We start from the raw sequence: 60,948 nt of genomic DNA on the forward strand, positions 1-60,948 counted from the left end.
CATCACGGAGCAATAGCGACTTTTGCGTGAATTTTCTTTTTCTTTGCGCAAAACCTAATTTAACTGAACAATGTGAACATGAACCATTGAGCATGCTACTTTTCAAAACGAACATCGATACGACGATAAAATAGCATGAGCTCTAGCAACTTTTAAGTAGTCAGAAACGCAACTTCTATAGAATAACGGAAAGTATTTGACGGATATCCTAACGCCACTCATATTGAATGATATCCATTTATTTGGTGAGTAACGAATTACTCCTGTTTTTTTCGGAGTATACTCAGCTAAGGTTTGCCTACTTACAGTCCTTTTTCTTTGCGCAAAACCTAATTTAACTGAACAATGTGAACATGAACCATTGAGCATGCTACTTTTCAAAACGAACATCGATACGACGATAAAATAACATGAGCTCTAGCAACTTTTAAGTAGTCAGAAACGCAACTTCTATAGAATAACGGAAAGTATTTGACGGATATCCTAACGCCACTCATATTGAATGATATCCATTTATTTGGTGAGTAACGAATTACTCCTGTTTTTTCGGAGTATACTCAGCTAAGGTTTGCCTACTTACAGTCCTTTTTCTTTGCGCAAAACCTAATTTAACTGAATAATGTGAACATGAACCATTGAGCATGCTACTTTTCAAAACGAACATCGATACGACGATAAAATAGCATGAGCTCTAGCAACTTTTAAGTAGTCAGAAACGCAACTTCTATAGAATAACGGAAAGTATTTGACGGATATCCTAACGCCACTCATATTGAATGATATCCATTTATTTGGTGAGTAACGAATTACTCCTGTTTTTTCGGAGTATACTCAGCTAAGGTTTGCCTACTTACAGTCCTTTTTCTTTGCGCAAAACCTAATTTAACTGAATAATGTGAACATTAACCATTGAGCATGCTACTTTTCAAAACGAACATCGATACGACGATAAAATAGCATGAGCTCTAGCAACTTTTAAGTAGTCAGAAACGCGACTTCTATAGAATAACGGAAAGTATTTGACGGATATCCTAACGCCACTCATATTGAATGATATCCATTTATTTGGTGAGTAACGAATTACTCCTGTTTTTTCGGAGTATACTCAGCTAAGGTTTGCCTACTTACAGTCGTTTTTCTTTGCGCAAAACCTAATTTAACTGAATAATTTGAACATGAACCATTGAGCATGCTACTTTTCAAAACGAACATCGATACGACGATAAAATAGCATGAGCTCTAGCAACTTTTAAGTAGTCAGAAACGCAACTTCTATAGAATAACGGAAAGTATTTGACGGATATCCTAACGCCACTCATATTGAATGATATCCATTTATTTGGTGAGTAACGAATTACTCCTGTTTTTTCGGAGTATACTCAGCTAAGGTTTGCCTACTTACAGTAGTTACAGAATCGGTACTTCGTGGAATTTTATATTAGCTTTGCTTTTCTATCTATACTTGATCAGATGCAGTGTATAAGATTAGTAAAAGTCCAGAAGTTTAGTAGAAGTAGTTTTCTTAATTCCTTAATCATCGAATGACAACCTTGAAACTTTACACGGTGTTTGTTGGTATTGTCATGACATAGAACGGAAAAATCTTGTCTCCAACCCTGATTGTTCGACGGTTTATTAAATTGATGGTTCGCGAGCCGCATGTTTGAGATCTCTGTTTTAGACACTGTAACAATTTCAAGAGGTTGTCAGTGAAATTTGAACATTTTGATAAAAATGCGTTCACATCTAGCAAATTTCGTAGGCAGCATTATTTTAATTCAATACATATCAATTCAATCAGTGAATCCCTGGAATTTGGAGATTTTGAACAAGCTAATTGTGCGCTCATAGTAGTTATTATGACAAATAGTAGCCTTAGTTACAAGGTAGCTTGGCATTTTAGCCTACTTGAGTACTTTAAAGAAGTACATGTACTTCTCTGCTCAACATCTCAAACATCAAGGACAAAAATAAACTACGTCCTTTCCTTTCTGAACGATAGAAGTGGAGTTATAGTCTACAAACATAACCAGTTACTTACTTACTTTGAAATCTCTACTTGTACTTGTATTCGAGCAGAATTGCACGATGTTGAGTACCATCGGAGGGTGTCTATCATACTGCTGGAAAATTAAGGTTCAGTGCTCGAGTATCAAATTAGATTTACTTGAGTAAACTGATGAGTTATAAGTGATTCTATTAAAGTTTATATGAGGCTAGGTGCTGCTAAAAAATCACAAACTTGTTTATTTCGGAATATAGAATAGATGACCAACTTCTTTCGTCAAGCACCATAGGACCCATCATTCATACTGAAACTGTATACATCCTACAGTAAAATGGATGCGATTAACGATGAAGAATTTTATTCTTAAAATATTACATGAGATAAAACATGGGAACATCCATTATCTTGATAATGCCATTGCTATAGATGTCAGTCCGATTCCAACAAACACGAGTCCCTTCCAAACTTTATTGTAGTCGAAAGCGGCATTATCAAAAAATCCTACAAAGCCATCCTGTAACAAAAATAGAAGATAATTTATAAATCCTAAGCGAAGCATGTAAATCACCTACCCATCCTCCATTTCGCACTATCCACTTTAGTCTTCTGCTAGCAATGTAATTCCCAATTGTCTGTATGATAGCTTCTATATGCTCCCCGTGATGTTCATCCTCGTTTTTGCGAGCAAGAATGCTACCGAGCACAAAAAGGCAGACAATCCTCCCCCAATTTTCTTTGGTATCTTTGAAAATTTCATCAGCTAGCATCAGGAACAGCCGCTCATCGGGTAAATATTCTTTATATTTTTCATTGACTTCAACATCACTATAGCGGAGACGTTTGGAAACTGCGTTTAGGACTGTTCGATGTCGCTCGAGCATTTCATCTCCAACTTGACGTAAGGTTCTCTCTGCTTTCGTATTTACCTTAACGCATGACCCGTCGAGTTCGTACATGATAAAATTCCTGGTCAAGGAATATGTTTCGGATATAATTTCATCCTTTTCTTCAGTGATCGAAGGTGCTGATACTCGTGATGATTCCATGGCTTGAGGAGAATAGCGAGTCAAAGCTTATTTCGAGATCTAAGCTACTTTGGAAATGAGGATCCTAGGATTTGCTTAAGTTTCATCTATATCGTACAATGCGTTTTCGCGTTCCAGAATGACTTATGTCAATGAAAAATAGCAAAAATTATCTTTCAATCCTTGATCATGGTTTTGTTTTTGAAAGATGTCGGTATAATATTTTCTAAAACTTAAACTAGGACGAAATCATGAATTTGTAGGACTTATGATTAACATATATTGTGCGCAGACAACTTTCTTACAAGAACTATGATATTCCTGTACTTGCGCGAATTACAAATGCGGTATTGTAAATTAGTATATAGCCTACTACACAAAATCCGGAGTCTAAAAGTTTTTATTACAGTTGAGAAAAAGTACTCGATACGCTATATTTGAATCTAAAAATATTGCTTGGGGCTGTCTAGGTGCTTGGTAAGAACGCAGTAAAGGCATTGAACAGCATCAGTTGCGGGATTACTCGCATCAATTACTAGGTACATAATAACGCAAGTTAACACAAGTTGGTTCGATCCTGAGCTTACGTGTACCAATTACTATAGCTACATAATACAACAACTTAACACTTGTAAAACACGATATTTGGTCCCGGAGAACTGACGATATAGTTTCGAAGTCTCACTTCGTGGTATTACACTCATTTATCAGCAGTAAATTTCTAGTAAAGTACAATAAGTGATGATGTCCGAGCGGCTAAACAAGTAAGTATCGACTTCTTCCGAGTACTCAAGTACGTTTTTTACCTACATGCAGCAAATATTCTCAAGTGTTTATGATATTGTACTGCTTCAAATCCATTATAGTTTCAGAATTAAGCAGAAAATACCTGGAATACTGACGTTTTACTTAGTCGGAAATAGGTACTTAGTAGGTAAATACGTACTGGATGTGGGGTTGGAAGCCTAGACTAATAAGAGGAGCGTGATTGAAAATAGATGGAGGATCACTGGATTAAAGTTTACTGAATACCCCGCAATGTAAAATTAGTATATACTATACAAAATCCGAAGTATAGGTATGTGCTACGCTCCCGCAAAACAGATTCACGCAAATGTCGGTATAGAACTGCGTTAGTTTTAAAGTTGTTTAATCATGAAATGCGTAACAAAATTTAATATGGTACATTGTCATAATGTCTTACAACTGCGTACCGAGTTTCAAGGTGGGGGAGTCGATTATTAACATGGTAATTCCGTTTTAAAGTTGTCTATGTATACGTACGTGCTGCGTTACGGAAAACAGATTAGGCCAAAAGTCGGTATAGAACTGCGTTGGTTTTAAAGGTGTTACATCATGAAATGTCTGACGAAATTTGGTATGGTGTATTTTCATATTGTCCTACAGCTGCGTACCAAGTTTCACGGTGGGGATTAGCGTGATAAAAGGTAGTTTTTCGCTCTTTTTTTTATTTTTTCTTAAAATTAGTATTCATTTTACAAAAACGTCGTGTATAGGTAAAGTACTTGTACATTTCGTAGTGCTGAAGTATAAGTTTTTAAACTATTAACTAGCCAAAATTTTCAGAATATCAACTTTTGCGTGAAGTCTGTCTTGCATTTAGTTGTCGGCTCTGAAAGCAAGCAAAGTTTGTGGTATTTGCACAACATCGAAATTTGTACACTTCACGCTTATCTTATATCGAAAACATAAGTTAGTTAACAATATTTCGAAACATGGGTATGAATAATTTTTAAAAACCTAAATATGCCGCATCCAAACTTAAGTCTGTCTTGCATTTAGTTGCCAGCTCTGAAAGCAAGCAAAGTTTGCGGTATTTGCGCAACATCGAAAATCGATAAAGTAGTCTAAAACCTAGTCACTTTTTACGTGGAGAGAGTACATAGCGAAGTACTTGTACATTTTGGAGTACTCAAGTATAGATTTGGCCTGCTTGCGCTATACTTAATGAATCATTCCTGTGTCATAAACACTTGAGTAGTTGGTGCGTGTAGACAAAAACCTACTTGAGTACATAATTTTTTATTTTTCATTGAAATTAGTATTCATTTTACAAAACGTCGTGTAAAGGTAAAGTACTTGTACATTTCGGACTACTCAAGTATAGGTGGAAGTACTTTTACATTTTGGAGTACTCAAGTATAGATTTGGCCTGCTTGCGCTATAATTCATGAATCATTCCTGTGTCATAAACACTTGAGTAGTTGGTGCGTGTAGACAAAAACCTACTTGAGTACATATTTTTTTATTTTTCATTGAAATTAGTATTCATTTTACAAAAACGTCGTGTAAAGGTAAAGTACTTGTACATTTCGGAGTACTCAAGTATAGGTTTTGCCAGCTTATTATATGCTCAGTATATTATATGTCAAGAAAGAATCGAGCGAAAGCGCTGTTTCACACCGTCTTGCGTCGGTCACGATTAGTTTTACTTTTCAACTAACTTGTTGTCTGTCGTTATATTCATTAGACTCGCTTTCATGCGGCTAATTTGTCCCTATCATTATAACGTCGGGGATCGCGTACCTGCCGCGAAGGTGTTCGTTTAATTATAGCAATCGTTATAACGCTGGGGTTCGCGTACAGGTATCGAAAGTGTTTATATAATTAAAGCTCTGCGAATCGCACGCCTGCGGCTATAGTTCGTTCGATTATTTTCGCCTGGGGATTCGCGTATATGCTGCTAAGCTGTTACGACTTTAGAAAATTCTACAAGACTATTCGGAACGCGTACATGCGAGTGATTTGTTTCCGTAGCTACGAACTGGAGAATCGCTTGCCTGACGTTGATGAGTGTTATCTGTGAATATCTGGCAAATATAGTATTCTATTGACATCATAGTTTTCGAAATTTTTGTGTAATGTGAATGTTATTTATATCCAAAAAGTAAGTTATTATGGAGTTTCGGAATTTAATCATCTAACGTAATTAACATAAAACCGCGGCAATAGTTCAACGTTGATGAGTATTATTCGATTGTGACGTTAACGCTATTACTGATGTATTATGCTCTTTTTTCGAAATAAATGAACATTAATTTATTATTGATCCGCGAAAATACAAAGTTCTAAATTCACATAAGAATAAGCGAGAATTCATATTCCCAAAAACTGCTCAGTACGCGTTTTCGAAGTAGTCGCATTAGTCCTAAATACACATATTAGAATATTAGTCCTAAATACACATAATAGAATATCTAAGGAAAGTATCATCTAACGTATAATGAATGTTATTTATTTCTCGGAAGCATGGACCGGCCATAGTCCGGCGTTAATTATATTATGAGAGTGTTTACATTCTAAATAGCCTGAGGGGCGGGGCAACAAAATTGCTTTATCCTACTACTGGTGTGCCAGTCGCATTTATGCCGGAGGGGTCTGATTGCAGGGAGAGGATCATCAGGCGCCAGCCATTTAAGCACCCGAAAATCTATATAGAAGGCTTTGGAATGCAGCATGCGTCGGTTTTTTAGTTGTCAATCATTTTGACAGCGCACTGCGGAGTCTCATGTAGCCTACTTTAAATGTATTCGTGTGTCCCGCTACGGAAATTGCCGTAACTAACAATCCCCATATACTGAACTGACACCCCTAGACTCAATCAACCCAACGACCTTGGGATACTCTCGTGTAGGGGAGATGTGGTACCGACGGATCACTGGGACCGAAAATACTTTGAGAATTCTTCATGATAATTCCATGATTACACTTCGTGAACTTGTCTACAATTGCATGCTGTCAAAATCTTTCCTCACATACAAAAAAATTCGACGTGCGCGAGCTATGGGGTCTCTCACAGAAGTTTTTTGTTTTGGGGGGTGTAAACTAAATTTAGATCGACATATACATTTTTCTTTGAAACCTTCAACACGGACAAACCAGCAATCATTTTTATTGTGAAGTGTAGGGCTTGTATCAGGCTATATAATGACACCTATTATTTTTTCAGTACCCTCCTTGAGTGGAATTTTTTTCGATTCATGTATAAAATTCGTAGGGTGGGGACCGATGATACAATAGCCAAATCAAGCAAAATAATCAAGCGTACTAATCATGAATCAAATGAAACATGCCTGCGTACAGAAAATCTTTATGTAATAATTGCATATGATGCTTTGTCGCTATAACGAGGTATTTGGAAGTCACACTGTCGATTTTCGGGCAATATGTATGTACCCTCAAATTTGTAAGTTCGAGCCAAAATCGAAACGTGATTTTATGACAAGATTTGAGTTAATATTTATTCTCTTTTTTGCCGGTTGCGACCAAACATTCTTCTTTGGCTTGCTGTAGCTTAGATTATAATACTGAGTAACAATAGATGTCATATTTGAGTTTTTAGGGTATATTTGTCATAGGTCTCCGGGTCGTGTGCCATTGGACCCACCGGGTGGGGACCGATAATACGTTCGAGCAACAAATTTTGAACGTCCATAAATATTTTTTGGAAAGACGGATATCATGTATATGTGCGCGATAGGTAGAGCTTGTATCAAAGTGCTGAGCCAGCAAAAGATCTGCTGTTTTCGGCTGAACATTTTGGGGCCAGCAATCATTTTCCAATTTTTGATCCATCGGTACCACATCTCCCCTATCTATACTGGTACTGTTGCATTCTCATGTAAATGCAGCTAAATTCAATTATGGGTATTTGCGAAAGAATTTTTTTCGGGATACCGATATGAAAATCAAGACGTGTATGTTGGACACTAAATCGCGCGAAGCGCGGACATATTTTTCAGGTTGTATTCATCTGCCCCAAAATACTGTTATATTTATTGAGATTACGAAAACTTTCAGATATTTAGGGGGAGCGATCGCCCCTCTCTGGCTACGCCAGTGCTCCAACCAGCAATCAGCGATCACTGCGCCCCTCGCTTCCCCAACTGGCTCGGTGTAATGTATTAGTGTTATGCTATTCTTCCTTCTCAGCAGCGACCTATTAAGGGAGTTGAAGCCTAGATGAACTCTCGACGTCTCGGCACTCCAGAATGTCGTTCTGTCGAGGAATGAACTGGCAACTCCCACCAACAAGCCAGCCAAGCCCTGAAGCCAGCCTACGAACGAACCAACCAACCAACCGACCAATCAACCCCTTCGGCAGCGACTCTTCTCCAACGAGGGATGCATTTAAAATAAACGGTGTTATAAAACACTTCGTTTATTACATGTTTTGAACAGTGTTTTAAACAAACGTCTTTAAAAAAAATTGTGTTTTTCAAGTTGTAAAATTATTAGGGATGGTGTGAACCTCTGAAAGGTTCAGGTTCGTGTGAACGCGAACCTTTTTGAAAGGTTCTGTGTGAACACGAACGTGAACCTCATGACGTCACGTGACGTCATATTGCTAATTCCAACCCTATCTTTCAATGAAGTGATAGCCTTGTACACGATACCTAGTGACGACTCGGGCCACATAATACCACAATGCCGATGTACATATTGGTGTTTTAAACGTCGCTGAGGGCGGAGATAATAAAGTTAGCTGATCCGGGAGAATGCTAATCGTGGTGTCCCGAGTTTTCAATCAAGTGGCGTTATCTGTTGCATCATATTGCGAAAATGCGTTATATATTGGCTGCTAGTTGGTGAATAAAACTGAAGATCCCACAATCGCCATATTGAAACAGTAGCCTGCTAACGACGATACTGCCACTGTAATAAGGTAGGATTATTATCATCGCAAAATGAAAGTCGTGTCCAATTCGTACGGTGCAGCTAAGAAACGGATATCGCTTTGCAATGGCGGGTAGTCCTATACATAATTCCTTGATTGTTTAGTGAAGCCATAACCTAGGAGACAATCGGAACGGTCATTATCGGGAATAATTAGACGTGAGAAATAACTTGTTCTGTTCGTTTTACATGTATATTTACGATCAAACATTTTCGACCATGAACAATTGAACATTAACAAGACAAGGCTGCATACCAATAAAACTGGTGATATGAATTTCAGGGTTGGAGCGTAATGCTTTGATAGCAACGAAACACTCCTTGTTCATCAAAAAACCAGCCTTGTCAATAGGGCATCCGCAGTAAGAATGCACCGAATCTGATAGCCGAACTTTAAGAGCAGGTATATCATTGTCCGATTTATCACGAGTGTCAGCCAAAAATATTCGGGTTCATTTCAATATGAATATACTATGCAATTGTATATTAAAGTAATGTACCTCCAAGAAGCTGTTCAAATAGTGGTTATGTATATCACAGGATACAATGGATTTCGTGGCGAGGTTTCAATCCCTGCATTGGGACAAATTAAAAAAAAATCGAAAATATTTATTTTAAACGACTGTTCACTAATTTGATGAGACTGACAACTTCAAATTCAGAAGGTTTCGCAGAAATTACGAAGTCACCCTGATTGACGTAAATATCTCCATATTTTTATTTTTCCCACAAACCCAAACTGAACGTCTCTAAACAGCAATATGTTTGTATCAGCAGGTTATTGGAATATTGGCAAGGAAAATGAATTTCCACACTACGATAGTTCATGTCAGACGATTATTCTGATGATATGATTCATGAGGTTTTAGCAGTTGTGGTGTGAAACTGCCTCATTCTTTTCTCAAATTAAAAAAATAAAATAACAATTAGTATATCACCCATTTTGAAATTTAGAGGTCTCGCGGACCCCCGGTTGAGAACCGCTGCCCTAATGAATTGATATCTTGGTAAATTTGGGGTACCGGGCTTATCGAACGCCTTGAAATCTTCATTAATATAAGGATTGCACAGTGTGTGATATATAGAATCGATATTCGAATTCTCAGTAAAGTATTATATAGTTTCGAATACTGAAAATATATAATACTTTACTGAGAATTAGAATTTCGATTCTATATTCGTACACGAAATATACTTTCACTTACTCGACTCGAATCATTGGAATTAATACTCAATTCAGATTCAAGTACTAGAATCATTGTGGCCACTGGCCAGCCCTAGTTATTCTAGGTGGTCGCTTCCAAACAAAGATGGTCGGAGACTCGGAGTAGTCGTAGTTAGTACTTAAGTATCAATAGCGATTTACAAGACATCAAACTACCTTTCAAGTATAAGTAGAAAGGGAAGTTCGAAAAAGTAGGCTACTGGGGTGAGTAGTTTCAAAAAGGGGACACAGTCGAAATGTCGAGGCTTATTGTATGTAGTCGTAGCAGGGTTGTAATGAATCGAGTCATGACTCGACTCGTGTCCCGATTTTCTGATGACTTGACTTGACTCGAGTCATTTTCGCAAAATTCGGAAATGATTTGACTCTACTCGAGTCAATCTGTATATTGACTCGACTCGGACTCGAGTCATTGCGCATGACTCGAACCAAGTCATATGACTCGAGACCAACATTTCATTGCAATTTCGAAGTATAGTAAAGTGACCACACTATTAGGAATTCATCTATTGGTACTTGTATTCGAAAATGCGACCAGAAACTGCTAAAAGTGAGGAAAATTAGTAGGCTATATTTTGAATGAGAATTGAGAACCATTCGATATCACCAAACACAGTTATAACAAGTGGGTTAACAAGGCTTTAACTGGAAACTGAGCGTCAACACAATGACTTGGACTCGGTGGTGAATTGAAAATGACTCAAATTGACTCGGGTCAAAACTATAAAATTGAGATTGACTTGTGACTTGGTCACAACCCAGAGTCGTAGGTGCATGCTTCTGAACAGAGATAGTCAAAAACGTAGTTGTTTTCAGCACTCAAGTAGAAGTATTTGTTGTGTCATCAATGGAGTAGAAGTAGTAGTAACACCATGTATTTCCACTCTGGTACAAGCAGTGATTTACAAGTCTTGTCCAAACTAATTGATGTGAAAGTATAATTTCTGAAAAGTACTCAAGTATGTACTTTAGAAGTTTCCAGGGTTGTAGCCAAGTCACAAGTCAATCTCACTTATATAGTTTTGACTCGAGTCAAGTCGAGTCATTTCCAATTCACCATCGAGTCAAGTCCAAGTTAGCGAGTATAGGGTCGAGCCCGAGTCATGGTGTTATGACTCAAGTTCAACCATTGCGTTGACTGCTCAGTTTCCAGCTAAATTCTTGTTTAATCCAGTTTTTATAACTCTGTTCGGTGATATCAACGGTTCGCATATATAATATATAATATAGGCTACTGATTTTTCTCACCTTTAACAGTTTCTGGTCGCATTTTCAAGTACTGCTACCATTAGACGAAATACCAATAGTGTGGTTACACTAGTGTGTTATCGGTCTTAGCCGTCCGAGTCTCGATTCATATGACTGGTCCGAGTCATTACATAGATTGACTCGAGTCGAGTCATTTCCGAATTTTGAGAAAAAGACTCGAGTCACCAGAAATCGCAACTCGACTCATTGCAATTACAGCCCTGGGTGTTTCCACAAGTTGATTTGATTGGCTGACGCATACTCTGTATCGCTAGTTCAGAAGCTCTCCACACTCAAATAGACGCAGTAGTCATAGTATCGTCGTAAATTTTCACTCAAGTACAAATAGAAGTAGCGATTTACAAGTAATATTACAATTAATGCAAGTGGAAATATATAGTGAAGTTCTGATACATATTTCATGTGCTATGAAGAGTGTATCTACATACAATTAGCTGATATTGTTTTTATGTGCTTCAGGCAAAACAAGGACTGAGAAGAAACCTGTTGCTGCAACCAAAGTTTATTGCCAAAGACGAATACGCGCTCGCGCTCTTAACATGATGCGGTACAGCCGATGCATCGTTTTACGTCTTGCAATGGTAGTTCCTACTTATGATTGCTTATGTCTGTATTTAATTATCTTCGCGGTTGTCCTTTGTCAAATTCCTTTGACACGTTTCTTTCAAATTTCTCGTATGCACCTCAATTGGAATGTTTGTCATGTTAGTTAGTTAAAACTAGCTGATATTTCCAAAATTCATGTGACACATTTATTTCATATATTTATAATTTTGTGATCGAATTTTCAATTAATCCTTAACTTTGTTAAATTAAATAATACGAGTTCTTCAATTAATTTTTTACTTGAAATTTGCAATTGTCGTTTTCCAGTAACCCAATATAAACAGTTTGTGAGCTTATATGATGTTGGATTCCATGTAGTGGGAGCAGAGCAGGTATCGAAGTGGAGGAGGTAATCATAGAGATCATTAAGTTTTCCACAGGGAGTCCTGAGGACTTGAACAGGGGCGAATAAGACGTCCGCAGTACGTGGACTGGCGTCCATAGGGAGTGGCGTCACGTCCACAGTACGTCAGGCGCGTTCATAGGGAGTGGCATGACGTCCACAGGGAGTGGCGTCACGTCCACAGTACGTCAGACGCGTCCATAGGGAACCACGTGACGTCCAGGATAGGTCAGCCGCGTCCATGATGAGTCGCTTCATGTCCACAACACGTCATTGCGGACGTACTCAGAGAGCAGACAGGACGTCCCTAGTTGTCGACAAACTCACTCCAGGGAGGTGACGGCCGTAAGTTACCGGACGTCCTGCCGGCAATTCCACCGGAAGTCAACTGGACATCGAGTGTTTGCTGGGGTCTTATCTGACAAAGCAAGGTTTTGTTTTCACCCCTCATCCTAATCCCTACGTCCCTCGATAAAAATAATATTATTTCTTTAATTATATACTATATACGCAAATCCAACCCGTACATGATTATAATACTTTTTTCAACGACATACTGCATACTGGAATAGTTCGAAAACGTTTTTCTTTTATTAATTACCGGTTATTTGCGTATCATGAATGAAACATGAATACTTGAATTGTTGTTAATTACGACGCTACGGTTGTCAAGGAGCACGGTTGAATTTATCAATATTCAATTACATGTTCAACAGCAGCAATTGTAATTGTAATTGTAATGTAATTGAAGCATGCAAGGAGTAATTGTAATTGTAATGTAATTGAAACATGCATGAAAGTAATTGTAATTGTAATTGTAATTGAACTGAAATATTGTAATTGATCCAACTCTGAATCATACCTCATACTTCAAAAAGGCAACTTGACTTGAATTATGACTTGACTCGACTTGACTCGAGTCACCTCCAAAAATCGAGTGATTTGACTTGACTCGAGTCACTTTCGTAAATCGAATGACTTGACTTGACTCGAGTCAAAATGTGCAATGACTCGAAATGACTCGTGACTCAAAGGTAGCGACTTGATCCCAACACTGATGGAGGTAGAGGAAAAGACATGGGCAATGGGCATTAAGTCTCAGCAGTTATTGAACCTGATAAGGTTGACATGCATTTTTCTTCAGCAATATCTTATGATCTGGGTATTGAATGCCAAAAAAAAATAATTAATTGCACTTCTTTCCATGTTTATTTGTAAATTCAATGAATCAAAGAATGTAATTAGTTCAGAACATTACGAAATCAATGAAAAAAGGAACAATTCTCGTCGTAAGTTTGTTGAACCAATATACAGAGGGAGTCAATAACGAAGTGCTATCTTACGTGAGTACTCGCGTCATTATGTGTTGAGGCTACTCCCACTTCTACTTGACACTTTTTAGGCAGTACTTTTTTTGTCGGACTTGAGATTTTGTAAACCAGAAAGTAGCTTTGGCGCATGATTGTATTCCCTTTAAGGGTGAAGCTGTCATAACAACTGGGAAAATAGCCCCAGTACCACGGTAACTAAATCAATGTTTGGATATTGCACCTATTCTTAGAGCCATTACTCTTTTGCGTTGATCAAGATGCACCGTGCAATGTTAACAGTTGTCACCCGGCATCATTTTCTAAAACTAAGCGACCATTGACCAAATCTACTTCACGTAATGAATTTCTTGACTACTTTTCAGAAATTCATTTCTACTTTCACCTGAAGTACTTTTGACATCTCCTGGAAGTAATTATTTCTACTTGTACTGGGGTAGCGTTACTTCTACTCGGTTACCAACAATGACTACGTTGACCACCTCTGGGTATAGGATGACCGATCTTGTCACTGCGTTGACTTGCTCTAAGATTTATTTGATAGTCACTTCCTGTAGTTCGCTGAATAGCGCACATGCGACATCAACTATTTAATCCCGTGTGATTTTCCAAATCCATTTCAATCGCAGTTGTGAAGTGGTGCTAACAAAATCAGCATTGTATAACACAACAATAAAGTGCACTGCTTTTATTAGTCTTGATGGCGAGTTCTCCCAAAAGATACTTCCGATGTCTTCAGCGACATTGTTTTATGGCAACACGCCTGCTCCCAAATCAGCAGACCGTATACCCTGATCCTTGTGGGTCCCAGCTGCTTCAGTCATATCTTCAATCCAAAATCAGGCTTTACAACAGACAAATCGTACTACTTAACTAGAAAATACTCTTACCGCAATATAAACCAATTGCTCTACTTCAAATGCATGAATTTAAGTACATATGATCAGTGTTAAGTACATATGATCAGTGTACTGTACTGTAATACGCGTACGTTACCGATAGATTTCTGCGCAATTCTGACGGTATCATTCTAAATGCTTTGTAAAGGATTGACATATAGCATAGGTAAATCTCTGATGACTTCTACAACAAATTTCCGAAACGTTTACAACCAGAAAAAAAAAACAGTACACTAAGCGATATTTAGCACTGAAGCAGGTGCGCGAGAAAGTAGCTTGCTAACCAATTTGTGGTTGCTATACGGGTCACGTGATCCATGTCCTGCAAAAGGCGTATTGGGGGCCGGTCTGATAGGGTGCATTTTGGACACTTTCCCCACATAGGATATTGGTGAAAATTTATCGGTGGGTTACCACGGTATTTGAGGCCACACTTATTGGGTCATAGATGCTGGGGTTTTCAGAAAGAATTTCCTACTCAGCCTCAGCATTGTGGAAATCAAATCTCTCTCCCTCTCTCTCTCTTTGGTGCTCTCTCTCATTTTCTCTCTCCCTCTTTCTCTTTCGTTCAACAAGACAGGCCCGTGGTCGATGAAATGCGTGGCCTGAGGATTTTTGATGATACAACCGTTAGTGCTACGATATCGTCAAGTAGCAATTTCGAGGCTGACTTCCCTCTGGTGGTGTCTCGCTGGTCGGACGCATTGATGGAGTATATATAGACCCAACTCCAACCAAAATCGGAACATCAAAATTAGGCTAATCCTTATATTCTAACGCTAACCCTAAATCCATCACTAACTTTTTATACACGTGCTGAAGTGGCTCATGCTCACTGCTGATATATGCCCCCGACACTGAAAGCAACTGTCGCATTTTCTATATTCGGCAGTATTGGAGTCTCTTATACAAATATCCTCATGAGTGACTCGGAAGACTTTATAAAAAGACGAGCATGAAACTGTTATTTGCAAACAAGTATTTCAGTAAATAGGCGCAACGGCAGCATCGACACAATAACAGTTGATTTACCTGATAAATAATAAATGTAGAGCTAGCAGTATAACTACTCGAAACGCGTGCCTACTTGTTACACGCGCCTCACCGTCGTCCTATTCCCCACGCGATGTCGCATATTCCGCCTGCCCTGTCGCGTCCACCATTTGTGCGTCAGCAACGCTCTGAACGTGCGCTGAAAATTTTCGTTGCAATATCCGTAACAAAACGGATTGGCAGTGCTGTTCAAGTAGCAAAGCCAGTAGCTTAATTTCCACATGAAGCTGGATATGTCGCACGAAGCGCACAGCCCGCTGACGACCACTATGATGTTGTACGGTAACCATAGCGAAATGAAACAAATTAGAATACTTTTGAGGAGAGTGGTGGCGCGTTTCTCGCGATTAAGCCGCATTTCAGTGCTTTTACTGAGGATAGAAGTGGTCGACGTGCGTTTCATTATTCTTGGATACTTTTTAGTGGTTTTATTTTTAGCCTTATTGTCGGCGATACACGACGCCGGTCGTTCGTACGGCTGAATGTTTTCTTCCGACTTGGTCACGGACGGCCGGGACTCGCTGGCTTCAGCTTCGGAAGCGCTTCTGCTATTCTCTCTTTTGAGAGACTTTCCGTCATGGTGTGCGAATAACGAATTGGGAGATCCGCTACATCGCTCCCCGGACAACAGAGCGGTCGCGGGCTGATCACAAGTGATCAGATCGTTCTGCAGTTTCGTCCCATGATTGATGATGATGTTGCCGTTGACTTCTGCGTTGTTTTGAACTGGCGGGTTTTCGAGTTCGATGCCGGTCGGCGATGCGGTGTCTCGCTTTTGGAAAAAGACTTTGATTTGCTGGCGTGGATTCCAGACCCGTGTGTAGCGGTCTGACATGGATTGCGTGGCGTTAGCAATCATGGACGAGACACCTCTGTGAGATAAAAATACATACGGAATTCGTGAATGAAGAAAATGAATGGTATTGCGTCAGCGGTGTCAAACGTGAGACCGCCGACGAATAAAGGCGTAGTTAGTTAGTTGTTCAGATACATCGCTCAATTTCAAGAGTAACCAACCCCGATTCACTACTAAAATTATGCGCGGATTACGCACCCTCGAACAAATCTACTTTTTGAAACAACTTGAGTAATTTTTAGCGTTCATTCTTGTGAAGTAATTCTGACATGTCTTTGAAATGGCTACTCAGTACCCATACTTGTAATTGAGTAGTTTTACGACGTTACTTCTACCTCTACTATATTAGCAATATTGAATTCTTCTATACCCATATGTATCTTAGGGTTACCATATTTTGGAATCGGGAAAGGAGGACACTTTTACCAAATCATAAAAGTCAGTTGACCAAATTAAAAACAGCTGATTTTGGAATATTTACTGAAAATGTTGTGGTGTTGACTGAAAATATAGGTCATCACTTGGACTCGACTCCGGATTTACCCGCTTTTTACGTTAATTTTGTGGTGTTTACTAAAAAACTTGAGTCATTCCTTTCATTCGACTCCCGAATAACCCGCTCGAACGACCGTAATTACCGATTTCACGTCATTTATCATGATTTTCAGTTGACTCTGTCCATTATCCTAGTTGTAAAAGCTGTGAAGGAGGACGAATTGCCAAAAAGACGGACATTTAGGCGTCCTCAGAGGACATTTTCAATTTCCTGAAAAAAGATAGTACATCGATATGGACAGCTTTATGGACCATGCCTCAAAGAGGGAGTCTGACTGGACGGTAGAGGTCGCTGGTGGTTCGAAGTCCTCGTTGACATTTCGTTGGCTAATATGTTTTTGTGTGCTGGAGATAGGATCGGAAATATAAATAAAAGATGACTATCTGCAGGTAAAGGTCAAGTGTTGCGTGACGACATACTTTCCTCTGTACATTGTACTTCACTCAAATAATTACATCAGATGTGGTCAAAGTAGCCACTGCGGTTAGAAGTAGAACCGCTTCTTGGAGGTACAGAACTTCAATATACAATTGGATAATATATTCATATTGAAATGAACCCGAATATTTTTGGCTGGCACTCGTCAGGGGTAATCGTCAGCAACTAGTAGATAACTCAAAAGAACATTTGTTGATATATGATGTTCTTTTGAATTCTCTACTTGTTGCTGACGATTACCCTTGACGAGTGTCAGCCGAAAATATTCGGGTTCATTTCAATATGAATATACAATTCAATTAGAAGTAGAAGTAACGGTGTAAATTTCTATTCAACTACGAGTATATAAGTAGAGGATGAAGAGAGAGAGTCTATATTTTTTCATCTAATCGAAATACGTAACAACCAGTGTTGGGATGACTCGAGTCACCTTTTTTGTACGACTTGACTTGAGTCGAGTCACTTTGGAAAAATGACTTGACTTGACTCGACGCTTCAAAAATACACATTGACTCGTGACACGAAGTAAAATTTACGAGTCAATTTCAAGTCATCAAGTAATCCATGTCGACTAAATCGCTTTATCTTGTATAAGATCGGATTGCCAACCAATCACTCAATGATTGTGCGTTTTATCGAGCCTCTGTTGTTACATCAGAAATAAATTGATCACAAATAGGGCTCCTGTTGTTACTTGTGGTATTCCTGATGTCTGTCGACTACAATGGTTATTCACGCCAGGCAGATATATATTCGTTATTTTTGATTCCGAAACTGTCGACTTCTAACAAGGCTCACTTTTTGGTTTTTGTAAGACACCACTTGCACTGATGAGGTGGTGGGGAGGAGCCTAGATAAACCTCGAACACTTAGGAGGGAATTCTGGAGTCGACCTCCGTCGGACTCGAAATCACTACATATTGGTGTTGTACCTGTGGACACCACTACGCTATCTCGCCACTATTTTTATCCTGTATTTGGCTGATAATTTTAGACTGAGGCTATACTGCTATACTTGCATATTTTAGCATGAGTTAGCTACGTGTGCGTGAGCGATACAGCGCCATTCTTGCATGTACAATCAAACCTTTATTCCTTCCTCGATTCAGAATAAGTGGTGACTCCATCTGTATTTAAAACAGCTAGCAAATTGCAATGACTTTGAATCATGCCTCGTACTTTGAAAATTCAACTTGACTTGACTAGTGACTTGACTCGAGTCACCTTCAAAAATCGAGTGACTTGACTTGACTCGAGTCACCTTTGAAAGTCGAATGACTTGACTTGACTTGAGTCAAAATGTGCAATGACTTGTGACTCGAAGGTGGTGACTTGATCCTAACACTGTAACAAACAGACAGCAATCATGGTGGTGCAGAAAATACGCATTCGGCAAATACGTATTCGGCATTAGATAAGAATGATCGGCCCGACTTCGGAGGTCAACTAGTCTGATCGTACCCGCATCAAACCGGTACGCTAGTATCTACAGAGTGTGACCGAAAAAAAACGTCAGGTAAAAAGAAAATTAAAAAAAAAACTTGAAAGTTGATAGCAAATTATTGAAGCAATGTCTGGGCGAGGTTGGGCAACAGTGTTAGTAAGACGACAAGAGGTAATTAAGTAGCTCTATTTTAAATCTAATATAAAGCAATGCACGGATAGGCCTATGTTGTGGTCCTGCACTTCGGATGATAGATCTTTAGTAGTCGATTGATCTCTTAGTTGGATTACGCTACTATTGGACGAGGGTAAGTAGATATTTCCCATTTGACGAGGATGTTGTGTTATGGGAGTGGACATTTTAGCAGCTATGAAAAGTCATCTACCACACGAAGCAAACTATTGGAAAAATATTTGTGCATAACTTTTGATACTTTGTTGTTTGTGGTATTCAGGGTGTTTGTCGACTACTATACTATACTATACTATACTATACACGTTGATCATTTACACCAGGCCGATATTCTTCATTTTTTCGTAACTGCCGACTTATAGCACGACCCACTTCTAGCTAGGCCTTTTGTATGACACCGCTTACGCGGATGAGGTGACGAGGAGGAGCCTAGATAAACCTCCAACACTTAGGTATAGGAATTCTGAAGTCGACCTCGGTCGCACTCGAACCCGCACCCATTGGTGTTGCAGCCGCGAATTACACCAGTGCGCTATCTCGCCGTTCTTTTGATACTTCGAAGCGATATAGTTCGTAAACTCGCAAAATTCGATGTTTACGATAGTAAGGATATATGGGAAGTGATCTTACTACGTCACATGGCAGTAGAAAATGTAAGATATAAGAAGTACTCAAATCAAGTATACAGTATATAAGAGTATATTTGGTCGAGGGTCCACACACTTCTGACACTTCGTCGGTGTAGGCTACTTACTACATTGCGAGAGAGCAACAAATGCATCCCAAGGTAGTTTAGTTAAATAGAATGCATATTCGCGATTAACATAAATGACTGATGGCACTACAAATAGGTGCAATCTTCGAAAATATATTCAGCAGTTTCTCAGCATTTAAAGTATAACAAGTAAGTAGTTTAGCCTAAACTTTGTTCAAGTAGAATTGCAAGTAGTGTTCAAACATAACCACAACAATGAAGAGAGTAACCAGTACTAGTACACAAAGCATGCTCGAGTAGGCCTACTCGGAAAAAGTCAGAGGTGGTCAAATTAGTCAAGAAGGCTACTCAAGTAGTAGAAGTAGCGACGCAAAAATCTACTCAAGGGCGAGTAGAAGTAGTCTTTTGAAAATCAACCTAGAACTACTTTAAGTAGAAGTAGAATTTCCTGGCTTGAAATCTACTCAAGTAAGTAAGTAGCTTTGAAAACGGTCATAATTGGGGCAAGTTTTTGTTGCACTAAAATCGAGAGAAAGTTGCATTTAATTTTGATACAAGTTGCAGTAAAAAGTTGCATTATTAATTTTGTTGAATGAGAAGGGTATGAGATACTTTGAAAGGTCCCGTTGTGTAGCCTAGCTCCTGCAGATCTGTCAAATTTGTTACTTTGCCATTTCACGAACATTCTGGCGAGACAGCAAAAATTACATATTTTCCCGGTACACAGCAAGAAAATTACGCAATGCGGGATATAATTTTTCTCAAAAAGCCAAACAGCGTAGCGACAACCCCTTACCCTAAAACAAGTCAAATAACAAACCCCAAACTCCTTGGGTCTGCAAACTTGACCAAAGGCGTTGCAGAAAAACTCACTATTGGCGACTTTAACTAAATTAATAGCCTGAATAAAGTGGCCCAATGAAGATGTAATTTTCGGCGGACTCGCCTGGGAGCTCGTAAAATGGGAAACTATTTCAAATTTAAACGAAAGAATTGATAACACGATCTATTTACATATTGTTCAGAAACGGTCGTGTTTGGCAGGGGTAGTTGAACTTCTTGCCTGCAAGCCATTGTTTCATAGATAACAGTGAGATGCAGCTATGCAAATGCAAATCAAAGAGAAAAGAACGATACTAGAAATAGTTATAGCATGTTTTTTAATCATTCCTTCACATTTCGACGAATTATTTGATAAAAGTTGCAGTAAAAATTGCTACGAAAAATAGAGAAAAGTTGCAAAAAGTTGCACTATAAAATCCCTCCAAACAGCCTAAAACATCATAGTAGCCTACATAGTTTCTGAGTATAAGCCGTTGGAAGCTGTGAAAAAAGTTGCAAAAACTTTCCCTAGTCATAACATGTTCGCATGGACTGTAAAAAGCTGCAAATTGAGCTATAGGCCTACGGAAGGTGCAGAGAGCTTGATTCATATTGATGAATCACATGAGGTAACAATATTCGAGAGCATAAGCATTCGTCCGCATCATGGGATCCAAATGATAGTATCGCTATGGAAATCGCTATGGACATTAATCGTTGTTTACCCGAACACCCAGTTTTAGAAAACGTCTTGGTGCGGCGCCCTGAACCATATTATAAGTAGGGCTGGGCAAAATCGAGTACCTGAGTGATTCGATTCTGAATCACGTATTACGCTTCGAGTCGAGTCGAGTATCACTCATTATGACGTCACAACAAAATGTACTATGTCAGAGCCTCAAATATGTAGCTTTTATTCCACCACAAATAACATAATGCCTGTAATCCGTCACATTAAAGCAGAGGTCTCAAACACCCGGCCCGGGAGTTCATTTTGTGCGACCCGCGTCGGCATTTTGGATTTTGAAGTATTCGACAATATTTAACCGACACATATCTTTTTTCGATTTGAGAACTTCAAATTCGCTCTAAAACCACTCCAGAACCGCTCAATTACTCATTAAACATCACTATCACATCACTTTCAAAAGTTAGCCTGCAGTGGCAGATCAGCTATTACGTCACATTACCTGTTTATGATAGTAAAACGTGACCTGCTGTTGATTTGGGACTGAATATTGTGATTTGGACTTGTGCATGAATTTTTGTATAATTAGCCTATTCGAACTCGGACTGAATGGGCGATAAAATAAAAATAACACGAGTTGAGTCGGGTCAAACGTTACAATCAAATAAGGACTTGTTACTCGGAACGCCGTGACTTGGTATACAACCATGGACGCAACAAACTATCAGACTGTTGTGGGAAATAGAAATATATCAAAAGGCCGTAGCTTGCGTTGCGTAGCGTAGCCTATTTAGCTAGCTAAGCAGACCTGTATAGCAACCATTGGCATTCTGTTACCCCCTGCCGTATAGTTAGTTAGTTACGTCCTGCGTCATCTTCGGTCTCTTAATCCATCTTATTTTCGCCAATCAAAGGTGGTGAGTAAGGTATCGCTCAATACTCAACAGCCTTGTACGGCTTTCTAAGTCTTGTACCACCCTCCATGATATCCCAGTAATGCATGATCGCCAGGCCGTGTTATTTTTGGCATATGCCAAAACTGCCAAAAATAGCTTATTTTTGGCATTTTTCAATTTTTATTTTTGGCAGTTTTGGCATCGACCTCTAAATAGATATTTTCAGACTCGAATTAGTCATAAAAACGCTTTATTTTGGTCAGTTTATCAATAGAGACCAAAAAATGTGCAGAATCCACTTATAATCAGTACCAACAAACAATAAGAAGAGAAAAAACCTAATGATTACATAGGTTAATAATATCAAACGAAACCACAAAATGTGCAGTATCCATTCGGCATCGGTGCCAATAAGCAAAAAGAATGAGAAGCCTAACAAACACGCTTAACACCTGATTGTTACAGCTCTTGAATAGACTTAAATTGTTTGCACTGTAACAGTGCTTCCAAACTCAGGTCAGCAAAGTTTCTCCTGAATTAATTTTTCGCCCAACGAATCTGGGAAACATCGGCTTCAACAGTAGCCGTTGAGGGAAAGAATGTTGCCAGTCCTCCACAAAAGGTTTTCAGAGCTTCAAAATTTCGGAGGGCAGAACCGCCTTCCAAGCATCATGAAAAGAGATCACTGCGCTAGTGCCATCGATCTCACCGCGGAGAGAATTTTCTTCCCGATACTTTTCCAGGAGTTACCTGTGTTGTCACTCAACACATTCTATTTTGTAGCGTGACCATCCCATCTCCATCAGTAGTCTACCGATATATTTTAGGAGGATTTTTGTCACGTCAGATGGCTTTAATATTATCAACTCACATGGAAGAGTCCTGGGAAGGTTAGCTTGTTTAGGAACATTAACGCAACAAGACTGTCTGGCAAAACGACACTGCAGCTCAGAAATAGCCAGACTGTTTGTTGAGTCACAATGTTCAACTCGATCACAATGCAAAAATCGTGGTTGAATTTGGGGGTTCCAGATCCATGAGCAGAATACAATTTATATTTTAGTAATCAGTACAGCGGCAGCTTTCCATTGATACACGTTTTATCAAATTTAGCCCTCGGCAAGCCGGTCAAAAATTGCCTTTGGACAAATGCAAAGTATGACGTAAACCAAATGCAGTCAGCCGTTCAATCTCGCCGTGCCCACACCATTTAGGACACTTCTCGCGCGTAATGCGGTCCTGTTAACACAACACCATGAAAGAAATACACTATTGGCAGTCCGTGTTATTTTTGGCATATGCCAAAAATTAAGTTATTTTTGGCATTTTCAAATTTTTATTTTTGGCAGTTTTGGCATCTGGCTCCTAAAATGCCAAAAATAACACGGCCTGATGATCGCCAATCGGGAAGTCATGGATACCAGTGTTACTAATCAGGTCTTTGGTCTGACCCGACCAGGGATCGAACCCACGACCTACAGATCAAGAAGGCGGACGCTTCACGATTACGCTATCTTGTCGGTCGGTCGGTCTTGTCTAAATCCAGCGCTCATTTAATTTGACTTTGGTAATGACATGATCAACAGCCTAGTTATCGGGAGTATGCCGGAAACCCGCATTCGGCTATGCTGTTTCTATGCTCTGATATCAGATCAATCTTTGTTCAATTCTAAAATATTTTACCGAGGCCTACAATTCTATTTAATATTGTGGTACGTCAGGTCAAATGTCCGCTAGCTGCGAAATTATATCGAGACAGCTTTTGCGATGTCGTGATGCATTTATACGATCTCACGGTGTCTATAACTAATTATTTTGATGCACTATGCCGAGTACAACAACAATTTTATTCAAATATTTAAAAATATTTTTTTCGTGCCAGGCGTGAATTCACAATAGTAAATCACATTTTCACGGTGTATATGAAATGCCAGTCTACAACGTCCCGTTAAATACCGCATATTCGCAAATACATTGAACACCACTATTATTGGTGCTGTGGCCCGCGGCGCCATCAAACTCCAGTAAATTGCCCGCGAGCACATTTGAGTTTGAGACCTCTGCATTAAAGATTCTTCGTTATTTTTGTCGACCATACCGATTTCATTGTACGTCTTGACAGCATGGTGGAATGATCATGACTTTGGAAATGTAATATTTCCAGTAACGTTCGTAGCTTTGTACTATGTCTCGTATGCTGCGACACGGCCAATCAAGGTTTGAAGGCTTCCTCAGTGGAAAATAGTATCGAAATTATAATTCTCGTTAGTAAATTATCTTTCAGTGATGAGGAGCGTATAATTTCAGTACTCGAAAAAATCGTCTTTTGCTACTCGACTCGAATCATAAAAATTAATACTCGATTCAGATTCGAGTAGTCAAATCATTGTGCCCAGCCCTAATTATAAGGCCCATTAGTCGAATAGCAATTCCAAGAAGCTTTATCGGATACGGTGTTACCACTTTGCAAGATTAGTATGTACGTTAATAAAAAATATGGCGGATCGTAAAAATGTCGTACCATAGTGTAATTTTATTTTCGGAAAATAGAGGCATTACTGCACTTGCTTTTAAACTTCAACTTCAAGTTCTCCAGATCCAGACGAAGGAACTGCAACTAATTAGAACTCAAACTAATGATACTGCGAAATAAACGAGAAATAGAAGCACTACTTCTGAAAAGCGGAAAATATGTTACATGTCTCATGTCCAGATAGCTACAACAGTGGTCTGCTAAAACAAGTATCACGCTCAAAAAGTCAGATACCACTTTTCCAGATTAGGACATGCCATGCTGGGCTGCTAGATTACGATATGATGGGTAAATGCTAGATTGGGAAACTACTAGATTTAAACGTTATGATGGGCCATATTTACTGTGATAAACTATTTCATATGGGTGACAATGCGGTGTGAGTAAAGGGAGCCATGCTACCGCTATCTAAATTGTAGCCTATTCACCAATAATTCCGTGAAAACATTCTTGTCACTCCATATCTACTTTGCGCGAAGCGCGATGAAAATGCTGGGCTTTGCTTAATTGTTATGAAAATTAAATGTTGGTACTCAATGAAAACAGCCCTGAAATTCCTCAGTCTCTCTTTCGTATTAGAGGATTATACTACTTCTACTACTTGACAAACTGAAATAGCGAAAAGTAAGTAAGTAGATCACAAAATATTACAAAGTAGAAGTAACGAAAATCAGATTTAATTGAGTAAGTACCAAAGGTAGTGTAGTGAAAAAGTAGAAGTACTTCGTTATTGACCACTAGGGTTGTTCAAAAAATTTTATTTTTTCAAATTTCACTCGTTTAGTGATAAAATTGCCAAGTTGCCTAAATAAACGCTACACCCAACTTTGGGTCAATTCTGACCTCTAAAGGCAGTGCAATCTTAAATTGAAATTTCGACCATTTTCGAAATTATAGTATTTACGGCGGCAAATTTCGACACTTCGATATGACCAAGTATCATGTTCCAGGCATGCTTGAGGAGGGAGTGATGATTTTTTTAAGGGTTTACATCTTGATACTGGACTGTGACAGTGTTGAGATGATGAAATGGCTAATTATTGAAAAATTAATTTTACATTGCTTTGCTGGAAATGAGCAACGACATTGAAATTGTCTCGTTAAAAGGATGGTGATATATATTAGCAAATATAATACTTTTAAGGCTGAAATCGGGCACCATGAAGAGAAAATGAACTGGCGCACAGGTAAAATACAACAAATATATATTTCCCAGGTTAATATCGATACCCGAAAGTATCTTTTGTCGTGGCGATGTAGATTTGACGACGTTGTAGCTGTTTTCTTCGTAATGCCTTATAATATTTACTTTTCACGACTTCCATATATCTCTACAAGGCAAATTAGGAATGATGAGGCATCATGTTCGAAATTTACCGGATCCGCTTCATGATATGGCATTTATATGTACCGTAGTGAACTCGCGCCAACCAACAATGGGATGTTTGAGGTATGTCATGTGACCAGTTAATTGATAATAATGATGACATATCTTCCTCATATCAATAAATCTTCTGAACCACTTCACATCATTATCGAGATTTGGTGGTGAAAAGAGACCCGATGAAAGAAAACCCTCAGAAGGAATGGAAAGAACTAGAACGAGTCGCGGTATAAGATCAACGTTGGGAATGAACTGTGACATTGGGCACTAGGCCGAGGTTGATGTCAATTTAAGAGAGCGCAACTGAGCGTCGTTTGGCATCATCCTATATCAGGGGTGGCGAACCTTTTCAGCCAAAGGGCCACATTCGATTGACGAAATATTGCGCGGGCCACTAGCCGCGCCAAGCGCGAAATTTTTTCGAAGTTCATTGGTCAATAAGATTGTCACTTGACTATATTGCGGGCCTGCTGTATATCGCTGCGCTCAGTTTGTAAGGACTGGACTATTCGGCGCCTGAACATATCGATATCGAAAGCTTTGACCAACATGCGTCAATCATTTTGTACCTAGGTTTCATAGTCGACGGTCTTTCTGCAAGCGTAAACGCAAGGTCGCATATGCTGGACGACACTTTGTCTCCTAATCGCGAATATAGCTAGACTCAATCTGGTACATTAGGAGTTCCTTCATTTTCACACAAAGGGGTAACAATATTAAAAGCAAGAAATCGAGTGACAACATGTTGCACGAAGCGTGTAGAAAATTTTTACTTTTGATAAATCTATTACAAACTATTCTGGTTTATTGTAGTGTACGAAGATCTGCCAAAATCTGACTGGTTCATGGATCTGTCATTGCGTCGGAACTGATATTTTAGTCAGCACATCTCAAGTATTTCGCCAGACTAATCAAATTTTTGGTTGGCCTTTCAAGTTCACAAACTGTGCAATCCATTTTTGATAATATTACTAATTTCGGAAATTACCTCGCGGGCCACTCAAAACCGGCCCTGTCCTATATCTTCATTACATCGCATGGTGTCATATCGCATTGTATATTGTGTGTGTCTCGATCGGATGAAAATATAGTCTCCTGATTATTGATTATTGCCTTTCCACACAATTGTTTTCACTTAGCCTAGTAATACGGCAATGCGCTTTATTGCACTGCTGCAAAAAGAGTTTTTTTTACTGATAGTGAATGATCCCATAGATCAAGGGTCGGCAACCGCCGGCCCGCCAAGCGAAATCGTCCGGCCCGCGACGAAATAATCAGTTACCACAAGAATACGGCTCGCCGTTTCGTAATGAGTTGCAATCTGCAGTGCAGCACTGCTTGGAAAGAATGCGGCATTGTTACGATATAAGTATCCTACGTCGTATTAGTCTATTGCTACGCCATAAAGCTGGTGCGAGGGTTGATTCGTAGCCTATCTCGTACTAAAAGTAGGAGATGGAGAATGTCTGTAGAGTATACTAGACCAGTGCTTATCAAGCGGGTGTATCGCGCAACCAAAGGTATGCCTATACCATACTTTTTAAGGGGTTGCCACTCTCACAGGGTGCGACAATAAAGGTGCGGTTCCTCTGCTTCAAAAACGCTTGGAACATCTCAGACGCAATGACAAAATCCCAAACTTTCCGTTTCAATTTAGATAACTAGCCTCCGTAGGTTAGTCATCTGCAGTTTAATTCACCAGAAGACATTGTACGCCAAGACAACAACCTGAATAGTGTTTTGGACACAGTGGGGAAAGCTGATTTTGTCTCACAAACCTAATCACCGAGAGTTAGCCTACCCCATATATTACTAGAAGTAGGGAATAATTATGGTGATGTCCTGTATATCTGCCATGTTCGCGCATTAAGTCGAGCAGCTATGCTTGCACGAGTGTATGAACTGAGAAACGAAATAGCCCTACGCCACATAACACCTCATTTTGTCGCTTGTGTCTTACATTCTCTGCATTACTTTTCATTCAGTGTGCAACTGTGCATGCCTCTTCTTTACTTCGCCTACGCTAAGGTGGGTGTCTGATATTAAAGACTACTCCAAGTTGTTTCGACACCTTCCTATCTTTTCATTGTATCGCAGTCTTGTGATGTTTTGCAACGATGAAAATATTAATAAACTGATTGATAGCAACTTTCCTTGAAAATACAAACATCGCCGACTCATAATCTTGTCATCGAAAATGGGTATCTAATCTTGCTTTCGTAGTACATTTAACGTCGCATCTAAATAAATTGAATTTGCAACTTCAGGGGGAAATAACTGAATACATGAGATGTTGAGGCGCATTCGAAACAAAACTGCAACTCTGGGAATGTCAACAGTAAAAAGAAAATTATGTTCACTTTCCTATACTGGAGGAGAGTAAACCTAGTACCAGCACTATACATTTGTAACTGTGATACGAAATTTAATAACTGAATTTCCACCCGCTTTTCCGACATTCGTTCGGTACAATATAAATTCTGACTACTCAGTTTAATGTGGGCGCCAATACCATTGCCCTAAAATTTCAAATGGGCCCTTTTGAAATGCGATGCAGTTGAATTGCGGACAAATTTCATACAAAGAGCATATCGCTGCATGACTTTGACAAAGAGTACGTTCTTGAAATGGGTCTTTATCCCAGCTTGACCAACAATGCAAAAGAAACGGCATCGACTTTTGATAGAACGTACGCATGTGAACAATGAAATTCACGAAGAGCAAGCTAAGATCACGTATTCTAATGCCCATTTAGAATATGGTTTGATTCTTGCTTCATCTGACTTGTTATAAAAGTTGAAAACCTTTCACAAAGCATGCTGCTCCAAGTGTCACATTTATCCTGCGTTGTTGAAGTGTAAATACATGTGTTTTGCCCTTTTTGTGATTTGCATGATTGAGATTGCAGCAATGTATGGTACTAAACCGACGTGAACGTTAAATATAGTATCAAGAAAAATTCCGGAATTTCGGAATTTGGCCCGTGACTAGCAAAAGGTTGCCAACCCCTGCCATAGATGATTAATACGCTCTGTAAAGTTGGTATGTTACAATTTGGTTTCCCTAGGTTTTCGCACAAATAAAAATCACATCCGACGTAGGCTACCATATATGTCATTAATTGGCGTGTAGACCATTTCCAGTTGCAGTCAGCAGCGTTTGTCTGCGCCGCTGACTTACGCCAGTGCTTGTAGAACTGCGAATTTGGAATCAGTAAAAAGTTAGAATCAATGGGTTCTATTAGCAATATTTATCAGCTCAATACACCACAATCCAATGATCCAATGAAAAGATAAGGGATAAGCAAACATTGCACAGTGAGTTCAACATGGCGGATCTGCGGGGTCGTTTTCTCAAATACCGAAACATACGAGACCAGCATCGCTATGAACCTAATGATGACCTGAGATTCATGGAACATCGAATCGCGAGGTACTTGGGTTCCCTTAATATAAATGTCTGGAGAATGATGTGGGATCTCTGAAAGTCGATATAATGTCTCGCAAGTATAGTAGTTCGCTTGCCAGAGGAATATAGACATTCTACCGCAGATAATCGGAAAAACAAATTTCATAATGCGTTGCGAAGACAACATCCACAAGCTCATTTGCTCTGATTACGTAAATTCACATTGGTGCGACACTATATATCGCCTACAGCCTGGGAAATATATTTCACTGCATTTTACCTGCTTGGCAATTTATTTTCTCTTTATGGTCCCGGATTTCAGTGCTGAAAGTATTTATATGCGATGTATATCACTACTGTTTTTACTGGGCTCTTTCAATGCAGTTCCAGCTTGTCAGTGTCATATTCATTTTTCATATATCAGCAATTTCATCATCTAAACTCTATAACAGGACTTTATCACGATGTAGATGCGTGAAAAAAAGCATAATTATCACATAAGACATGCCTGGAACAAGATGATTGTTCAATTGTTCATACTGAAGTGTCGAAATTTGCCACCGTAAATCTATATAAATTAATAATTGGTCGACATTCCACTTGCATTTACTGGGCGGAATTGACAAAAATTTGGTGTGTAGGCCTACTGTTTTTTAGGCAACCTGACAATTTTATCATTAAGCGAGTGGAATTTGAAAATCAAAAAGTTATCTTAAACAACCCTACTGACCTTTTCTGGAAAAAGTACAAGTACTTCTTTACCGACCGCGACCACGCATGGTTGGCAAATACCGATGACATGATAGAGTGTCATTCACGTTACATTTTACCACTTTTCATTGCTTTCTTGGCAGCGCTTCCAAGTTTTCGTTCACGAGTCATGGCCTGGTATTACTCATATTGAGCATACGTCGTTTAGTTGATTTATTTTCTTACAAATCACACAGTCAAAATACAACTGATCCATCTCAATCTCGATGATCACTGCTAAAAACATGTCAAGATTTACTTCCAAATGCATCAGCACTTGGGAATTCATAATGATAAAATGTCATTGACTTCAATCGGACTGCGTAATGACGCGCGATATTGTTTACCCTTTTCTTCGGTATTTTAGCGTCTTGAAGCTATATGCAGGGTTATATGATCAATCCCCTTTCATTCAACAGTTCAATAGACAAAGTGTGTGAGCATCGTATCCCCGCCATAACGCGGGAAGGCGTAACTCGCAATATATTCAAGTTTAAGACGTTGAAATATGTTTGCCTAGCGAATCCTACAGACATACATGAATATCTGCGACAGCTTGCGACGATGTCGTGAGTAAATACGAATCGATCGTAAACTGAAGTTTGAAGGACGGGCGTTCACCCTGGTATACCTACTTTAACCGAGAGTTGGGCTTGCCAAAACGAGTCATACCCGTGAATGATGTCATACTCAACAAACGATTAACAGTTCAATTTTACACCAATTAAAAGAAACTATGCCCAACCCAGTCTTTAAGTATGCCGGATGTTAATGTGCTGGGTGACTTAAGATGCAGCGAAACTAATTAAAATGAACCGATCACTTCGTCATTTTATAGCGCCGTGATACGAAGATCACATGACCGAATCGGTCAGCTTAATCGCCAAGACTATTTTCTGTCCCAATTTAGGCACAAAAATAGTCGCATAAGTAACTGTGAGTGGTTGCATCGAATCATTATTCCCCGGGTAAATTGCCTACTAACAAGGCGCGGATACTACGTACCGCTTTTGGCTGTGTTGAACACTTGTACAGTGTGAATGTACATTATACACATGTACAAGAACAAGGGTGCAGAGAGCCAGGTGTCCAAATATGTAAAAGAGAGCTAGTAGACCTACTTTGAAGCTATCTCACTAAAATGATAACTAAATATATCTTTGTATTTGCGAGTTGCAAAATGTAATGGTTGGTATGTTTCTTTAACGTGCTTTTGATAATTATTTAGTGTAGTGTAGTGCTCGGAACCTCACATATACGTTATCTAATATGGGTTGTTTGCTTGGAGACACAACAATGGTATAATAAATTGATTATTTGATATTACCGCAGCCAGTCCCGGGGAATTGCCGTGTTTTCCAGCTGTATGTAAATTCAAAATATACATTCATGCAGACGAGAACGAGATGATGACCATTGGATAACTCTTATGTTTGTTGATAAGTTATGTGTATGGACGTACTTCGGAAATCTGGTGCAAGTCTGCATATGCATTAGCAACGGTCTGTTTTGTGAAATCGACCCTCTATATATATATATATATATATTTACCTATTAGACTACTTTGGTGGACAGTCCTGTTTTGAAGCAGTTGGGCGACAATTATCGCCAACAGAAGGAGACAAGCTAGGCGTCTTGAAATAACTCGATTGGTTTTGGAATATCGATTCCGCGCTTTGTCACTGGTGATTTGCGGTTTATATCGCAGCGTTTAGAATATACACGAAATGTCCTCCAACTGCGGTCGCCCTAATTTTTCCCAACTTTTGCAATATCTAATAGACCACTTTAGTGGACATTTGTTACTTAGGGAGACAATTCGCCATTTTGAATTACCAGACCATGACCATTGCTGTTACTGAACTTAGGTGGACATTGACGTCGTATTATATGACAAGGTTCGGGAACCAGTTTCGTCAAAAGAGTCATTTACCAATGACAATCACTTTTGACGTCACTATTTGAAATCCACGACGTCATCCTTGTACGATATCGATGATCGCGATATATAATTCGCCGTTTGTTTGTTTTTTATTCATGGTGTTTTGACTAATTTGGTAGTTTTAGAGTATGCCTATATTCATTTTTTGATTCCGTATTCACCGGCTTTTAGCACAGCCCACTCCTAGGCTTTTATAAATGACCGCTTACGCGGATCACATGACGACGAGGAGCCTAGATAAACCTACAACACTTGGGTAGGAATTCTCGTGTCGTCCTCAGCCGGACTCGAACCAACAACCCATTGGTGTTGCAGCTGTGGATTATACCAATGACCACGCCATTTCACCACGCACATATTTGCGTTTGAAAACTGCTGTGAAAATACGGAACATGTGTCTTTATAAGAAGCTACAGTTGGCCATGCTGCAGATTAGATCACCAGTTCTCTACGGCAGTATATGCAAATAACTACGACATTCAATAGCTACCTTGCTGCGATAGCAGATCTCAGTTACCATAAAATAATAAATATATTCATTTATTATAATCGACCCTAATATCCATCGGAAGCTTCTTGTTTCATGGACTTGGAGTGTATTAGCAGGTATAAGGCAATTTTCGGCTTAACGTAAGGCACACTTTTTGATCAATTATTACTAGTGCTGCAAGACAGAAACCTTCGAATAAAGACCACTTTAACATGTCTCTACCTCCTATCTCAGACTCTCGTCATGTTAAAGCCGCTTCAAATCGTTACGGATTAGCTGGAAATTAGTCCACTTCATTAAAATAACTCCATTAAAGGGTGGTGGGATAATTTTTTGAAATTAAGGACGACGAAAATGAAATGAGCTGACAAGCAGGTAAAATACGGGTAAATATATTTCTCCAGTGATAGTAACATGTATTTTTGTCGGACCAATTTAGATTTCATGAAATCAATCCCAGTTATGCAGGGCACACCGATGTCTCTCTGCCTTGATTCGAAGTTTTTACTGATTGCAAAGTCGCCATTCCTAAAATCTCATCCACAGAGACATCAATTGCATTCCTCAGCAACTCAGCGTTCGAATATTTCTCTGCCACTTGACATTGACTGATCCAGGGCGTAAATGATGCCGATTGCAATTGAGAATGGGCTATGCCAATGAATGGTATTTATGAGTTGAAAAAGCATTTATGGTACTTCACGTAGGCGTTGATACTAGAGCTGTGTATGTGCTGGAAACTTTGCGAGCTTCAGGGAAACGAAATGGTAACCCACTGAGCTTATAAAGCACATTAGATATTTTCTGGTCTTTCAATATCACCAGAACCCCCTTCTTGTCATAAAGTAATAAAAAACATTGGTGATTTAACACGATATATGGATACAATTAGTTATTAGATGGTATTCACCGAATGTGGAGGATGACATGAAAAAAGGACGATGACTTTTGATAGGAATAAGATCCGTCACGATGCCAATTAGTCTTATAATCCGCCTGTAAGAGTACTATAGGAGTGCTGCAGAGCAAATGATAGAATATCATAAATATCAAATTGTAGCGTGAAGGAATCCACCTTGGACCGATAAAGAATATAGATATCGACTATCACTTGAAAAATATATTTACCCGTATTTTGCGTGCTTATTGTGGTCGTGAATTTCAGTGTGTAAACTACTCTATTGGAAAATTATCTCACCATCGTTTTAACGTGTCTATTTCAATGAAGTGGACTAATTTACAGCTAATATGTGTCATCAATTTCTTTCATTTACTGGCGATGTAGGCCCTTGTCAAGATCAAAACAAGTCTAAGGGACATCCCTGCCTCTTCAGGCATAACTGGAACACGATTTTTGGTCATGTCGGTGTGACGAAATTGGTCACCGTAAATACTATTATTTCAAAAATGACCGAAATTTGCATTTGACTGGCCTCGGCTTCTACGCAGCGGGAAATCCAGCAAACCTAACCGAACATTCGCCGCATTCATAGACACGCCTAGATCTCCCATTCAATCATGCTCGCTAGTGAGAGCGTGGCGAGATAGCGTATAGTGGAATAATCCACAACCGCAAGACCAGCTGGTTGCGGTTTCGGGTCCGACCGAGGTCGACTCCAGAATTTGTACTAAGGTAATAAAGGTTTATCTCGGCTTCTACGTAGCATCTCATTCGCGTAATCGTTGTCTTATGAAGGTAAATATGGCATAAAAAACATCGGCATGGTGTAAAATGTGAATAATGTAGTCGAGCACCGTGAATATCAAACAATAACGACCAAAATTGTTGCGGTACGCTATATTGCGGCGTGAGAATTGCTTTCATGAATCGCATCGATCTGATATCGTCTATGTTCACTGTTCATACATTCGCAGTTGAAACACATTAACCTAGATTTACCGGCTCGGAGTCGAATGAATCTTCACTAATCTATACTAAAACAGTCAGAGTGGGTTTGTTGATGCAGCCATCCACCAGTAAAACCAGATTCGAAATAGTGAAGTCATGTAATATTGACCTTGATACCGATAGATTTCCTTCATGTGTAATTTCGTAACTAAAGCTATATTTGTCGCCAATACTACGTTGAATACGCGTTTTGTAAGGTATCATAAATGTTACGGGTAATAACCCTGCCCGATCAATTATAATTACAATTATCAACATGGCCAAAGCGTCAAACCCTGTATAAACCAATCCCAACCTATCTTCATTTCGAATTGCGAACCTCCTTGATTACCTTGGCGCTTGATGGGGTCATCATCATTGTAACCGAGGTATTGCACGCGACGTAATATGATTTAATAGGCTCCAGGCTCAGCCCATGTCTGCAGGCCTGTGCTTCAAATCCCGCACTGATCATAAATGTCATAAAAAATAATTCCGGATTCCAGCCATTCACTTATTAAATTGTCAGCTTACTCTAAAAAAACACTGCACACCAAATTTGGTTCAATTCTAACAAGCATAGGACTCCGCAGATCAAATTAGAATTTTTAATTTATTAGGTAAAATTTTTAAAAAAATCAAATTTTTCTGCCAACCCCATGAAATTGTTGAGCTGTTTTCAAAGACGATGCAAAACAAATTTGACTCAATTCCGACCAGTAGAAGCGGAGTTATGTGAGTTTTTCGATTATAATCCTCGGATTATCCTGGATCGGTGGATCATCCGAGAAGTTCACGTTTTTCATAGGCGGGCTATCCGAGGTTCCGTCTCGGTCGTTCACACCACTGGGCCATACGAGGTACCGCTGCGTTCGTCTTCGGGCCCCGCGTAGACCGATACCCGATACGATCGTATCGGACTTTCAGCCGACTCGGGATCGGCCTTCAAAAAACAGTGTATAGCACCTTTTTCGCAGTTTTTTTAATCACCGATTTCTCGCCAACCGAATATCGTAGCCGGATAAATTTGGTACCGGCAGACGCGTAATTCGATTACGATTCCAACGATGCCCGGGAAATGGGGCTGGGACGCGTAGAAAAAAGTTTTCTTCCAAAAACCCGTGATGGTACGCCAATACGGGTTATGCAATTGGTTTTTCGATCGGTCGGTATCAGAACAGAGATCGAAATACCGATCGACAACCGCTGGTCCTAGGGGTTCGACAGAGTTATCCCCGTTTTCCTCTCGTCGAACTGAACGCGATGATATCCGATTCGACGGCGTGGGACCCGGGTTTGGCCCGGTTTGGGCGTTCGAAAAGTCGGTTTTTGTCTCCCAAAGGCTACCGAATTCGCAGAATATACAGATCGATCAGTAGCTTAGGAATAGCCTACTTTTATCACAAAAAATTTAACATGCCGCCTTACTTACAGAGATAGGCGCAATTCACAATGTTGAATTAGGTCGATGACTTTAGTGTTGTATACGTACGTGCGACCAATTGCGTGCCATCAACTGGTAAGGTCTCATGTCCGCTGTCACCGAGTGATTGAAGGATTAGTTTCAGCGTTTTAGCACTTTAGCAGGTTATAGTAAATGGACGTTACTTTGGAAGATGTAATAGCAGATGATGTAGAATGATGAAGATGATGTTATTAGCAGCTCATGGCCCCCAAGTTTCATGACAAGTATATTAGCATGAATCCTATAAACACGAATCTCATAAGAAAAGTTTAAGATGCAAACATGCCATGCGTGATGGAGTTACTTCCCAATCAGTGTTTTCATCGAACGATCCGTTGTGCGTATTGAAGAGTATTCTACATAGCTGCTGAATTCTGCGTACAAATAGCGTGTAAAAATGGATCGCCACGCCGACTCCATTTCCATGACAAAAAGTGAGTATTGAGTAAAGAATGCATTTCTCTTCTGTTGTGTTATATTTCACGCTAACTTTATATTTCGCGTTAACTTTATATTGTTTCCCGATTAATTTCAAATAGTTCAACTAGATAGTTTCTAAATATTGATAAATCGTATTTAAACGCTGTTTGAGAGAGCATATAGTTACGATAACATCTGCATTTTCGTTTCATTGATTCTTTTTAAAATCCAGTGTGTGGCCTATGCCTGATTGATACGATTGTCTCGGTCGTGAGACGGCGCAATTGTTCACTAACACGCCTCCTTTGATCTAAGATATCTGGCGTTGTACCGGTCATAGACGGTTACAGTCTTTTTGTAATGATAATTTTTATCAATACGCGTACATCAAGCTATATATCATATACGCGAGCAGCGTATAACCTGTTCAAATGCTGGTTGAATACAGAAAAACGAATTTTGCGCGTGTCGGTAAGACCAGACATGCAAAGTCTTCCCTGAACACGCTTCACCTAATCGGAGATATAATGCGTTATGATGGTCTTATGATGTTGCAGTACTGTGCTGTGGATGGCTTCTATCGACACACATGTACCCAGCCATTTATAAGCTATTTTATGATGATAAAACCTGTTAAAAGTGTAGGTTCTATACGGCAAAACATTACGCGGCTAACGATGTCGGCAGGCATGATTGAATTTTCACAAATGCCCGTCCGCCATGGCAACATATTTGCTTTTATGAGACTTTTAGGCACTTGCAAATTGTACAAGATAGCTGCAATTCAAAAGAATTCATTACTATCAATCTATTGGACACTGGCGTAGCAAAAAATTGCCAACGTGACTAGTGAGGCCGTACAAATGAGCCCACAGACTTTGCCGTAATTTAGCTGACTGGTGTATATAATAACGCGCCATAAACAGCGATATCATAAGTTCTGGATGCCATACACTATAGCTGTTCCCGCCAATGATATATGCCGATCATGACGCCAATAAATCGCACGTGGTGATGTGTATTGCCTTTCATATTGATATGAAAGAAACATCACTTATACTGCGTAGAAACGACGCCCGCGTGTCACCTATGTGAGACAATATACCCTGTATTATGATTGTCTTTCGAATTGGCAGATTTGCTAGATGTCTAATGCCATGGATAACAATACTTTATTCGTTATCATTAGTTATCATTGATCACAAAAACAATAGCTTAGTGACTGTGAAGTGGCTGCCGCGTTGTGTAATCGACACGCGGTGTGAGTCATCTTACGCAAACCGCAACACGCACGCTCAAATCGCATGTACGTCTGAGTTCATTACTTGATAACTGCATAAGGTAAACACGTCACTCAGGACTCTTTCGATAGATGATACAGCTGAGAATTCGGTCAAGCGATCAATATAACATAATAAGGATTAGAAATGGCGTCACGGCCAAATGAATACCAGTTTTCTCTTTTCTCAGATGAGAAATCGAGAACACTCGGGATAATTATACTATGATATCCCATCGCAGTCGCCGTCAAATTAGCTCAGTTGGTTGAGCATTGAAACGCAGAATCTGGCGATACGTTAGGCGTTGGTACAAGTCCCGGGGTTCAGATTTTATGATCATTTTTGTGAATCCACCCAAATTTTTGCATATAGGCCCGCCGTTCAGTAGCTCAATCTTGATGAAGCAACCTATCATGCTGCATTTTTGTTTTGAAATTTACTGAAGTTGTGTATCATCTCCAAACGCGAGTGTACTGTGCATGTAGTTACCAATTTGGCACTACATCGCTGCATTATTTTTCAGCCACTACAAACAATCGAGACGTCAAGATAGCTGGGAACTCACTCCAATGAATTTGCCGTCGGCTGTTCAATGCGTGACCGATAAGTGCATGCGGACTGCGGAGGCTTCATATAATCAGACGCAAATGTGAATATCACTCCCTAGTCTGCCATAATTAGCAACGATGATGACGTTATACGCTCTGATCTCTTCAACATCAGTCAGTCAATATATGTAATGTTGCCTTGCCTTGGCTTGAACTGACGGGGTCGTAATTGATACCCGAATCTGACTGCTTCTTACCGTGTTTTATAATAGGGAAACTAAAATATCTGTACTCGTGGAAATTATTAGTTAGTGCAACGTATACAATGTAGAATTGTGGGCTGTAAGCAGTGGCGGCTCGTGACAATATAGGGTGGTGGGGCAAGGGATGCACGCGATTTTAATGGCTTGAAGGCCACAATTTCACGGTGAAATTGATATTGGAGAATATAAAATAAAGTAAATATTTTAATGTAAACCGAGAATCTTAGTAAACTGTTTCATGAGATCATCATCTCATCCCCTATCTCAGTATGAAACTCAGTTAAAATTAGCACAGACCAACACTGGCTTTTGCGTGAAATCCGCAATGCGGTAGTTAGGCCTATCTGTCAGATATCTCTACCATACTCGACCTCGATAACGAAATTACAGCCCTAATCATTGAGTGTCAACCTCGGGACTTGGCACAGCTTCGTTACTAAAATCAAGACATACTGTCCAAAAGCTCATCACCGATCTATAGATACGGAGTAGGCCTATCGTTAAAATCAATAAAGACCAATACCGGTTTTGCGTAAAATCTGTTAGCGATAAATGACGAGTCAGCTCTCACTCGACTTAGAAATGAAATTACCACCACATAGTTCGGTGATAAACTTAAAACTTGGTACAGCGTTCGTTATAATATTAAGACTTACTATGCCAAATGTCATCACCGATATCGGTATGGAACATCGTCAAAATCAATGGAGACCAATACCCGCTTTTGAGTAAAATCTGTTTGCGATACAAGACGGATCAGCAAACAGTCAACTTTGGAAACGAAATTACTACCCTAAACTTTACGTAGCAACCCTGAAACTTGGAGCAGTGTTAAATACCACCATCACGACATAACATACCAAGTTTCAAGAATTATTATGTTGCGAAACACCGTCAAAATCGCCTTATACCAGCAAAGGTCGACCCAACGCATAGGACGGTAACATAGTTCAGGTTTATATACCATTGTTACATCACACTGGCAGGGCGACTTGTCAAGTTGCCCCGGTTGCTCGGTAATTAGATGAATAAGAGAGAGTAGTTCACCGTTTCTTTATTATGAGCGGCTTTGAGAGAACAGACAGTGAAAGCTTATTATGAGCGCTACCGGGGCAAGCCCCGGTTAAGCATTTACAAAGCGAAAACACAGAAGATAATTCGATTTTCGTAGAGACTTCGCTATATATGGGCATTTACAAGCGAAAGCACAAAAAGAATGCGATTTTTGCCGTGATTTCGCTATATATTGATTGCTGAGCGTATATAAATAGTAAATCATTGTTATTGAACAGAATTTTAGGTGGGGCAATGCCCCAGTTGCCCTATAGGACGAGCCGCCACTGGCTGTAAGCCTATACTGAGCGTTGTAACCGACGCATTGTGCGAATTCGATCCTCTGGTATTTAAAGCTGATACCATAATATGTTTGATAAGTGTTTGATTTGACGCTCTCCTGCCTCAGCATTGTGACGTTATGAAATGACAAAAACAAGTCAACTAATTTACTACTTGCACTTGGCTGCTTTACAATCCTATGTTGCCACATTTCAGCCTGATCATAATTATTTGTTTATGTTAGCTTTTGCAGAGTCATTTTATCCGTGTATGTGATGACGAATAAACCAGCTCGATTTTTCTATCAACACTCCTGCATGGTATGAGCGGATGACATGAGCTACGTAGTTGAATTTAATGTAAAACGTATACGCTTGATTGATGTCAGGCGTTTTCGACTCAGATATGTGTTTCTGGTGACGATGATAGGGTGATTACAATAATTTATGGAATAAAACAAACTTACGAAAGTATGGGAAGCTGTTTGGGGTCACATAGTCCGTTGGACCTTGCGTATAATTCGAAAATTACGAGATATATTGTTATTTATTATGCTAGTTGGTGCTGTTCTCCTCTCTCTAGCAACGAAATTGTTGTGGATGTGGAGAGGGGATGATTTCACCCGCGGCCATATTAGGTCACATTTTATATTCATCTGCTTTGACTACTGCGTTCTGAGCAATATATTATTCTTGTATAGGTATAAAAGCCATAAATCCAGGGACTGTTACATAGCATCTCGCCTCACATTGATACAATTAAGAATCCTATATCTATTCGGTGATCGCCACTTTGACCGAATGTAGCACTTTTGACCTATGCAGTCTCCATTTAGATGCGACCACGTGGACCTGGTAAAATGTTTGTATAATTAATGATTGATTAGGTCTATAAAATATTGATAATTGCGTTTATATTGCTATAAATTTTGTATCCTCTCAGTCCGACTTCCTGTGCGGTATGTAATCAAACGATATTGAACTCGCCTATACGAAGGGTGCCTAATAATCAAAACATTTATCTACATGAAATCGCGTATAGTGCGAGCAGAATTAAAAAGATGCAAAAATTTTCAAATAAATAGCGTATATTAATTGTTCATTCACGAAATAATATTTGGCACCCTTAATAAATACCGCGCTTCGTAGTTTCATCATTCTCCTCTTTGTTCAATATGTCGCAATGCATCTTTTGTACCGCACTGTACATTGTCTGGCTTGAGCGGAAACAATAATTTGAGCTAAATTAGAAATAAAAGTCGGGTGTCCGCGGAGGCTCGAGACGGTCCAAAGGGGGTCCGCAAGGACATAAAAGGTTGAGAATAACTGACGTAAGGTATATTCCTTATGCTCGCAACTGACAGAGCATCTTCAAGCGGCCTTGACACAAGCAAATCAACGACCTATCAGCTCAATATATTGGGTGCGAGAAATACTACAGAATATTTATCATGCTATAACCAATACATATATTTGATGGAGCTGTATTAAGGTAAAGCAGTAATTCTTTTTCACAATGTGTATCACGAGTGTTGAACAACATGTAACAATGATGTAGTGCCATTTCGCCTTTGCTAAGAGCTAATAAGGGCCCAAATATTAGGAGTCGACATTAAAATCGTACTACCCGCGGTGTCTACCAAAATCGCAACTAGAACTTATGTTGAGTCATCACAATGGTGGTCAGCATTTTTTGTGTCGTCATTTTTTAACACAGTGTATAAATGCTTAAAATCCCTATATATACCGGAATGGTTCGAACTGAGTGAATCCTAAACAAAAACTATCATGTATGCAAAGCGGTGTCATTTTATACACGCGAAAAGTGGAAGAAAATCCCCCCTATTGGTTGTCGACTTAATGCCACTTTTCAAAATACGGGGTTTATACAGGGGTCAAAATGTCGCCATTGTAACTCTAAATTCCTGCTACTTCATGGCTTGATTTCTTTTGTAAGGGGCAAATGAGGGACTAATGAGCGTGGTCCCAAACGGATTTGCTTAACAGACGATAACAACTGAGGGAAAAATGTCGCCAAGAATTAGGGGGACACAAAATTGTCTCCCTATTTTTTTCGTCCCCCAACTGCTACAAAAATAAGTACGATTGTCTCCCAAAGTAGCCTAATAGGTAAATATATATATATATATATTGACATTCACTTGGAAACGCATCACGAATTATCATCAGTACAGGTCACGTTGCTGTCCAATCCGCTGTTTGGCTTTGTGATGTAAACTTGCGCTGTCCGCATAGCATATATTATGGCATGCATATCTACGCTGAGGACGGCATACATAATTAGGTTTACATACCGTAAATAGCTTAATGCGACAACCTGGTATAGTGGAGTTGGACTGTTGTGAGCTGTTTATCTCAATTACACTAACTAAGATAAAAAGCGTCGATGAGTTGTGTTTGCGTTTCCAATATGATTATTCCCAAGGCGAATGCTGTCTGATTACAACTCCAATATAGAGTGGTTTCAGTTATGATTGTCACTCGAGAATTTTGTTACGTAATGCCGGAGGTGCTCAAGGTATAGTCACTAATGGTAATCAGGTTCATGAGTCTATGCGACCTTATACTCCAAAACAAGTAGAAGTATAGAGATTTCACGACAGTCCAGAACTATACTTTCAGTTGAAGTAAGTATGAAAACCGCGCAGGTGAGTATAGTCAAGCTTTCAAATTGTAATATGCAACTTTGCGACTAATGCATAATGTGATGTATTAGGGAGCATCAACTATATGCGGCAGTGATTCTCAACCGCAGATCCGCGTCAACTTTTCAACCCGTTCGTCAAATATATTTCAATTTCATTCTTAATTGCAAAAAGTAAGAAGTTGAAACCTGCTCCAGTAATCAGAGAAATAAAACGAAATATTTCAACTAAACGTATATGAAGAGCTTCTTGGAGGTAGAGAACTTCAATATACAATGGCATAGTATATTCATATTGAAATGAATCCGAATATTTTCGGCTGACACTCGTCAGGGTTATAATCGTCAGCAACTAGTAGAGAATTGAAAAGAACATTGTATATCAACAATCGTATCACAAAACTAAATGTATATGAGAACGCTTTGCGACGTAATATAGAGTTCATGGTCTACTTCGGACTCATCCTGCGTCGCGATTTTGTAAGTGAACGTTAGAACTTAGCGACATTCGAAATCGCATATATTTTAAAACAAACCCAACTGTCAAGACCCAGTTTGTGGTTGTGTCAGGACGTTGCCTTGCAGACACTTCAATAGAACGGCGCCTACCAGGGGTGATATCTAAAAGACGCCAGGAAATTTCTCCTTACATGAAAGTGACACTTCTGTGTTTTGAGATGCATACTTGTGTTGTATTTACATTCTGGCTTTGATTGCTAAAACTTCACCGATCCGTAAACTGGTATGGAGTAAAACCCCCGATCAATATCATCATGAGATGCTGACAGAATTCGTGGCGACTTTCCGCAAAGACAAACCCAGATTTTCGCCTTTAGGAATAATCAATTTCGGCCGACAACGCACAATAGTTTGTTTTGTTAACGAGCGCGAAGCGAAATATTCTTTAATTGGGACGAAGGTAACAATAGTGCGATGTTGTTGATAACCGCCTAATACAAAACGCACGATTTTTCACGCTGACGTAAAATCAATCCATGCTATTCTCGCGAGCGAATTGTAAAAAAAGACGATAAGGCACCGCAACTCACTACACAGCCTTATTGAAGAGTAGAGACAGCAAAATATAATCAATCCGCACGGAATTCCTCACCAATGATGTATGACCAGTGACCACCCGTCGAGGCCCGCTGAAGAGCTTTCTATTTACACGATAACTTGAATTCGGTCAACAAAGAGGCCTGAATGTACTCACGAAGTTTGTCTTTCAATTTTGACAATCACTCTCCAATACAAGGTACACATTGCAGTGGCCGGCAAGTAAAAAGCCCCGACCGCGGTTATGATCGTGACGGCTGCGCTGTTCTCCATGAACGGGATGCTGCAAGTCCCTTGCTTCGATGGCTCCGTGTAATTTTGCGCGACCATATCCCAAAGCAGGATAGGCGGCGCCCACAGTAGAAACGAGATCGTCCATGCCATGCATATGATCACTACCGCCATACATGTGGTGCACAGTTTTCGGTACTTCACGGGACAGTTGATTGCCATGTACCTGCCGAGTGCATTTATGAAAAGTTATCAAGTTACAAAGCCTATACTTATGCAATTGAACATGCACATATTACATAGATATTATATACATAGATATTGACCTATGAACTTCGAAACATTTTCGCGCTTCGCGCGGCTAGTGGCCCGCGATTAGCATGATTATATAATGTGAATAACGGAATTGATGACCTAATGGTCGTATCGTTGTCCGCGATGCCATGGAAATTGTTTTTCTTACTGTTGGCTATCAACTTTGGTCAGTCTCAAAGTACAATAGAACCGGATCCACGACCTCCATGCAACGCTTCAGTCAATAAACCCTTTTTACAAATTGTATACAATTATAGTACTTATAGCATGGAGCATACCAAGTGAATAGATTTACAGCAACTTACTTATACAACCCGTGCCTCATATCGTTTTAGTAAGTTATAAATGGGATATAACCACTTTTAACTGGCTTGGAAAAGTCACGCCAATATGCATATACAACATCTGCATCTTCAGATGTTAGATCACAAACAGAGACATATTTGGTGACTCAAAATTGACTCGAAATCGCAATATTTGACTTGATATGACTTGACTTGAGTCACTATTTGCGTTGAATCGAGCGTAGTGACTTGCAGAAAGAACTATGCAAGTTTTCCGTCCCACAGATCTTCGGAACATCAACTTCCAGATTCACAGCATGCCAGATAAAATCCAATCGTCGCCTCCAAAGTTGGCATCTGATTATTAATCGTATGTCAAGCACGCACCGACGATATGAAGCTTGATAGAAATCGATACGGGACGTGATTAATTCGATGCATTCTAGGCGAACTGTCAAGATCTAACTAAAGGTTAAGGTTAAGCTATGACACCTAAACTCGCTGATGGCGTGTGTCAAACACTCAGAAGGTTTTATCGCACATAGCAGTTATAAGTCTGGAATGACTATGCCCATAACGAAATCTCTAATTGCCCAGACAGAATTTTTAAGTATAGATTGAGTTCACGCGGCTGGAACAATGTAGAAATGAAGTGGAAAACATCGGTAAGTAAAAGGCTGGAATGAGCTGTGTCGAGTCAAATATATATATATGCATACAGTCAACTAATCCTAACTATGACCTAATCAAATTAACTAATATCCGATACTAGCGAAAGTACACCTCAATTTGCATCGCAATACAGATACACACGATAGCCGTCACTCCACATATATAATAACTAGGGATGGTGCGAACTTGAAATAGCAGATATTAGGAAATATAAGATCTGTCAATCCCGAAACATAGGCATACACATATTGAAGTTCGTTGTGCTCACACGAACTTTTCTAGGTTTCACACAACCCCTAACATTAACCACACAAACGCCTGTTGTATGGAGTTGGCTGAACGGAACTAATTCCCTCAAAAGACATTGAGAATAACGAAGCAATACGTGGGGATTTGTGGAATACACTGTATTGAAAGTCACTATAGAGAACCCACGAGAGAACAAAAAATGTAGAAATCTGTGTAATCTGTATGATATAGGTTCATTAGATTATGCGTGTGAAATTATGCATATTCAAGGTCTAATTTTCCGCGCAAAAGTTCCCTTGCCCAGGACACCAGTCAATCTCATTTTCATAGGTTTATGAGTGCAATTGAAAATTTATTCGCATACTATCGTAAATACGATAAAGAAATGCATGAGCCTGTCTATTCGTTATATGGGGCATTCGCTCACCCTATCATTAACGCTAATTGCCACGTTCGAGCACGATTCTTCAAAGTATTACAAAACGTCAGGGTTGTAAGTTTCGTGTTGCATTAAGGTCGACATTCCTGCCGCTCAACACGATACATTATTAATGACGGGACGCTATTCTTGGAAGAAAGTGTACGTTGCTCCAGGAATGAATGTGCATGACAAACATATTTGAAAATCAACGGGGTTTATTTGGGGAGTCGCAGGAGAATTGGTATGACAACATTTTCGACACATGTATATATCGGGTGGTATTTAGCCATCCTTGTGATATTTCAGCCCCCAATAACACGGATAGTCTGTAATCAAAACGCAGTATTCACAATACCACCGTATAGTCCACAAGCACAATCGTGTGGACGAGTCCCTGAACGACGCAGGAATTGCGAATGTAATCGGATATCAAATGTATATTAAAGTAAGGCTCATTGCTGGAATTGTTGCGATCAATAAAACTCACGTGTTAAATGATATCTACGGACTTAACCTATACCGAACGGCAGAGTTTGTTCGAGTCAATAAATTATTATCATTGGAAATACATAAAACATGGAATTGTATTCTATATCTAATATCACGTAGATTTCATCAACTACATATGATATGGATATCAAATTGGGATACATATGTTGGAATTTGTTTCGCAAATTATTATCGCATTGCGGGAAAGTTCCCTCTCGTTTTGTATGTCAGATTACCGAATTGAAGCTCTGCTTTGACCACCAAGTCCCTGAACTGTGGGCCTCCATTGCATATCGCTCGTACCGTTACAGTGATAGTATGGTTATGGTAGGCAGGGATTTCAAGAGTTCTAGATATCCCCGATATTTCAAGAGCTTCTTGGAGGTACAGAACTTCAATTGTATATCCCGGATAGCAGGTATGAAACATTTCATCATAGATTACGACCAAGAGTCCGCTACACTACACTATCAAATGCTCTCAATGCAATAATATCAATGAAAAACGAAGGTTAGCCCAAATGTGATTCCGTGACCTGTGGTGTTGGTATTCATTGTTTATGCAATTATTACGCTGCCCTATATTGCACCCGATATTGTGGGTATGTTCATTCCTTATTTGCAGAGATGCTGTTAAGTTGCACGTTTCGTTAATATTAAATTAGTATTGGAATCAGCATTCTGCTCAGGACATGGACTAAAACTAGGTTACTTTGCCAGCCAATGTTTTATGATCTAGTCTAGCTTCGGTCATAGTTTGATCAGAAGAAATTGAACAAAATGATGTTTGAATTAGGGCTGTATTTAATTCCTTATATCGACCGCTCAAAGAATGAAAAGTGTGACATTATTTGCTTTCGTAAAACCTGTTGTGTTTCTACCATTAATATAAGTATTGTCTCGGAACTTGACCAAATAAAATACGCAATGGAAGGTATCAAGGGCAATCCCAGCAGCTGCATGACTCGAATAGGTATAACAGATTTCGATGGCATTCCATCGAATGATGAAATTGGACTTTTCGCATACCTGTCGACGCAGATACCCAGTAGATTCATCACGGACGTGTTGCTCACGATGTAGTCAACGGTAAGCCACGTTTTGCACATACCGCTTCCCATCGTCCACTCTTCTGTTACGTTGTAAACGGCAAACATATTCATCGAAAATATCCCTGTTGTATCGAATGAGTTTGTCAAGACTGCCGGGATAGCGCAGCAGCAGATGCACACCACGGTACACTGCTATAACAACTCTCGACCCAACTGGAAATGGTAAGTCACGGCTACTGAACTACTTTTGAAGAGCTTCTTCGAGGTACAGAACTTCAATATACAATTGAATAGTATATTCATATTGAAATAAACCCGAATATTTCGGCTGACACTCGTCAGGGGTAATCGTCAGCAACTAGTAGAGAATTGGAAAGGACATAGTATATCAGCAATCGTATAGCCGAAAATATGCGGGTTTATTTCAATATGAATATACTATTGCCAGACCAGATACAGATACACCAGACCAGATACATGATGACCAGATACAAAAGTTCAAAATTTGCTTAGGTCCGTTATAACTTTCATGAAATCATTTACAGTCGCACAAATGTAATACGGTATAACGAAGCGGTATTAACAAAAATAAAAAGCCAAACGTATTTATTGGAACAATATAGTCATAGTTAGTCGAAGAATGGGCATTTAAAAAAATTCCTACTGTAGATCCTTAAATATTGGTTCTGAAGTGATGAGGGTTTTTACTGGTCACACAGATGCGACATCTATTCCTTAACAGAGTTCATGTTTGAAAACGTCAACTCGCACCTGTAAGTACACTCAACCATAGTAAGAATTTCCAATGGTACTTAGCGAAGAGGAGGGTAATTACTTGAAATCCTATACCCATGACCAAACGTCTCCGATGGATTCAACACGCATTGCGGCCACGGTCAGATAGTTGAGTACCCCTGTTTTAGCGTGATAGGGAATTGGTGGATTTGACAGAATGAGACTATTTATGGGAAATTGAAACCGGAGTAAATGAGCGAAGCGGTTGTTTCCATTTTTCATTGATAACGACGAACGATTTACGAACGATGACTGGTTTCTTATTTGGATTCGGCTTTGATAACGTCACGAAACGAATTTATGATCTTGGTTTCAAACTGAAATCAGGGAGAGGATTTAGGAAAATCGCTCATTTCCTCCTCGGTACTAATTTCCCAAGAACAAATGAGCATTAAGCAATGAATGACGATAAGAAAGGAGGAAGGAAAGCAGTTCATTTCAATGACAATAATGGCCGACTTTATCTATAAAATATTCATTCTAACTACAATCCATGCTTACAGATAAAATTTCGAGTCTACTCCATTTACACAATTATTGCCCGCTGCACGAACATGAAATTTAGCCATATCGAATAATGCTTCTCGTAACTTAACTTACGTATAACTACAACCCACATAAAAGAGAAAGCGGTCTATTGTCCTAGGCTCCATCGGTGCGCTTGTACAATGGAGATGCGAGGCAATTTTGAGGTTATGGAGTCGGTAATGCCCTTTATCCCCGCACAATCTCGTTTAGCTGAGCGCAAAACGGGGAAGCTGCGGGTAGCAGTTTTATTACCAAGTCTTTGGTCTTACCCGGCCGAGGATTGCAATCACGACCTGCTCTGCCATCACGCGATCTCGTCGGTCAACGGGGAGGGGTGGGTGAAGTTGCTATTTGTTTTGAAGGACCAATGGAATTGTGCACCTCGTCATTGGACACGTTGATTTTATCGGGCCATATGGACTTCGAGGATTTCGATTATCGGATTTGCAACGCTGGGGTTCCTCCGTAATTAATATTAATATCGTGAGCTGAGCAATTTAATTAATGTCGAGAAGCACCGATAAATAAAAATGAATTGCGGAAGCTTACTACGAAATGCTTGCCAGTCGTATGCATAATTGAAGTAGAGTAATCTGTTGCGTTAGTCATGCGGATTAGGTTGACAACGTGACAATGTTCCATATTAGCGAATCGATACCGATACGATGCTCAGTATTTGAGCGGATATGGGACCGGAGGCTGGGCAAATACTTGGCACCGTAACCCGTAGGTACATTTAACTATAATTCAATTTTTGATATAGCATGTTTGAAACTCTCTACTGTAGTTCGACGAGTTGATATATTCATACGTAACTTAATTTACGCTCGCTATGTCGCTTAAACGACATCTTCTTGTAGACACTTTCGTGGAGTAACAAAAATTATGTTTAGGCATAGGCTGCTCACGCGCACAAAGAGGGTCAGTTTAGCCAAATGTCGCTACAATTGGCGGTTGAAATATTATTAGGTGAACCCAGTCAGTTGGACATTTCGCTCACTCAATGCAGCTTCGATTTTACTGGCTATCGTTCCGACCTAGTTCCCGATGAAAACCCTCTATGCGCCATGATATAGTTGGAGAATTCGCTGACACTGCGACACATACATGATAGTGATCTCGATATTGACAGATAGCTGCAAAAGTATCTCGGTTGGTGTATTTCGGGTGTTTTGTAAACGGACGATGACTGACAATTTTACTCAATGACAAGCGTACAATGATAAAATCTGAAAAAAGGAATAGCTATGCATTTGACACCTCTCGAAGCATTCGTTGTATTGTCTTCGAATATTTGCGGCAACAAAGCGGGTGTGCGAAGACCAGAGGTCGGCAGCAACGAATTACTTCTACTTCTTTTCGGAGTATTCAAGTATGTTTTGCCTACTTTCACTGCCTAACCAAGTGGTTATGATTTTAGACTATTTCCATTTCTACTTAAGAGTTTTCAGTTTTGTCGGCCAAACTAATTCTAGAATACGTACTCTTTACTTACATGGAAATGGCTACTTCTACTTCTACATTTAGAACTAGTTTGATCATATCTGGTCAAACCATGGAGTTGAATGGAGAGCCAGAATCGCGCATATGGTGAACCATTGATTTAGATTTGACAGTACCATTCATGACAGGTGTCACTCGTTTCGCCTCACGACAGGAATACTTGATGGAGTCCGCTACACCCGCTTAGTAAATGTTGTCGGCAGCATATGAGTAACATATTCTTAATAGTTTTTAGTCCCTAGGGTGTTTTTATCTGCTCCGTGTTACTAGCTTCGATTTTTCGAAGTTCGTTAGGATGATGCAAGGGGACAAGCCTTCAGTTTCATGGGTTGAGTATCAAAATCTCGTTATAAATATTAACCATCATCGCTTCATCATTACCAACACTCCAATGTCGCATCTGGGAACGACAGTTATAATAGAACGCCAAATACAAACATAAACGCAGCATTTTTTCAGTTTTTAGAAGTCCTAAAGAATATCCATATCATTGTATGATAAGAGTCATTTTCCTACCAGCTACTCATCGCGGTCGTCCGGTAATAAATGACGAATCAAAACGAATAGCGATGACTTACCGATTATGAAATCACTGATGGCGAGATTTAGAATCAAGTAATTGCTGAAGGTCCGTAAGCTTCGGTTGGTTATGAAGGCTAAGATGACGAAGAAATTTCCAAACACGGTCATCAGGCTGCATATTCCCGCTGTCAAGCTGATTGCAATAATACTGGCCAGAGTGGAATGCAACGTGCCTGACGGAGCGGCGTGATCGGTTGATAAGGCGGTACTGTTCATTGCCCGTATCTTCGCGTTCCACCGTTAGTAGATTTCTTCTTACATCTCCGACACTTTCTCCCAGTCCAACGCAATAACTCGTAACTCATAGGGCGCTTTCCTTATAATCCTATTTAGAACATAACGTGGAAATCGCATACCTAAAAACGCATCATATAACAAACGTTGATGTTATGCTCGTGAACTGCTATGACCGTGTACTCCAGTGACAGCAACGACTTCACGTAGTGGCTGTGTAGTAGGTTATAAAGGCGACGAAGGCGCCTAATTCTAAATACGCTAATAAAGGATATTATCAAATCCATCCTTCGAAGGTAATATTCTGCTAGAAATCGATTCATGTTTGCGTAAGGTATTATAACGATTTGTAGGCTAACGTCAGTCACATAAACATGAGACCTTTCCCTAATTCTTTCTGTGTAAGAGGTATGTTCTCTCATTCCGTTAACAAACGACGTTATTCGCGATTCCATAGTCTCTCTCGATCTGTGGAATACATTTATGACATGTTAGCTCAGGCGACTATAGCGATTTAATTTACTTCATCCATATATTTGTTTCCCCTGCAACCTATGCATTAGAACTACGTATGACTTGTGCGTAAGATTACGAAATGTATGACAACGAGGCACGAAGGGCGAGCATGTTATGTTTCCAATTTCCGTTTGATTAACAGTCATTGTGAAGTGCATGCAATGCAGCTACTACGTGCAGTTAAGTCAATTTGGAGTACTTCGTCTACTGTTGGTACCTTATATTTAAGGCATCAAGCTGTCAGTGATATTATCCTGCTGCAACTTCACTATTAACATTGGAAATATAGCCTACTTACAAAAATGTTGGAGCGAGTAAAGGTGCCGACGCTGCGGATGCCGATGAATAATTACGCGACCGTTAACACGTGATTCAAAAACTAAGCGTTGTCGGCCGTCACGATGCAATTCGAATTTAGGAATTGGTCCGCAACCGGGCCAAAACAGAATAAATAGCAAAACTTCCACGGAAGTTCTTGAAAATGTCAAACGCACTTCGAGAGAGATTCTGTCAGGTATTCACCAACTTCACAATCGCTCCCTATCATTGAGCTCATACTTGTGCAAGTGACTGGCATTGATTGTAGGTCACTACTATCGATGTTACTATGGAACGAAAAGTTTGATTGGTTTTGTGGTTCTTGTGGTGTTTTCCAACAGCTTGCCATCTGATAGCGCCGCCGTGCATTTCCTTTCACGTTTTGTCATTATGAGCTATGTCGTTGCTATTTTTATTTATTCTACATTTGCAAGTTTAGTAATCGGCAAAAACGTATAGAATTCTTTGAAGTCGGCATTATCTACCTTTGAGAAACTATCGAGGAAGGAGACGGGTGGCGACTGGTGATAGCATGCTCACAACTAGCGACTACGGATATTGTGAACCTCTGAAAGGTTCAGGTTCGTGTGAACGCGAACCTTTTTGAAAGGTTCTGTGTGAACGCGAACGTGTAATGTGTGTGTGTGTGTGACAATGTATTCGGAGTCTGAGTATTTCTACGTTGATATTGAGCAGAGTGTAAAACCGGTTTCTATATACTTGTGCCGATATTGCTCCATTACCAAGTCATAAAGCAGTGGTGAACACCCCAATCGCACGGATCTGGATTTAGAATACAGTTAACATATGACCCCGCACGCTTGCTAGATTTTTTTTACATCAGACATCGATATCAATCTCATTGATTGGTTGAATAAGTATCATTCGCTCACTACATGATGTGTATTTCGCTCTTGATGTTGTGTGATTGCGGGTCAAGCTCACGTCAGAGAGTCATTAAATATTCACAAATGGAAAGCTAGATATTTCGAGAAAACTTTTGTAACAAAGCCAGTAAAATTTTTGAGATTGTCAAGGTGCATGCTCATTTAGTGTTGATTTTTTGATGCTGCCCTGCCATCGCCGTGCATAGAGTGACCCACAGTAAAGTGTAATATATTTCAACCAAAGATGTTATAATGAAGCGAAAACTGTAATATACGAAAAAGGATTACAGTGCAGAACCTCCCAAGGTTCGTTTGTGAACGTGAACCTCTAAATTTCAGAGGTTCACACCATCCCTACAAGCGACGCCAAAAGCTGTCTCGGGAGGCTTTTGTGCCGGATAAAGGCGCCACCCTGTGTATGAGATGGGGCGTTCTGCTTCTACAATTATAAACGGGCATGCACAATTGCACAAGACGCAAGATATATTTCGCAAGAAAATAGTGATAGTGCAGAGCACCATACGGACTATCCGCGATACGAAATCCCCTAGTATAGTCAATGTCGTTGTGAAAAGTCAAAAGTCATTGACGTTTTGGGGTTCTTACGGCTGTCCGATGGCATGCGGCCCTACGCTAATGACGCAATAAAAAGCGGCCACGAATAGAAAAAGGGGTACCCTGGTTATAGATAGATATAAGATTTAAAAACTCAATCAACCACTAAGAATTACAGAGTGCGTTATCAATGAATTTCACGAGTGTGGGGTGCACAAAGCACAGTTAAAATGAACAAAATGAATAAATGAAAAATGATAACACGATGTTGTTGAGTAAATGGTGAAGTTAATCTCCATTTTTCAATGTAACTTGTAATGTTCCATGCGTCTTGAAGATGTTCACAGAGACATGTACAATTCATACACCGCATAAATGCCCGCTCAACTCTGCTAAATCACCAGCAACTTCCTTGGCAACAGGTCATTGCTTAGCGTGGCGGACAAGACGCGCTAGCGAACATGCTTTGTCAACACATCGTCGACCATAGTATTGCTAGTTGCATTGCTGATCTGATCTGAATTTAGCTGACTCGAGCTGGTGAATACGGAAGTTCATTCTACCCTGCTACCACGCAACTATAAAATGTACGGAGAAACTATCAATAAAGTCATGCTTACGTGTCAGGCAGCGGGGTTGCGCAGTCCACTCCAGACACGGTCGTGCGGCGTATGCAATCCTGGGAATCTTTACTTCGACTCATCAACAGCAAATTGTTAATATCATATCTTGTGACATACAATCGCCGGCGGAGAATGAAGCGAGCAGCCAAGTATCGGCTAATCGGAAACTTCCGCGCGTTTCATAATTTCTAATCGACACTAATATGACAATTTCATTATTTGAGGGGGGCTGAGACCTACAGCAATACTGGTTTCTGCACCTGCGCTACGAATATAATCCAAAATATGATCAATAAAATAGTAACTTCACGTATCGCCTGACAGTTTTCACTCATCATTCCCATCACTGTCAAGCGATCCGTGAATTTTAATATAATTACACGTCCGCACGCCTCGTGAGTACGCTGAAAGAGTCGCCTGACGACGGATAAAAAAACAAGTTCGTTGTTGCGCATTCACGCTAACTCTGCAGCGTTCGGCAATGACTAATGGATTAGCAATTATACTCCGCGTCTGGAAGCATATTATTCCTGCCACACGCATTAATTTGGAAAAGTGCATGTGATTCCTTTTCGCAATACATCATACTCATTAGTTCTGCACCGACATCCGGACAGAGATGTGTAAGCTTTCAAGAGTCGCGTGTAACCTAAAGGGCGGGAACATGCGGTGAACAAAGATGGCAATGAAAGCAAAGCCATACTGCACGCGGCGTGGCGTCATTTCGTCTACAGTTGCGAAAATCGCATGCTCTACGACAAATAATCCCTTTACAGTATCACTGTGTCACATCAATATTAAATTCCTACCTTCAAATGTGATATTAGCAGGGGTGGTCTGCATCGAAGTAGCCCACTTCTACTTTTTAGGAGTACGCGAGCAGGTCTTGCGTATTCACACCGCCGATTCAAGCGGTTATGTTTTTAGACTACTCATACTTCTACTTTCCAGAGTTTTGTACGAATAACTACTTTTTATACTTTGGATATTGCAAATTAGATATGGGACATGGTTCCAGCGCATTTATTAGTATAAATGTCATAACGACCAGGTAAAATAGACCCTGTAACACAGGAACGGAATGTTTTTTCGAAAATCCTACGAATTTCTATTGTCGTTTGCGTTAGTGGTGTAAATGAATCTCGCAATTTTGAAAATAGCAACCTTTGATCGGTAACTAAAAGTATGCGATGCCGCGAACAAATCTACTTTTAGAAGCCACAAACTTTAATACTCTTCAAATCTTTTTCCACCACTTGAAGTATTTTTGACATGTCGTGGGCATCGCTGATTCTACTACACTTCTGCTTGAGCAGCAAAGAGCACAACTTTTAACACCTCTGCTGTTTTCATATTAGCCTTCTGAGACGCAGCGAGCTTAACGATGAAATCTTGCGTCAATCGTTCGATCCCAGGATGGGTTTGAAAGTGGGCATTCGCATTCCCTGTCATACTGACGCGTGGGAGACTTTCCCACATCGAAAAGCGTTATTCACGTTGCGCGATCACTTCTGAATGCGTTCACCATGACTCCTGTTCCATTTAGATGCATAGAAGCATAGAAACAATGCCGATCATCGATTATTGGTACGATTATTGTGCCAATATGTTCGCACCGGTAGTCATTTTACTTAGATTCCAACTCATTTTTGATAAAAAGAATCAGTTTCCAACGTTGTATTGCATATAACAATTGAATCATCTAACATCGTATTACTAGGCTACAAACTGTATTGTATTTTCATTGTAATTATTGTCGAATAGGCTGTCCGTCTGTCTGTTTGTCTGTCCACTCGCATACACGAAGACTGCAGTTTCATGCGAGTATGCTAACTGAAATCTCAGAATGCGTTGAGAATAACAGTTGAAAGAACACAAGTGCTTAATAAGTAAAAGTGGCATTTTAAATGCAAGAGTAATTGAAGACTTGAAAAGAAATGTTCATGATATATGATCAGTGATCACCTAGTTAGGATATCGCTTTAAGACAGGGCCGGCCAACCCGTGGCCCGCGAGAAGGTTTTGAGTGGCCCGTGAGGTAATTTCCGAAATTTATAATACCATTAAAAATGGATTGCACTGATTGTGAACTTGCAAGGCCAACCAAAAATTTGATTAGTCTGGCCGCAACACTTGAGATGTGATGACTAACATATCAGTTACGACACATTGACAGATCCATCAGTCATTCACATATTGGTATATCTTCGTACGCTACAATAAAGCAGAATAATTTGCGATAGATTAATCAAAGGTAAAAATTATGTTGTCACTCGATTTCTTGTTTTTAATATTGTTGCCCTTTTTTGAAAATGGAATAACACCTCAGATTGAGTCTAACTATATTCGCGATTACGAGATAAAGTGTCGTTCAACATATGCGACCTTGCATTTGCGCTGCAGTAAGACCGTCGACTATGAAACCTAGGCACCAAATGATTGACGCATGTTGGTCGCAGCTTTCGATATTGATATGTCCATGCCCAGTCCTCGCAAACTTAGCCCAGCGATATACAGCAGGCCCGCAATATAGTCAAGTGACAATATTATTGACCTATAAAGTTCAAAAATTTTTCGCGCTTGGCGCGGATAGTGGCCCGCGCAAAAATTCGTCAATCGAATGTGGCCCTTTGGCTGAAAAGGTTGGCCAGCCCTGCTTTAAGATAAACCGCATCGGGCATGTCCAGTGTCGAACAATAATGGGTCGCAATGCCATGACGCTCGGTCATTACCGCATTACTGCGAAGTGCGAATGCCTGCATCGGAATGAGTAAGAAGGAACAACAAAGTTGACTATGACCTGGGTTTTTCCTTGTACATCGGCCTATAGCCCATTTACAGACTGCCACTATAGTCGCAATTTTTCGGTGACTCGACTCGACTCGAATCATTTTCGATAATATGACTTAGATATAACCTTTCTCGATTGTAGGGCCTTTGACCCGTGTGAATAGAATGTGAATGTGAGAAAATGGTTATATTCTGCATGCAAGGCATTCGATATCACCCAAGAGTTGTAATATGTGAGTCTAACATGACTTTGACTTGATAATGAACAGGGAACACAATGACTCGACTCTTTGCACCCTGACTACGACTCGGATTAGACTTGGTAGTGAATTGAAAATGACTCGACTTGACTCAAGTCAAAACTATAAAAGTGAGGCTGACTTGTGACTCAGAATTTCTACAATCCTTAGTTGCGGTTCGTGTTATGGTTTCGACCCAATTGTTTCAGATAGAACTTACCAATTTGTCGCTCGAATTAACTTTATTCCTGTCACTAAAATGAGCTGTAATTCAACCAAATAAAATGGCATTTTCAATGTATCACTACCTCCGCGCATCAGTAGGTTTCCGGATTAAGTCGCTGCTGACGTTCGATACAGGGTTTGGTGAATTCAGGATATAATCAAGTTTTGATTACACGCACTTACGTCAAACACAGGCAGCACCCAGACGTGGCAATATCGAGCGAATTACCGATTCGAAAATCGATGGCGTGTCGACTCGGAGTGGTAATGAAGGAAAATTGGAATAATATAAAATTGGTGAATTTGAAGCAACGATTAGGTGCGATAAATCATTTTTAACGAGGCCATGTCATGCATCTTCCAATATATATTAAAACCTCTCGTCAAAATAGTCGGTCTCAAGAAGAAGTAGAAGTAACGTAATAATTTCTAGTCAATTACGAGTAGAAGTAGAGAGAGATGTCAAAACTACTTTAATTTGAGGTCGAAAAAGAAGTTCTTTAAAGTACTCAAGTAATTAGTTACAATAAGTAGATTTGTTCGAGGGGTCGCACGACTTTGTTAGTTAATCGGAGGTGGCTATTTTAGAAAGTACAAGATACATATTTCGGCCAAACGCCAAATACCCAGTGACAATACATATTGGTGCAGAATCTTCGAAAATATAGTTCTAGATATCCCTGATTTCACATTGACGTCAAGACAATTTCACCCATAAAAGCAATGTAACCCTATCCCAAAACTACCCTCTCCTTTACATAGCCCAAAATGTATAAATTCAGCAGTTCTGCAAGAAATATTGTCAAGCGAAAATGCATAACCAAATGAGCACGTAGTGCAAGTAGCCTATGCAAAGTCTACTTCACTACTCCGCGGAAAAATACTTCATTATTGACTAGGCTTACCATATTTTGGAAATCTAAAAAGAGGACACTTTTTCAGAAATTTGAGACTTGCAAAACCGGAGAAGAATTCTCAAAAACCGGTGAATTTTTCCCACTTTGTGATGGGTTGACTAAAAAAAAAGGTCATCTTTACCGCTCAGAGCTCAAAATACCGTTTTTCTTTTCGCATTGCTAAGTGGATGACTAAAAAACAAAAAAATAAAAAAAAAGGTCATCTTTCCGCCCAGAGCTAAAATCACCGTTTTTCACTCCGAAATACCCGCCGAAGCGTCACTTCTGTGCTTATTTACGGCGTATCACCCGCAATTTGCTCTAAATCTGACCTAAATTTTCAAAAAAGAGGACAAAATCTCAAAAAATAGGACAAACGGGCGTCCTCCGAGGACACTTTTAAAAAAGTCAAAAAAGAGGACAAATCCTCTTAAAAGAGGACGTATGGTAACCCTATTATTGACTAACTCGAGTCACAATCCACTCGTGGGTCGCAAAGCCATTGAATATGGGTCGCGGCCACATTATTGTATGTTCAGCATTGAATTCATTACAGCTCATGCATGACTGGGTCACTAAAGGGTGCTCGGCCCAGTGCGGCTGTAGCAGACATCATCTTATCAGTTATCCTAGCCTCAACAACACTAAATCTTCACTTAACTTGAAAAGGTATGCGAAATTCCAGCGGACCAGTAACGAACTATACTCGCGGACCACGGGTTACTGACCATTAGTATAGCGCATTTATATTGGACTAACTGAACACCATATATGATATATCGGGTCCACGTTAAAGCAAACGTGAACATTTATTGATTTGTCAACGTTACAGCTACCAAGAAAGATAAATCGTACCAGTAACTTATCAGAATCTACTTAATATGCCACACGATTATCACAAGAATAAATATTTTACTGAAAGTGAATGGAAAACATATCATTCTACCATTGCAATACTCTGATGAAGTCGAAATGTCACAAAGGAGATTAGCATAAGCATAAGGCGACATACAAGCGAATAAATGGATCGGTTGCGATATCACCACTATAATTCATATCGGCTATAGCAGAGGGTCTTTGGGTCGCAAAGAATATAAATTTGGGTCGCTTAATATTGATATGTCCGGTCGTCGAATGGTCGGCACCGAATAGTCCCGTCCTTGTAATCTGAGGCATGCAGTACAAATGCAAATGCTGGAAATATTGTACAACAATTTGAAAACGCGTGCGTCACACACGTTTCATAAAACTGCGTTGCGTACAAGTGGTTGTGTGCACCTTCTCTATTCCATACAAGCCCGCAATAACGTAGCATACTAACATTAAAATGCATTCATTTCGATGGATGGGTCGCGAGATGCCTGTAAAACTCTGATTTGGGCTGTGGTCTGAAATGTATGTAAACTGCTGGACTGTAACGTCAATCATGTTAACAAACTCATCCGCTTTCCTGATAATACTGACACTGCAGTGTGTACGCCAACTTCCTTTTTCTGCATAAGTTGCAGTCCAGATCGTTGAATAGCTAACATCCTATAATCGTATCTCCTTACAAATTTAATACAACACAAACAACAGATACTCTATCTGGCTATAACATGCTAGTATGAATTGGAGTGTTGAATGTTGCTAGTGCAAAAATGCGTATATATTATAATTAAATCCTCGCCTGTTCACTGAAATAATCTGCCCGCCTGTCTGTTAGCATCATTCGACTACCGTAGCTATAAGACAGCGTAGGATCAGGTAACAAATATCAGCTGAGCCTGCCGCTTCCGTCTTACGATCTATTACAGCCGCTGTGCATCGGCTGACAGAGTTCTGCGTTGTTTGCTATCGCCACAATGAAGATGTAAATCTGAAATTCCCAATATGTGTCGATAATATTGATACTACTGTTCAGTGCAAAGTGTACACTGCACAGTGTTGTATTAACAGGCAGTATTGGAATTAGCGTTTCTTTCTCCCACAAATTTTAATTCCCCGGCAGCAGCATCGAAGTCACGCTCTGTTATTTAATATCTAATACTATCCACGTGCTTGATAATCCAATCGGCCCGGTCAAATCAATTGATTCAATCGGAGTAATTAGTATAGGGCTGGGCAAAATCGAGTACCCGAGTGATTCGATTCTGAATCACATGTTAGGCCTATGCTTCGAGTCGAGCATTCGAGTATCACTCATTATGACGTCACAGAAAAATGTAATATGTCAAGGTTCAAATATGTACCTTTTGTGCCACCACAAAGAATATAATGCCTGTTATCCATCACATTTAAGATACTTTGGTATTTCTTCGACCCTACCGATTTCATTTCACTTTATGACAATGTTGTGGGAGGATCATGACTTCGGAAAATGTTGTTCCAGTAACGGTCGTAGCTTTGTGCTATGTTTCGTGTGCTGCAATACGGGCAATCAAGGTTTCAAGGCTTCCACAGTGGAAATAGTATCGAAACCCTAATTCTCGTTGATAAAATATCTTTTAGTAGCGAGAAGCGTCTAATTTGAGTACTCGGAATAATCGTCTTTTGCTACTCGACTCGAATCATCAGAATTATTACTCGATTCAGATTCGAGTACTCGAATCATTGTGCCCAGCCCTAGTAATTAGACCTGTATTCAGGAAAAATATCATCAAGTAATTGCATGTATGTTTAAATCCACAATTTACACGACATCATCTGAGTCTTTCATGCCTACATTTATTGCGGGTTTTCTTTAACTAAATATCATTGGTCCGACCCGCAAATTTACATTAGTATCGGAATTCAAAAAGGACTTGACTTATTTATTGATGATATTTGTTTTTGGGTTGAACCAAATAGCAGTCGTAAGAAACTTTTCAGCTGCGTGTGACGATCGTGGTCAAACTATATTACAAAGGTAATAGTAATGATACTGTCATTAGACACCGTTCTGTAAATGCAAACCTCTCATCGACAGTGTACGTAGTACATTACAGTCATAAACTACTTCTAAACAGGTGCAAATACATAACGGTTGTCGTGAAATGGCGAAGCATCACAATTATCGTGTTCGATGTCAAGTTTGTCGT

General features: G+C 39.7%; 1 protein-coding gene and 1 long non-coding RNA gene across 3 annotated transcripts; both read right to left on the reverse strand.

Moving 5' to 3' along the window:
* Window positions 1-15,321: 15,321 nt before the first annotated feature.
* LOC145450366 (muscarinic acetylcholine receptor M2-like) lies at window positions 15,322-60,428 on the reverse strand. 2 transcript variants are annotated; one of them, XM_080328878.1, is made up of 5 exons: window positions 53,737-60,428; window positions 50,603-50,962; window positions 47,176-47,320; window positions 43,644-43,943; window positions 15,322-16,325 (listed from the first exon to the last, which is right to left on the reverse strand). In XM_080328878.1, exons 2-5 carry the CDS (start codon window positions 50,820-50,822, stop codon window positions 15,491-15,493), a joined length of 1,500 nt encoding a protein of 499 aa, XP_080185004.1. In that variant the 5' UTR covers window positions 50,823-50,962; window positions 53,737-60,428; the 3' UTR covers window positions 15,322-15,490. The 2 variants fall into 2 exon arrangements, with proteins under 2 accessions (XP_080185004.1, XP_080185003.1); XM_080328877.1 differs by having other exon boundaries at window positions 50,603-60,428.
* LOC145450369 (uncharacterized) lies at window positions 16,332-43,637 on the reverse strand. Its single transcript, XR_013918480.1, has 3 exons — window positions 41,928-43,637; window positions 18,565-31,686; window positions 16,332-18,527 (listed from the first exon to the last, which is right to left on the reverse strand). It is a non-coding gene; the product is annotated as an uncharacterized LOC145450369 (long non-coding RNA).
* Window positions 60,429-60,948: the final 520 nt, after the last annotated feature.

The sequence above is a fragment of the Botryllus schlosseri genome, chromosome 11 (assembly GCF_051294905.1).
Source record: "Botryllus schlosseri isolate E-star chromosome 11, Bs_hap1, whole genome shotgun sequence".
Taxonomy (NCBI): domain Eukaryota; kingdom Metazoa; phylum Chordata; class Ascidiacea; order Stolidobranchia; family Styelidae; genus Botryllus; species Botryllus schlosseri.

What these genes read in the sequence shown, in the direction of transcription:
- LOC145450366 (XM_080328878.1), bottom strand. Translation starts at nt 50,822, where the DNA reads ATGAACAGTACCGCCTTATCAACCGATCACGCCGCTCCGTCAGGCACG. An exon ending in CTGGGTATCTGCGTCGACAG is followed by an intron (nt 43,944 to 47,175) that starts GTATGCGAAAAG and finishes TGCACTCGGCAG; the next exon opens with GTACATGGCAATCAACTGTC. An exon ending in AAAATTGAAAGACAAACTTC is followed by an intron (nt 16,326 to 43,643) that starts GTGAGTACATTC and finishes TTTATCTCACAG; the next exon opens with AGGTGTCTCGTCCATGATTG.